Source organism: Salmo salar, chromosome ssa20, assembly GCF_905237065.1.
Source record: "Salmo salar chromosome ssa20, Ssal_v3.1, whole genome shotgun sequence".
Taxonomy (NCBI): Eukaryota; Metazoa; Chordata; class Actinopteri; order Salmoniformes; family Salmonidae; genus Salmo; species Salmo salar.
Window position 1 is genome coordinate 59,328,599 of NC_059461.1, and position 71,314 is coordinate 59,399,912.

General features: G+C 43.0%; 5 protein-coding genes and 1 long non-coding RNA gene across 9 annotated transcripts; 3 read left to right on the top strand and 3 right to left on the bottom strand.

The window, feature by feature from the left end:
• Positions 1–4,328: 4,328 nt before the first annotated feature.
• On the top strand, positions 4,329–7,014 carry LOC106580970 (serine palmitoyltransferase small subunit B). The gene is made up of 2 exons (XM_014162573.2): positions 4,329–4,440; positions 5,697–7,014. The coding sequence occupies exon 2, from the start codon at positions 5,698–5,700 to the stop codon at positions 5,944–5,946; it is 249 nt and encodes an 82-aa protein (XP_014018048.1). The 5' UTR covers positions 4,329–4,440; position 5,697; the 3' UTR covers positions 5,947–7,014.
• A 6,876-nt stretch (positions 7,015–13,890) lies between these two features.
• LOC106580960 (otolin-1-A-like) lies at positions 13,891–18,107 on the top strand. The gene is made up of 3 exons (XM_045703385.1): positions 13,891–13,940; positions 15,962–16,326; positions 16,970–18,107. The coding sequence occupies exons 1-3, from the start codon at positions 13,891–13,893 to the stop codon at positions 17,863–17,865; spliced, it is 1,311 nt and encodes a 436-aa protein (XP_045559341.1). The 3' UTR covers positions 17,866–18,107.
• Positions 18,108–18,336: 229 nt separating this feature from the next.
• LOC106580961 (high affinity immunoglobulin gamma Fc receptor I) lies at positions 18,337–21,370 on the bottom strand. Of its 2 annotated transcripts, XM_014162559.2 has the most exons (6): positions 21,199–21,370; positions 21,023–21,058; positions 20,125–20,415; positions 19,605–19,871; positions 19,152–19,427; positions 18,337–18,816 (listed from the first exon to the last, which is right to left on the bottom strand). In XM_014162559.2, exons 1-6 carry the CDS (start codon positions 21,221–21,223, stop codon positions 18,722–18,724), a joined length of 990 nt encoding a protein of 329 aa, XP_014018034.2. In that variant the 5' UTR covers positions 21,224–21,370; the 3' UTR covers positions 18,337–18,721. The 2 variants fall into 2 exon arrangements, with proteins under 2 accessions (XP_014018034.2, XP_014018033.2); XM_014162558.2 differs by having other exon boundaries at positions 18,337–19,427.
• An 844-nt stretch (positions 21,371–22,214) lies between these two features.
• Positions 22,215–30,332, bottom strand: LOC106580958 (rab5 GDP/GTP exchange factor). 3 transcript variants are annotated; one of them, XM_014162555.2, is made up of 9 exons: positions 30,191–30,332; positions 28,893–29,095; positions 28,355–28,527; positions 25,506–25,675; positions 25,145–25,226; positions 24,823–24,955; positions 24,630–24,721; positions 24,235–24,491; positions 22,215–24,087 (listed from the first exon to the last, which is right to left on the bottom strand). In XM_014162555.2, the coding sequence occupies exons 2-9, from the start codon at positions 29,069–29,071 to the stop codon at positions 23,701–23,703; spliced, it is 1,473 nt and encodes a 490-aa protein (XP_014018030.1). In that variant the 5' UTR covers positions 29,072–29,095; positions 30,191–30,332; the 3' UTR covers positions 22,215–23,700. The 3 variants fall into 3 exon arrangements, with proteins under 3 accessions (XP_014018030.1, XP_014018031.1, XP_014018029.1); XM_014162556.2 differs by lacking the exon at positions 30,191–30,332 and adding an exon at positions 29,877–30,184 and having other exon boundaries at positions 28,893–29,092; XM_014162554.2 differs by lacking the exon at positions 30,191–30,332 and adding an exon at positions 29,877–30,184.
• On the top strand, positions 29,954–36,057 carry LOC106580959 (uncharacterized). Its single transcript, XR_001323005.2, has 3 exons — positions 29,954–30,161; positions 35,428–35,585; positions 35,836–36,057. It is a non-coding gene; the product is annotated as an uncharacterized lncRNA (long non-coding RNA).
• A 3,351-nt stretch (positions 36,058–39,408) lies between these two features.
• On the bottom strand, positions 39,409–56,149 carry LOC106580915 (olfactory receptor 11A1-like). The gene is made up of 2 exons (XM_045703386.1): positions 55,226–56,149; positions 39,409–39,972 (listed from the first exon to the last, which is right to left on the bottom strand). The coding sequence occupies exons 1-2, from the start codon at positions 56,147–56,149 to the stop codon at positions 39,409–39,411; spliced, it is 1,488 nt and encodes a 495-aa protein (XP_045559342.1).
• Positions 56,150–71,314: the final 15,165 nt, after the last annotated feature.

Below are 71,314 nucleotides of genomic sequence, written 5' to 3' on the forward strand. Positions count from 1 at the left end.
CAGCCTGTAGTGTGGTTTTCCACTTTAATTTTGAGTGTGACTCCAAATCCAGATAAATTGGATTTCCATTTATTATTTTTGTGTGATTTTGTTGTCAGCACATTCAACTATGTAAAGAAAAAAGTATTTAATAAGATTATTTCTTTCATTCAGATCAAGGATGTGTTGTTTAAGTGTTCCCTTTATTTTTTTGAGCAGTATATATATATGACCCCAAACTTTTGAACGGTAGTTTGGGGTCACCAGTCTCAACGTCAACAGTGAAGAGGCGACTCCGGGATGCTGGCTTTCTAGGCAGAGTTGCAAAGAAAAAGCCATATCTCAGACTGGCCAATAAAAAGAGAAGATTAAGATGGGCAAAAGAACACAGACACCGGACAGACGAAGTCGCCTCTTCATTGTTGACGTTGAGACTGGTGTTTTTCCGGGTACTATTTAATGAAGCTGCCAGTTGAGGACTTGTGAGGCGTCTGTTTCTCAAATTAGACAGACTAATGTACTTGTCCTCTTGCTCAGTTGTGCACCGGGGCCTCCCACTCCTCTTTCTATTCTGGTTAGAGCCAGTTTGCGCTGTTCTGTGAAGGGAGTAGTATACACCGTTGTATGAGATCTTCAGTTTCTTTTCAGTGTCTCACATGGATTAGCCTCAGAACAAGAATAGACTGACGAGCTTCAGAAGAAAGTTCTTTGTTTCTGACCATTTTGAGCCTGTAATCAAACCCACTAATGCTGACGTTCCAGATACTCAACTAGTCAAGTTTTATTGTTTCTTTAATTAACACAATATTTTTCAGCTGTGCTAACATAATTGCAAAATGGTTTTCTAATGATAATTAGCCTTTAAAAATGATAAACTTGGATTAGCTAAAACAACGTGCCATTGGAACAGAGGAGTGATGGTTGCTGATAATGGGCCGCTGTACGCCTTTGTAGATATTCCATAATTAATCTGCCGTTTCCAGCTACAAGAGTCACAACATTATCAATGTCTACACTGTATTTCTGATCAATTTGATATTTTAATGGATAAAAGATGTGCTTTTCTTTAAAAAACAAAGACATTTCTAAGTGACCCCAAACTTTTGAATGGTAGTGTATATTAGGAGAGAGAGAGAGGTGTGTTATGTGCCACTTCGCAGTCTAGTTTGAAGAGGGAGGAGGTAGGATCTTGTTTTTTGGCAACTTAAACAGGTTTTTAGGGGTAACCAGATCCTTGAGAAAGTAACTTTAGGTCTCTCTGAGGCAGAAGAGGACAATAAGGTAGAGCAGGGGGTTCTCTACCATCCCTCCCACTCTTTCCCCCTGACCCTTTTTTCTCACCCACCTCCTCTCCACTCACCTACAGTATACGCTCTCTCCATCAAAGCCTGTTCTTATCACCCACTCCTCATTTTATCACCTCCTTTTTCTGACTCCGTATGTCCACTTTTCACTCTTCTTCCAATAATACTATTGAAAAAGCAGTGGGCTACCTGACTGTTCAACTGTTTAGAGTCCCGAACAGTGACATGCTCCCTCGTGCGGTGAGTCTGGCTTCCAGACTTTCACCCGGTGCAGTCTGTATGCTTGGAGACTGACGGTTCAGTTGGCTGGACAGAGCGGCTTAGCTCTCTCTTTACACAACAATAATGTATGCAGCTGAGAAGTTGTAAAAACTAATTTTATTCCCGAAGACATAGACTATGAAAAGAGAGGATTCCGATGTGCTTAAAATATATCCTCTTTATTTGAATAATGAAGGCTATCGGCTAAATAGGCTATCCAATCACTCAACATTTTGGAGCAATCTCAGTTATTTTGCCAGTTCTGTAGCAATGCTGTGACTTCTTGCATCCCCTGTCTGCTGCAGAGTGCACATTGCCCTGTTTTGGGTGAATTATGTTTTGGGATAATTCAGTGCACAGTCCACTTGCAGGCAGTGGAGATTATGAATTTGATCTCCTGTGTGGCAAGCAGAACTGTCATGTTCAAAGCGAACATGGGGATGCCTGTAGAGAATTATAGAGGACTCGGTCCCATTATAGTGTGTGTGTGCGTACAGGCAGCGCTATTGAAGCCATTTCCATTTTGAAGTAGTCCATTTTCTTCTAATTCTAAGAGTTGGTAAACAAACTTAAAGGGTGCGTACTGCCACCTGGAGTGTGTTGTTTGAACAGGTATAAAGCCACGGTTGTTGATTTACTGCCACCTGCAGTTACAGTGAGGGGGAAAAAGTATTTGATCCCCTGCTGATTTTGTACGTTTGCCCACTGACAAAGAAATTACCAGTCTATAATTTTAATTGTAGGTTTATTTGAACAGTGAGAGACAGAATAACAACAAAAAAATCCAGACAAACGCATGTCAAAAATGTTATAAAATGATTTGCATTTTAATGAGGGAAATAAGTATTTGACCCCTCTGCAAAACATGACTTAGTACTTGGTGGCAAAACCCTAGTTGGCAATCACAGAAGTCAAACGTTTCTTGTAGTTGGCCACCAGGTTTGCACACATCTCAGGAGGGATTTTGTCCCACTCCTCTTTGCAGATCTTCTCCAAGTCATTAAGGTTTCGAGGCTGACGTTTGGCAACTCGAACCTTCAGCTCCCTCCACAGATTTTCTATGGGATTAAGGTCTGGAGACTGGCTAGGCCACTCCAGGACCTTAATGTGCTTCTTCTTGAACTACTCCTTTGTTGCCTTGGCCATGTGTTTTGGGTCATTGTCATGCTGGAATACCCATCCACGACCCATTTTCAATGCCCTGGCTGAGGGAAGGAGGTTCTCACCCAAGATTTGACGGTACATGGCCCCGTCCATCGTTCCTTTGATGAGGTGAAGTTGTCCTGTTCCCTTAGCAGAAAAACACCCCCAAAGCATAATGTTTCCACCTCCATGTTTGACGGTGGGGATGGTGTTCTTGGGGTCATAGGCAGCATTCCTCCTCCTCCAAACACGGCGAGATGAGTTGATGCCAAAGAGCTCCATTTTGGTCTCATCTGACCACAACACTTTCACCCAGTTGTCCTCTGAATCATTCAGATGTTCATTGGCAAACTTCAGACGGGCATGTATATGTGCTTTCTTGAGCAAGGGGACCTTGCGGGCGCTGCAGGATTTCAGTCCTTCACGGCGTAGTGTGTTACCAATTGTTTTCTTGGTGACTATGGTCCCAGCTGCCTTGAGATCATTGACAAGATCCTCCCGTGTAGTTCTGGGCTGATTCCTCACCGTTCTCATGATCATTGCAACTCCACGAGGTGAGATCTTGCATGGAGCCCCAGGCCGAGGGAGATTGACTGTTTTTTTTTTGTTACTTCCATTTGCGAATAATCGCACCAACTGTTGTCACCTTCTCACCAAGCTGCGTGGCGATGGTCTTGTAGCCCATTCCAGCCTTGTGTAGGTCTACAGTCTTGTCCCTGACATCCTTGGAGAGCTCTTTGGTCTTGGCCATGGTGGAGAGTTTGGAATCTGATTGATTGATTGCTTCTGTGGACAGGTGTCTTTTATACAGGTAACAAACTGAGATTAGGAGCACTCCCTTTAAGAGTGTGCTCCTAATCTCAGCTCATTATCTGTATAAAAGACACCTGGGAGCCAGAAATCTTTCTAATTGAGAGGGGGTCAAATACTTATTTCCCTCATTAAAATGCAAATCAATTTATGACATTTTTGACATGTGTTTTTCTGTATTTTTTTGTTGTTATTCTGTCTGTCACTGTTCAAATAAACCTACCATTAAAAATATAGACTGATCATTTCTTTGTCAGTGGGCAAATGTACAAAATCAGCAGGGGATCAAATACTTTTTTCCCCTCACTGTATGGAATGTTTGCTCACAAGCATAATTCATTATGCGATCCTTCCTTAACCCATAGGAAGTCCCACTCAGTTGACTACTTCAAAATGTCGAAAATCCTGGAAGGTGCTGCCCATGCTAAAACAGGCTTTTGGCCACTAGAGTCCTCTATCTTTCCCTATGAGAATGCCATACAAAGGTTGCGTGGACAAGTGCGTCATGCGTCTCCTATCCAATAATGCAGGACAGAGTTTTGATGACTATTCCACTGACTAAACGACTATGGATTAGCCCTATTTGTGAAGAATCCTGCTTTATGTAGATGTTTATTTAAAGATACACGTGCACCCAACACTCTGTCCACCCAACACTCTGTCCACCCAACACTCTGTCCACCCAACACTCTGTCCACCCAACGCACTGTCCACCCAACGCACTGTCCGTAAAAACCCAACTCCAGGTAAAGAAAGAGCAGTGGGTGTGGTGTAAAGACTATTACCTGCTACATGTAGGCTATATTGGTGAACAGGTAGTGCAGCTTTTTACACAAAGCAGCGTAGCTGTAGTGGGACACAGGCCATTCTCTCTGGCGTCCTGCAATAAACTTTAGCCAGTAGAACCGAGGGAGCGCGGTCAGCAGCACGTTGTCAGACAGAGGTGAGCTCACTTTTATATGATCCTTATTGTTGTTTTTTGTTGGCCTACAGTACAGATTGTTACATATTATTATTGTGTCGTATAGGCATGTAGGCTAGCATGTAGACTACATTCATGTGAGAAGGCCTATTCATTTGTTACATAATGTCTCTCTAGGGCATTAGATAGCCACAATTATTTATCAGAGAGGTGTAACAGGAAAGGACCTGGAAAACCAGCACACATGCTTGGATTATATTTTTGGTTTATTTATTGACATGCCACAGTGTATGTTTTTATCTATTTGGTCCATAACCGTTTATTAATGAGTAGACTATTACTCTGGTGAAGAAGTGTGCACTGGTGTCAGGTGAGTTTCTGACTCTGAGACAGAGGCTTTCCTATTGTGCCCCTAGCTACTTAATGTCAACGACCATGTGTGGAAGTAGAGTAAATGTCTGTTCCTTTCCACCATCTGTATGGTGGTGGACCCTTTTGACATCATTGACACTAAAAAGGAAGGTGCCAAGTGTGCTGTTTCAGTGGGACACTGTGTGTGTGTGTACTGTGCATGCGTGCAGATTTAATTTACCTTGTCTGGGGCTCTCAGGAGCTCATTTCTACAGGTCCTCTCCACCAAAGAGACCCCTGTGGCCCCCAGGGGCCATGGGCTATGATTGACCCTGGACCTTCTCATTAATAAACACAGACCCACAATTAATGTTTTTTCTAATACCATTTTGCATTGTTTCCTCCCTCAAGGATATGGTAGGTATGTAAGACATGGGTAATTACATAGTAGCAGGCGCACTGAAAGCTGAAGAAGACTAGGGTTTAAATGAGACTACTACAAAAACTTGAGGTTATATCACTGAACTAAGTTTTTCCCCCAACACACATGCATACACACACACACACGGTAAGCTCATTTTTCACCTACGAAGTGTTTTCCCTCTTGCAATTGGTCATGCCTCCTGGGAAAAGGAAGTGCAGGTGAGTCGACTAACTGTATATCTTTCCACATGATTGATGTTGTGTTGTCTGTCTTTTGTGTTTGTGTGTTTGTTTGTTTGTGTTCATGTCCATTATGTGTCCCCTGCTGCCATTATCACTGCCACCCTCCTCCTTTCTCTCTTCCTCCCTTTATTTATCTTTCTTTTTCTCTCTCTCCTATCTTCCTATCACTCCTCTCCTCCTTCCCTCTCTCTTTTATCTCGCTCTCTCTGTTCCTTTCTCTGCCCCTCCCTCTCCCATCCTCACCCTGACCACTGGAGCAGTATGAGGATGGACTTTAAATACCTGAAGGAGTACCTGGGCTGGCTGTACTACCAGTACCTGCTCATCACAGGTATATATGTGCTTGAGCCCTGGGAGAAGTCCATCTTCAACTCTGTCCTCTTCTCATCCATGGCCATGGTCATCTACGCCTCCTACGCCTTCGTGCCTGTCCATGTGCGTCTGGCACTCAAGTTCTTCTCCGGGATCTGCGGGGAACAGCCAGAGCGCACCATGGCACTCATAAACTAAGCAGTGGATGGATGGGATGGATGGCAGGAAGGAGATTGGGAATGAGAGGGGAGGACCACCTATCTAAGATCTTGACATTTGACCTTGACTCGATGGCCGTCTGACCCCTCAGTGCTCTCTCACCACCCTCTCACCATATAGTCACCCACTACTCCCACAATGCACAATACTCGGCTACCTACTCAGCAAAGGAAGGCTGAGTTTAGGATGTTTCTGTGAAATATTCTGGGAGAATACCTCCCTTTACCCCCCCTTACCCCTGGTATTATACTATACATCAATGTACACTACTTTCACACCTTTGCTGTGAAATGCCTTGTTTTTTCCAGAAATATGAAATGTGGTTTGTTCTTTTTTATTCTTCTCACTCATTCTTCTCACTCCGACTGTTGACGGCTGTCTGATATAGGGTGAGACATTACTGATCACAATACACTTACATGCACTTAAACCCACTGGACAATGCTAATGATGACCATTGACTGCACTCCAATTACTGAGTCATAAAGCAAATCTTTCCCTAGACTAGTCTCCTGCTATACAATGTAATCAGAGACATTGAGACCAGGCAAAGATTACAAGGTTGTGAAATTTTCTTCCTCCCAACCCTAAATATGTCTGATTTCTCAATGCATACATTGATCAAACTGAACAATCATATCCTTGTGTGCACAGCCCTATCCCCCATCCGCAGTGTTTTTACTGTTGCTATGCTTGGCAAGAGGAAATATTAGCTCTCTGGTTCAGGCTTTGCTTTGTCATTGACTTAAGGACTTTCTGATTTAGTCTGTATATGATTTGTAACTATATTTATATTGATATTTATATGCACTGGTAAAGCTTGGCTGGTTACAATGTCAATTACGAAAACAGTTTGTTTTCTCTTGTGGCTATGTACAGTGCATTCAGGAAGTATTCAGACCCCTAGACTTTTTCCACATTTTGTTACTTTACAGTCTTATTAAAAATACCCCATAATGACAAAGCAAAAACAGGTTAAGAAAAATCGTAGCAAATTTATTAAAAATAAAAAACAGAAATACCTGATTTACATAGGTATTCAGGCCCTTTGCTATGAGACTTGAAATTGAGCTCAGGTGCATCCTGTTTCCATTGATCATCCTTGAGATGTTTCTATAACTTGATTGGAGTCCACCTGTGGTAAATTCAATTGATTGGACATGATTTGGAAAGGCACACATCTGTGTATATAAGCTCTCGCTGTTGACAGTGCATGTCAGAGAAAAAACTAAGCCTTGAGGTTGAAGGAATTGTCCTTAGAGCTCCGAGACAGGATTGTGTCGAGGTACAGATCTGGGGAAGGGTACCAAAACATTTCTGAAGCATTGAAGATCCCCAAGAACATAGTGGCCTCCATCATTCTTAAATGGAAGAAGTTTGGAATCATCAAGACTCTTCCTAGAGCTGGCCGCCCAGCCAAATTGAGCAATCGGGGGAGAAGGGCCTTGGTCAGGGAGGTGACCAAGAATCTGATGGTCACTCTGAATGGAAGAAGTTTGGAACCAATCAGGCCTTTATGGTAAAGTGGCCAGACGGAAGCCACTCCTCAGTAAAAGGCACATGACAGCCCGCTTGGAATTTGCCAAGATTCTCTGGTCTGATGAAACCAATATTGAGCTCTTTGGCCTAAATGCCAAGCGGAGGAAACCTGGCACCATCCCTACGGTGAAACATGGTGGTGGCAGCATCATGCTGTGTGGATGTTTTTCAGCTGCAGAGACTGGGAGACTAGTTAGGATCAAGGGAAAGATGAACGGAGCAAAGTACAAAGAGATCCTTTATGAAAACCTGCTCCAGAGCACTCAGGAACTCAGACTGGGGCGAAGGTTCATTTTCCAACAGGACAACGACCCTAAGCACACAGCCAAGACAACAGAGGAGTGGCTTCAGGAAAAGTGTCTATGTCCTTGAGTGGCCCAGCTAGAGCCCAGACTTGAACCAGATCTAACATCTCTGGAGAGACCTGAAAACAGCTGTGTAGCGACACGCCCTATCCAACCTGACAGAGCTTGAGAGGATCTGCAAAAAATGGGAGAAACTCCCCATATACAGGTGTGCCAAGCTTGTATCGTCATACCCACGACTCGAGGCTGTGAAAAATGCCAAAGGTGCGTCAACAAAGTACTGAGTAAAAGGTCTGAATACTTATGTAAATGTGATATTTCCGTTTTTTATTTTTAAGAAATTTGCTAAAAAATCTAAAAAACAGTTTTCGCTTTGTCATTATGGAGTATTGTGTGTACATTTATGAGGAGGGGAAAAAACAATTGAATCCATTTAACAATAAGGCTGTAACGTAACAAAATGTGGAAAAAGTCAAGGGGTCTGAATACTTATCTAATGCACTGTACATTACTGAATATGTTTTCCTTCAAATGAAAGTGCTTTTATATCCTTTCAGTAAGCCTAATCATTAGTGGTCAAGACATTTCTGCTGGCTTGATCAGAGTTGCGTTAGGACAATGGATCACTGTGTGGCCTTAAACATTTACTGATATCTATAGTATATTTGTCTCTCATCACTGGAGTCTTCAGAAATAAAGCAATTTTACAAATGTGAAAGAATTCTGTTGGTATTTACATTTAACTGTATTTGCATTCAAGACCTAAACTAGAGGAACAGAGTAGTGTTGATTTCAGTGCAGCTGTTTTGAGTCAAGTGTATTGATTTGATCTTGCACACTATGTTTTGTGTGACTATATTTGTGTACAGTGTATTATATACTGCTCAAAAAAATAAAGGGAACACTTAAACAACACATCCTAGAACTGAATGAAAGAAATAATCTTATTAAATACTTTTTTCTTTACATAGTTGAATGTGTTGACAACAAAATCACACAAAAAGAATCAATGGAAATCCAATTTATCAACCCATGGAGGTCTGGATTTGGAGTCACACTCAAAATTAAAGTGGAAAACCACATTACAGGCTGATCCAACTTATGTGGGGTTCTAGTTTCTGTATTTATATCTTGGGGGGGATGATCTCCAATTAGAGGCAGCTGGTCATCGTTGTCTCTAATTGGGGATCATATTTAAGTTGTTGTTTTTCCCACTAGGTTTTGGTGGGAGATTATTTTGAGTAAGTGTATGTTGCACCTCTTCGTCACATTTTGTTTATTCGTTTATTTGTATGTCTTGCATAGTTTCACAGTTTAAATAAAATGTGGAATGATACACACGCTGCGCTTTGGTCCCAGTCTTCATACGACAAATGTGACAATTGGAGGATATTATAGGAGTTCATGTATTTATATAACATTTTCTGTAAGAATATACAGCACCATGTGTACATTCAGAGGGTGTCTGGTTTCTGTATTACAGTTCCACCAAGTATTCATCCCACTTACAAACTTGTGTGAGCTGTTTTCACTGCAAGTAAGCATATATCTAAGGTCATTTAGATTTTGTACACATTTATACCTAGTTATAACCAGTTATAAATATAGGCAAATACATAAGGTGCTTCATCTCAGCAGGTGATCTGTCTATCAGGACAAGATCACTACAACAGGTCCACCTTCACCCTCTAAGGAACCTGGATTCAAATAAAGACTCATTTAGATTTGCCCTAGAATAACTACTTTTTGGAGAATACACACCAGTACTTGCCTGAATACTCAGACTGAAATTAATTCCACTGCTCTATCGATCGCTACATGCACTGTCTAAATGTGCCATCCTAGAAGTCGTTTGTGTGACTTCAAAATTAGGGGAGTTGTACAAAACAAATCATCAGCGATTTGATCGTCGATAACAAATCTAACCAGTCAGAGTATCAAAGTTGATAACGTCAGCATGTAGGCTGGTTCTGGCCCAACCCATTGGTTTCTGGGACCAATCCAAACAGTCAGAATGTGTTCCCATTCTAGAAATTGTAGGGGGGAGTGCACAGGAACCCTCTCCTCTCCGCCCCTCCCTTCCCTTCCAGATTGGGTTATGCTTCATTAGTGACAGGAGATGAAATCAGAACTCCTTTATCTAATGATCAAATGTAAATAAAGAGAGCTATATGTCTTGACGCTGACTCTGTAAACACATCCACAATGGGCCCAATGCTAAGTAACACTGTTTACGTTTGAACCTCTCACCTTTCTTGGCTTGCTTTGTTGTTGCTTCTTACAGGACAATTCTTAGCATCTTACACACACACACACACACACACACACACACACACACACACACACACACACACACACACACACACACACACACACACACACACACACACACACACACACACACACACACACACACGCTTGTTTACTATCCATGTGGGGACCAAAGAATTGATTCCCATTAAAAATCTTATTTCCCGTAACCCTAAACCTAACCTTAACCCCCAACCCTAACCTTAAACCTAGCCCCTAAGCCTAAAATATACTTTTTCCTTGTGGGGACCGGCAAAATGTCCCCACTTGTCTGAATTGTCCTTGTTTTGCTATAGTAAAAGCACAAAAACACACACACACCGTGTGTGATCCGTCAGTATGATATTGATCAGGTTTTGAAGGCCTACATTAAGTAAAACACAACAACACAGTTGTTAGGGCACCTCTAGAGTCTGTATTTCAGTGTTTCCCAAACACGTGCACCCCTTGGGGTCCTGAGTTTGGGAAACCCCGCTGTAACTCCACCTATCCATTCACTCACTCATACAGTTTTCGTCAAGTGCAGGGTTGTGGCATTACTAATTTTGTCCCCATGGTAATGAGCAAAGCTTTTGTTTAGTGAGAACTGTGATTGACAAGCAGCAGAGGGAGACAATTTCATTCACTCACAGAGAGAAAGAAAGACACATCTAAACATGATACAGATTTACTATCAAAGCCATGTAAATGTTTAATGAGAGTTCGTTCATGGATAATTATTTTACTAGTGAATCTATCTGTTCTCTTGGTTCAGTTTCATCAGATTGGGTTTGTTCTGGTCCTCTCAGATAGACATACACAATCACAGACAGCAATTTTTAATAATTTTTTATTTTATATTACCTTTATTTAACTAGGCAAGTCAGTTAAGAACAAATTCTTATTTTCAATGACGGCCTAGGAACAGTGGGTTAACTGCCTTGTTCAGGGGCAGAACGACAGCCTAACACTAAACACGTGCCATTTGTACTGTTTGTTTTGAGGGTAGTGTGTTTGCTTTACCGGGTTGGGTGGAGAAATCATTGAAGTCAGTCATTAGACTGGTGTGCGTGCCGGTGTGTTTGTGGGAGAGAGGAAGAAAGGGTCCTTTTTGGTTGAACAGGTGTACATCTCCCTTCTACAATGCAAAGATGGAGGTGATCAAGGTGAGCACCTGTTTCTGTGGACAGTTGGACGCCCCTCACTGCTGTCCCCTCATCTCCAGAGACGAGGTGAGCTGGGTAATAGACTGGCCATGGAGTTATAGAATTCCATCACGCCCTGAGCAAACTCAACCTCACATGATCTCTACTGGATTCAAACTAAAGAGAAAATAAGGAGGCGTGGGAGAGTATGACCGATAGTCACCCCCAGAAGGGTTGGTTAGTAAGTTCATAGCCTATAGCCTTACATGACTACACCACACACAGATTAGGCATGTCACCATGTATATGGTTATGCATGTGGAGAGATGGTTAGGGTTAAAACTGCCTCCCCAGTTCCACGTCTTGTCTTTCTGTCATGTACCATCACATAATGAGATTGTCCTCTACCTATAGATAAGACAGCAGAGAAATGAATATGAATCATGGTGTTTCACACTGCAGACCTATCTATGTTATGATGAGTAAACATACAGGAGTAGCTCAGGACAGATAAGCTTTGGGTTCTGTTGTGTGTATCCAAGGCACAGGACTGGTGGGGAGGCCTCAGTGACTTATTTTATCAAACAACACTGCCACCTAGTGGCTATGGGATGTTAGGAACAGGGGGAGGGCAGGAGAGAGCAGGATTTGAACACACAGGAGCCCAGGGGAGTGGGGTCAGGCCAGGTTTCTAGGTCAGGGTTACCATCAGTAAGTGTGTGGCTTGACATCCCTGTGCTCCATTATGGATGATGGTAGAACTGATCGCTCAACCATAACCTATGGTCCCCCCCGTCAACCTATTCTCAAAGACATACTGCTAATGTGACATAAACATGCATCCTTTTACCATATATCACTGTTGTTTAGAAAAATCTCTGTCACTCTCTCTCTTTCCCACTCTTTTCAGCCCTCCTCTCATCTGCTCCATTTCTCATTCTCTCCTTTTCTCAATCAACAGTGACTACTGACCTTCAGACTGTCCGGACAAGGCCAACACCTGATGCTGCTAAATATGTATTTTTGCTGTCATACTGTAGATATTGAGGCAAGTCTGACTATAGCCTAATGTTTAGCAAATAGTTAAAACATGCTTGTAAGTAATTATTGCATCTCTATGTTAAAGTGGAATAGGTGTTAAAAATGTTTTGGGTGAACTAGACATTTATACTAACCATGTGCCTGTTTTGATGATAAAGAAATCAAACTTTTTTCAAAAACGTTTTTATTTTTTCCTTCATGTAATTAATGGATATTTGATAAGTTGTATAATGCTTATCTGAATTAACACTTCTGTATGCTATGTGCCTTGCATTCAAACCTGGCCCTAGATTGTTTTTACTTTTATAAAATATGAAGTTTTGGCATATTCTCTAGAAAATGTGTGTTGCTAAACATTGTTTTTCTGCTATTCTTTATTAGTTAGATGTAGGCCTAAAACAATGGATAGAACACCAAACCCTGTGTGTTGGAAAGAGAGAGAGTGAAAGTGAGGTGGTTTTTAAAAGATTTTCTAATGGTTCTCGATGACTTAAAGCCTGTCCTTTCTCCACGGGGTCATAGAGAAGTCCATTTGGAGCTCTACACCTGATCATAGTCTGGGTTACTCTACCTCTGTGGGACGGGGTCCGAGCCGGGGCTAGGGGACAGGTAGAGAACGTAGGTGGGGGGAAACAAGTGGGTGGTACCAGAGCACTTTTACCTTGCACTCACCTGACCATGACCCTTTTTCTCTCTCTTTCTCTTTCTCCCCTGTAACCCACTCCCAGACCCTGTTTTCCCCCACTACCCCCACCTCTTTTGGCCCTGGGCTCCTTACTCCCCACAATCCCCTACTCAGGGAGCACTCTCCTGGGGTCTCTCTCCACACATACACCCCTCTGTGTCTCTTGAGAGTCCGCGTGGGTCTCTGATACTCTTGCAATGCTTCAGCTTCCATCTTACAAGACAATTAGGCTCTGTGCTTGAGTGAAAAAAGCAAATACTTTTTTATGCTGCCTTCTTCAGTAACGCTCAATGGCAAACCAATAACCAAGATATTTTAAGAAAATAGGGTGTACCTGTTCTAGATTGAACTTTCTATTTCAATATTGAACAACTCAAGAAAAGTGTGTCAGATAATATGAAGGTATTGCTGGTCTCACTACATAAGAGGCATATATTTATTTGCCAAAACTTCAAGCACCAAAGTCATTAGTTGCTAATTCCAAGGTCTCCAGATTTTACTTGATAAGGCAGGCTGGGCTGTTGAACAAGAATCTGTCTATGGCCAGGTTCGTGTACCAGGGGATAATCTGAGAGGGAAATGAACTGGTGTTTTGGTAGAGGGCATTTTGTTCTCTGCATCAATCAGAAACTAAGACTGACATTTTGATAATGGTTTACTTCAACTGTCATCCTACTGACTAGGGCTAAAAGGAAATGTTCACCCAGGAGGCAAACAACTGTCTGATCTTTCACACATGCACACACACTCACACACCTTCCCGCCTGAACCCCTACATCCTCTATACTGACACTTAGAGATCATCTTTCCATGAAGAGGGTTAGTTAATGTACAGTACCCATGCAAGTCATCCTGCCTCTGTCCCTGCTCCACTGCTCCACTGCTCCTGCTTAACTCTTGACTGTATATGTTTTTCTCCATGGTGCTGTACTGTGGGAGCGCCTGGGGTCACGGCAGTGCCAGTGTTAGGTGAGTGGGCAGGTGAGCGGTGCTTGTGTTCCTGTGGTGGCGAGGCTGGTAAACTGACCAGTTCTGTTGTGTGGACTAAATGGAGGATGCTAATAAGAGTATGCTAATAAGAGTATGCCAATAAAAGTATGCTAATAAGAGTATGCTAATAAGAGTATGCTAATAAGAGTATGCTAATAAGAGTATGCAAAGAGGAGAGGAGAAAGATGGAGTAAGAAAAAATAAGAAACAGGTGATAATTGAACATATGCAAATGGAAGGTTAAGGCACAGTCTTATATATTCAAAGTATACATAAAGCTCTCCCTCACTACCCCTGGAACCCCCTCTCTCTCTCTATTCCTCTCCTTCCATCTCACCCTCAACAACTCCCCTCTCTATTTCCCTCTTTCATTTCCCCTCTTCCTGCAATTGTTTTTGGTGGTCATAGATCCCTCAGGGAGGTTGAGGTCTTTAACTACTGAACCCTGTCCTCTGGTGGTAGTAGTTTCATTTGTATCAGTCACGAGCTGTCCTGTTACCACTGTGAGAGTGAGTTTGCTATAATTGATGGATATAACCATTCTTCTAACAAGAGATAGTTGGTTCCAGTGACTGTGCAGCATGGCTGTGTGTTCACCTGTAGAGAGGGTTAGAGAGATAAGCTGTTTCCTTTGACGACAGCTCAGGTTTAGTAACTGTTGAGTGAGACAGTGAGATTAGTAGCGCTCTTTAGGCTAAAGCTTTTCGTGGACAATCACCAAGTAGATAGTAATGATACAGATCTTTGTTCTGCGGTAGTTATAGAGGATTTGGGCTAAGCAGAGTGGGGCACCCTAAACAGTATACCTGTAGCTACTGATTTGCAACTGTAACCTTATTACTTCTATACTCTTTTACACAAGCTCACAATGACTTGACCAATATGGCCAGGAGAAATGTACCTTCGTGTATTGGAGTTGCGCTGCACTCCCTCCACCTGTAGTAAGACGTGTATGAACCCCACTATGGGGCCACTGGAAGCCTCCCAGCTTGGCTCTAGTCCCCCAGTAAGAAGGGGACTAGAGGGGGTGACTGCGGGGCAGCAGGGTGGCTGCTGGAGGAATTTCTCCTATATCAGGTGACCCGTTGCCTCTCTCCTCTCGCCCGGCCCACACCGGGGTAGTGCTTCTCACGGACACTGTATCCAGTGTCACAAAAGCACATTTTACACAACAGGGATACAGAGAGTGCGCCGAGGTGCAGTGCAGTGGTTCTGCTTGGTCCAGCTCCAGGCTCTGCTAGATTAGCTTGTCGTTGGGTTTCAAACCTCCCCCTGGGCTCACAGCTCTACTCCTCATTGGTGGGGATGTCCATCATCAAAGCCTTATAGATATATCAAAGAGTTCCAGTGTTGCTGCTGCAGTCTCCATGGTACTGTTAGACAGGGAATCAATGATTAGACAGGCCCGTCATAATTAGGTAAGTGTCAAATTTGAATTTATTGCTTTATACTGAGCTCTGTTCAATAAGCGGTTTCTGTTTTGTTTGGCCTTTTTGTTTGACAACCCATTGTGAGGTGATGAGTTGAGTGCCTGTAAGTCTCATCTTTGTGATGAGGTCATGTCTGGCAGTGCTGTGACAGTGGAATATTGAGTGGTTCATATACAATAGAATGGTCTGCAACAGAGAGAGAAACAGAGAGATAAATGGATGGAAAAGAGAAGGTGTCAAACCCAGTCTTGATAGATGATAAGATGCTTTATATGTTTGTTTTTTAGGATTGTTGTTGTTATGAGGTCTCATAAATGTTCTCCTGAGTCGAAAGTACGTTGCTTTGAGCTACTGTAAATATTAATGCGGGATATACACCTAATATAATCAGTTCTGAAATAATGCATTTTTTTTAACCAAAAACCATGCAGTGACAGGGCAAGCTCACTATCTCCTGTGCCATAAAGCTCCAGACCTCTTGGCAGAGGCTGTAGTAAGTAATATGCTTACATACAGGGATGCTACATCAGTGTATGAGAAGTGACAGTTTCTCCATTTCTCCCTCCTTAGATTCTTATCAAACATCAGGATGCTCTCCTATCACTCTGCCCTCTTGGCAGTGGCAGTGATATCATTCACAGTGACCAGTGTATCAACGAAGACCACTCAGCGACCAAAGTACCAATATACCAAGAAGCCCATGCATTACCGCAAGCTGCCCCAGATTACCATGCAGCCCCTAACCACCATCATCCCTAACACAATGAAATCAGTGGAGAAATCAGATCCCATGGATTCCTACCCCCTGGTTACCACAGAGACCACAACCTACCCCAGTGATGCCTACCAGGATTACTATACTGAAACCACAGGGCCCCCTGTTGTTGGGCATGATAATTACATCCTGGATTATAACGAGTGCTACTTCAACTTTTGTGAGTGCTGTCCACCAGAGAAGGGCCCTCGAGGGCCAAAAGGGGACAGAGGACTACCAGGTATTGAAATCACTATAACAACATAGGGACATTTAACAATACCAGTATACTGTAGTGGTGACCCATGGATTTTGATATCTTGTTGAAACGATTTTCTCCCAGGTTCACCTGGAGAAGAGGGGGAGCAAGGACCCAGAGGCTTTCCTGGACTGGCTGGTTCAAATGGAACTACAGGGCCAAAAGGAGACAGAGGTGAACACAAAAGAGAAACGATACATTATTTATTCGAGATATGTACACTTTCCTGGCTGTGTGAGCAAACAGTAGATTTATTGATTATTCAAAGTTGTCTGTTATCTATCTCTCTTTCCCAGGAGTTAAAGGTGATCAAGGATACTGTGGAATGGCAGGAACTCCGGGTATCCCAGGGAAACAAGGAGAGAGCGGTAACCAGCCAATCCTTTTAAGTCATATAGGCACATATAGGCAAAAAAATCATGAAACAAGGCTACCTGTACCTGTTCTAGCCTCCATAAAGGATTATTAAATCAAACATGTAAAATCAATTAATATCTTCCTCATAAATTCTGTCTGGGCCTAGTTGCTGAGACGGCCCACTTACACTGTGCTCTACGCCCTGCAGGTGGATTTGGCTTTAAAGGTGAAAAAGGTGACAGAGGGCCTCCTGGGGTCAAAGGTGTCCGGGGGGAGAAGGGTGAAAGCCAAAATGGGACTAAGGGTGAGAGAGGGGAACCTGGAATGGAAGGCCCAACCGGACCCCCAGGGCTGGCTGGGGCACAAGACTTGAAGGGGGACAAGGGGGACAAAGGGGAGTGTGGGACATTTGGGGAGAGAGGACTGAAGGGCGATAGAGGGGACCCTGGGCCTCCAGTTATTCAGGACCAGGTGGGCCTTCCTGGGGTGAATGGCATGCAGGGCTCCCCTGGTGTGGCGGGCGACCAGGGGGATCCAGGACCCCCAGGGGCTCAAGGTGAGCCAGGGGTGCGAGGGCTGCCTGGACGCCAGGGAGGGAGGGGGATGTTTGGGCCAAAGGGTGACAGAGGCTCCCCCGGAATGAGAGGGGACAGGGGCCCTCGGGGGATCAGAGGGGCGAAGGGTAACAGGGTGATTCAGAAACACTCAGCCTTCAGTGTGGGCCTCTCCCCCAGTAAGTCCTTCCCTCCATCGGGCTACCCCGTCCGCTTTGACAAGGTCTTCTACAACGGAGAGAACCACTATAACTCCTCCTCCAACAGCTTCACCTGTGCCCACGGGGGGGTCTACATGTTCTCCTACCACATCACTGTGCGGAACAAGCCCCTGCGCGCCACCCTGGTAGTCAATGGGGTGAGGAAGGTTCGGACGCGGGACTCTCTGTATGGGCAGGACATCGACCAGGCATCCAGCCTGGTGCTGCTGCAGCTGGCGGCGGGGGACCAGGTATGGCTGGAGACACTGAGGGACTGGAATGGAGTCTACGCCAGCAGTGATGACGACAGCACTTTCTCTGGCTTCCTGCTCTACGCTGACAAGCCCTGACAAACGATCTGATATCTAATACAATCAACTCTACTGTACCTCCACAATACCTAAACAATCTCTACTGGAACTCCTCCATACTCCACCTCATACTACCCATACTTTACCCCACAGACCAGCCCCTCTGGGCTGCTGCTCTACACAGACAACGCATGACAATGGAGCCCACTATGCCACCACAGTACCAGGGACTGTAAAACACCTCTATATGATCTGAATTGCAGCATTCATCCCATATCTCTTTAAACTACTCCAGTGCTATAAGCCTTACTGGCATTATTTTTCATTCTACCAGATTGACAGTCTTGAAAAGATGTCCATATGTTGTTGAGTCTATAGAGGGAGTATGAAGTTTATTATTTGAGGAATACTATTCACAAAGTTTCCCAGGTTAGGTTAAATGAATCAGTATATTGTATCACTGTATTATGAGCTTTTGTACACTTTTGAAATAAAATCAATAAGTAAATGTTTGACTTTGACTGGATTTATTTGGATTGAGTTTACAATCGACAGTGCAAATACAATTCATTGTTTCATTCACAACTTAAAAGACAAATAACATTCTATTAATGAGTCATTTATGAATTAATTTAGATAAGGAATGTTATAAAACACAAGTACATTCTGGAGGCATATGAATGGGTAAACTGGGGATGCAACTAAGTTGGTTCAAAAGGGTCTAATTCTGAAAGTGATAATGTAGTGATAGTGATAGTGATAATGTACATTGATCTGGTATTGTTCAAAAGAAGTCCCTCCACACCATTGTCCCATCATCTGAACCAACAACATCACAGGACAGCGTGTTTGGAGAATCACTGGATGCATCGGAGAAGGTAGGGGGCTTAGAAGGCTAGATAGAGGTGGTGGTCTGGGGAGGTCCTTTCATAGGATCTGGATGAGATGGAGCTCTGGGCTGGAGAGAAACAACTGGTCCCTGATGTTTCCCTGTTAACACAGAGTCAGCATCAGGGCGTCAGTTGGGAATGTCAGGGTATGGCAGTCCCCGTACCCTAGCTCAAGACCAAAAATATAAAAGTAGGCTGCAAAAAAGTCGACTAAAATTCTTCCAATCCCAATTAAAATGCAATGGCTGTTTAGAATGTTGAATGGCTGGCTTTAGGACCATGCGGAGCGTTGCTCAGAGAGAAGCTGTCCCCCCCACCCTGCCATGCCCTAGGTTTAACTGAACTGATGCCACTGGTCAGCATTATGACGCATCCTAAAGGGGGACTGCCTCACTACTATTCTTTTCTGGTTTCTCATGTGCTCTGACTGTTCACCTGCCACTCGCCCATAAGCTAAGGGCTCGCTGAGCCTCTTCAGCCCCAGAGTAGGAACGCTGGCTTTGCACCAGTACTGGCCTGAGTCCCTCAGTACTGTGACTCTGTCCTGGGAAGAGGCAGGCCCCAGACTCAGCCCGTCCTGGTAGAAGTAGTAGTGGATGTGTGGAACCGGCTCACGGGCATTCAGTTGGACCTGACACACCAGGAGCATACGGTCTTCATGGATCAGACGGTCATTGGGCACAATCTCCAACACGGGCTCTGTCAGAACCTCTGCAGGGGAGAATATAGAGCATTAATACTGAAAAAAAATCCTCACATATCTACTGGTATTCAATGACCATATGATAGTGATGATAATGGAATGATGAGGGCAAATCAACTTTGAAATATGATTCCACACCCTGCACAAACTCAAAATTACAAACCACTCCAGTCACTCAACCTCACCTATGATGGACACTGGAGCAGCCTCTGAGATCACAGAGTTGGTTTCCCTCCGTCCATCCCAGGATGCTCTGCACCAATAGGATCCATGGTGTTGCAGGGTAAGGTTGGTGACACGCAGCTCTGGGCCAGGCTGTCTCTGAAGCTCCACCCCGTCTTTGTAGAGTATGACCTCTGTCAGTCTGGGGTTGTCACGGACACGACACGTCAGGGTCATTGCCTCTCCAACCAGCATGGGCAGGGGCGGGGCCTGCAGGATGGCCCACCCACCTGGGAAAGAGCAGTAAATTATTTTAGTTAAAGGGGTGGCGTAGTCCCTGTCTGGCCTGTTGACAGTTACCCTCTATGGTCAGGTGTGCTACAGGTGTAACTTAGCCTGGTTGTCAGTCTGTTTCTGCTTATTTTTCTATTGTTACACGTTTGGCGTGACTAACAAGAAAGGAGTTGGCTAATACAGACTGCTAACAGAAGGACAACCAAACTAGATGTCATCATGGCTCAATATTGATAGGGGTTCTCTTACCGTCCACCTCTATTTCTATAGGCAGGCTGTGGAGGGTGTGTTGGGTGCTTATCCATGTGGTTCTCAGGCCCTGGCAGTAGTACTTCCCACTCTGCTGTGGCCTGGCCTTCCAGAGGACAAAGTACTCAGACTCCTGGAGCTGCTCGCCCCCCCTGAACCACCGGTACCTCCACTCGGCTGACACATTCCCAGGAACACTGCACTTCAGATGCACGCTCTCCCCTGAGAAGATCCAGGGTACCCCCTTGACTAGCTCAGCCACGGCCATCTGCGGAGCACTGGTGGGGAGGACTGTGAAGAAATGTTGACAGGTAAGTCTTTCTACCATTTTGAGTAGACTACTACGGCTGCGTTTACACAGGCAGCCCAATTCTAATATATTTTTCCAATAATTGGTCTTTTGACCAATCACATAAGATCTTTTGACCAATCACATAAGATCTTTTCACATCAGATCTGTTTCAGAGCTGATCTGATTGCTCAAAAGACCAATTAGTGAAACAAATATCAGAATTGGGCTGCCTGTGTAAACTAGTCAGACTTGAGGACAAAATAAGCATTACTTCTGAGCATAAACAGCAACTTGGTCTTATTAACACGATCACCTAACATTACAAAAGGCAACTAATGTTCAGCAGTGTATAATTATTACGTACTCATGAAAATAGACAATTTACATACTGTATTTCATATGATGACATTACACAACACTGGTTTGAAGAGAAGGATTTGAAATCTCAGAGGCCTATAATGGCTGACTACACAGTTAGCTCAAATCTTTTGCCACGAATTGATATTGCTGACCAATCAGATCAGATCTTTGCCAATAATTGGTAAAAAGATCAGAATTGGTCTGCCTGTGTAAACGTAGCCAGAGAGAAATGTATTTACTAAATACCTTGTAGTTCAGCCAATTGAGGTAGTGTTGAAACAACTGAAACAATAAATAACCATTAATCATTAAAATAACCAACAATAAAATTGGTGATCATTCTGCCAATCAATCAGTCAGTGATCATCAATACACATAAATAATGATCTGTAATCTCTTTAAGTGGACTGAAAGGAACTCACCAAGGAGGCTCAGTAAGAGCTTCATGTTGAGTGTTCTGTTTGTGCTTCTGATGGGGATAACTAAAGTACAATCTTTATATATTGTCAGGGGAAATGAGACTAGTTTTCTCAGTTTCGATTGCAAAAAATACGATGTGAAAGAAACATTGTCTTCCCTTCATTGCATAAGGCTCTTCTTGACATCTTCAATAACTTTAGGGAAGTTCTTTTTTAGGAATGAGGGAATTACCAAAGCCCTGGGAGGCAACCTCATGTGTGCTGTTTTTTTTTTAACATCTAGCTACAGTAAGCACTTGTGAAATGTTCAAATAATGCTACAGCTTCAAAATACAAGATAACAAAGTATAAAAAATGGGCTCTGGCAGAAGGTGACCCTTGCATCAAAACAAGTTTGATTTCATAATGCATGATCAATAAGTTTGCCAGCCCAGCAAGTATATAATTGTGAAGCTGTGTCACAGTATGCAGATCAATATAAAGTATACACTGTGTACAAAACATTAGGAACACCTTCCTAATATTGAGTTGCATCCCTTTTGTCCTCAGAACAGCCTAAATTTGTCAGGGCATGGATTCTACAAGGTGTTGAAAGCGTTCCACAGGGATTCTGGCCTATGTTGACTTCCCACAGTTGCGTCAAGTTGGCTGGATGTCCTATGGATGTTGGACCATTCTTGATACATACGGGAAACTGGTCAGCGTGAAAAACCCAGTTCAAAGGCACTTAAATATTTAGTTTTGCCCATTCATGGCACGCATACACAATCCATGTCTCAAAGCTTAAAAATCCTTCTTTAACCTGCCTCCTCCCCTTCATCTACACTGATTGAAGTGGATTTAACATCAATAAGGGATCATAGCCTTCACCTGGTCATTCTATGTCATGGAAAGAGCAGGTGTTCTTAATGTTTTGTACACTCAGTGTACATTGCAAACACACCTTTGCTTGCTCTACTTTTTTTCTACTTACCCTAGATAGTCATGTTAGTGGTGACAAAGCCCTCTAGACACAGAACGGCTTTTGAGTTATTTTATTCATCAACACAACAAACCCATGGACACTAAAACAACACTGTCTCAATAAGTTACATTTAAATACAAGACAATGTTGAGCTACTCGATACAAAAACAAAAATATGGTTGTACAGATATATTTTTTTACATTGCTTTTTCAAAAATAGCTGATCATTGATTGTGTGCTATCCAATGCCTAGTTATTTCAGTTAGTGTTTAAATTGGATTGAATGGGATTTTAGTAACCAGGGTTTGGCGAGCATTTGTATCTGATAGATAGAAATGTGATAAAATTAAACATGATTAAAAAAAAAAAAATCAAATATGTATAGGTAGTATGTAAATGTACTTTCTGTTGCATCGAAGACACTACTCATCGAACGCAATGTCTACTGTTCCTTCATATATCCATCTAACCCTGAATGAATGGTTACAACATGGAGCTGAGATCAACATTGTTATGGCTATTCTGTTTGGCAACATTTACCCACAAAACATTTGTACAAATAAAATTCACCACTAAATTAAAGCGCTTACTAAAAGTACTTTACTTAGATAAAACCATACTAAATATGGCTACTGAGAAACTGAAGACTTTCTACTGACGAAGCAGCTGTTCAGCAGTCAAACAAGAGTGTAGGGACTTTTAGTATCTTCTAAACTCTGAACTGCAAATCATTTATTTCTTATAGGAAAAATGTACAATTTCAACTATGGTATCAATCTAGCCATTTTAATAGGCTAAACATCCTTATCCCCTCTCAGAAGACTGTAGCCTGAATGCCTCAAACAAACCTAGAAAATGTTGAAACAAATAATACAATTACTCATGTAACTGTTCTCTATACAAGACTATTGTATAGGATTTAGAATGACCGCTAATGTAAACTTTACAAGAATTTTGTCTTTATTGCATCCAATAATGAATATCCACACAATAAAAAAATAAAAATCACTTCTCTAAACTGAGCGCATGACTGAACAGGTTTGGCATTTACATACATATATACACACACACACACACATACACACATATACATACACACACACTTATTTATAGACATCTTCAGGGGAAATTTGGTTGTGGTTACATACACATGATCCTAACAGATGCCTCTCACCAGGGCTTCTGTACTCAGACTTGGATTCAGTCAGGAGTAATACAGAGGACAAGATCAATGGTCTGTGTCCCAACAGTCTTAAAAGCTTCCTTTCCTTCATGACCATCGATGAAGGCAATATGCCTGCAACCTATCTGGTACTCTTACTAATCAGTGTTGAAGACCGACCAAGAAAGTGGTCTATTTACTTGGGTACAGGCGACTGCAAGCATCTATTTTAAGTGTGCATACAATGGGGAGGGTTGGAGTTACACTTCTTGGATCCATTACAGGGAACCTATATGTGCATAAGAACAGGAGCCACTTTCCAGGGTGGAGAGAGAGAGAGTAACAAGTCCAGAGGGTCAGGGTAGTGGGGTGTTGGGGGTCAGCCGGCAAACAACTGGGGCTGGAGAGGAGGAGGCAGGTCGTTCTCCACGTTGTCAGCGTCTATGGCAGAAGAGGCGGGGGGGTGCATTTCCAGGGGGAACCTCTCCAACACATCCTGCACTTTGTGCTCCACCCCGTCCCTCCAGTCGATGAGGTCACTCTCCAGGCAGCGAGCTCCCTCCATGACGTGTTCCTGCCTCACGCCCAGCCCCGTCTGCAGGTCCAGACGCTCATTCATCTCGCTGAAAGCAGCACTGCCTGGGGGGGAGGGGGCAGCCTGGGGCCGCTGGGGGGACGCCTGGCCTGACATGTGGAGCTCAAACTCCTCAGCGCTCAGGTTCAGAGACCGGCCATCCAGCTTCTCTATGAAGGCTACCGCACAGCACTGCAGAGGGACAGAGAGAGAGGAGAGAAAGAGGGGGGTTAGGGGAAATCACAAATTATATTCTTAATATGTGTACAGTGTATGTGTATTTGACTTTGTTTGGTACAGCTTGTCTGTCTGTTTGCTTTGCGTACACAGCCCTCTCACCAGGTTGGTAAAGTAGTATCCGTCCTCTCCGCTCATGAGGCGGCTAGGGTTACAGAAGCGGGTGATGTACTGGATGTTGGACTGCAGTCGCGGAGGGTTGGCCTTCAGGACGATGTAGATGAGGGTGGGCAGGAAGTCATCAGCAGATGCTGCCTCCTTCTTGGTGGTCTTGATGGCATTGAAGATGTGCTTACTGCAGCGTGTGATGCAGATCAGCTTGTCCCTGGGCACACGCTTCGAGTCCATCTCTATCACGTCTACAGGAAGTCAGGGTGGAACAGAGTGGTAGTTAATGTGCTATGATGACATTATACATCACATGCATGTTCAGTCAGTGTTTGGGTCTCTTTGTAAAAAAAAAACGAAAAACAAATGAATACAAGCTAAAGTCTGACCTGTGATGGCTTTGACCACATTATCAGAAACCTCAGGAATCTCCTCATCCACAGGGACACACAGCATCTCAATGGTGACCCAATGCAAGGCCCTGCAACCCACACACACACACTTTAGTGAACAGATGCACAAGGAGGCATACAGCAGCTTCAATGCTCATACTTAGTATCATATCAGTTTCATTGTCTTTACCTGATTCTTTTCTGAACAGCCAGGTCTTTCTTCTCATCGTCTGTGGTCTCAGGACAAAAGACCTCATCGTAGAGACGTGTCATCATGTATCTCTCTACCTCGTCCATCACACTCTCCACACGCTCCGACGACCCTGGGGTCAACACAGACACAGACGGGAAAACAGCAAATGTGAGTCATTCAAGGCCTACCTATAGATAGCTCTCAGAAAGGATCAGAGTGTGTTCATTCTCACCTGCAACTTTATCATCAAGCCTCTGTTTCAAGATATCCTTAATGATCTGGTATTAGAGTATTAGAGGTGAGGAAAGGAGAGGTGTACCTTTGAAGTGTGTTTGCAGGCGGTCTGACAGGTTCTGGTAGAAGTCCTGAACACACTCAGACAGCTCATCAGCACCCAGGTCCTGTGGAACAAGCACACTATTAGCTTGAAGGGATTGTTGTATATTGTCCTTCATTTAAAGTTTAAGGGCGAGTTCACGCTGATGTTACTCCAGAGTATTGAGTGACTAACCAAATGTTTGTTTTTTGCATTTGTTTTAGTCATCCTTCTGTTCTACGATGAGGAAGTGAAATGGTCCAAACCCAAACCGGAGGGGTGAATGAATAGAAGTAACCCCCATGGGACTCATCAGGCTCTCCACATTCAGAAGCCCCTGGTGCTATTGTAGTGTACTACTCACCCTCTTGCAGGCCATGCTCTCTGTGAAGGCCCGGCACTGTTTGAAGATCTCCCTACCAGGTTTCAGTGTCTTGAGGAAGTCGATAAACTCTCGTGTGGTGCAGTCCGTCTCTAAGGGCTTGCGGCTCACTGAGGGGCTGGGGGTCGACTGGGCCTCGCCAGGGACAGAGTCTAGGAGGGTGGAGGACACAGATAATGGAGGGAATGATATGCCTGTGTGTATGTACAATATTCCATAGGTGGTGGATATAAAAGACTGGCTTTCAGCCAGCCTTCGGATGGGAAGCAGAGAAAATAAGGGTGGGTCTTTATTCATCTCATACTTTCCCAGCACAGCTTGCGGAGTTGTGATTTCACAAAACATCCTTCTGCAATCTGATTTTAGGTAGTCCCTTTTTGCTACGCTTCAAATGCATGGTTCCACATGAAAGCAATTGCCATACCAAGCACTGATGCAGCCAGTCAAGATGCTCTCGATGCTGTAGCTATAGAACTTTGAGGATCCGAGGGCCCATGACAAATCTTTTCAGTCCCCTAAGGGGCACCCGTGTTGCAGGTCAGTGTGGCGGATGTGTTGTTGCCTACCCTCAACAACTGGGGGCGGCCCGTCAGGATGTCCAGGATCCAGTTGCAGAGGGAGGTGTTCAGTCCCAGGGACCTTAGCTTAGTAATGAGCTTCAAGGGCACTACGGTGTTGAATGCTGAGCTCTAGTCAATGAACAGCATTCTCACGTACAGTTAGGGAAAAAAGTATTTGATCCCCTGCTGATTTTGTACGTTTGCCCACTGATAAAGAAATGATCAGTCTAATTTTAATGGTAGGTTTATTTTAACAGTGAGAGACAGAATAACAAACAAAAAAAATCCAGAAAAACGCATGTAAAAAATGTTATAAATTGATTGCCATTTTAATGAGGGAAATAAGTATTTGACCCCTCTGCAAAACATGACTTAGTACTTTGTGGCAAAACCCTTGTTAGCAATCACAGAGGTCAGAAATCTCTTGTAGTTGGCCACCAGGTTTGCCCACATCTCAGGAGGGATTTTGTCCCACTCCTCTTTGCAGATCTTCTCTGAGTCATTAAGGTTTCGAGGCTGACGTTTGGCAACTCGAACCTTCAGCTCCCTCCACAGATTTTCTATGGGATTAAGGGCTGGAGACTGGCTAGGCCACTCCAGGACCTTAATGTGCTTCTTCTTGAGCCACTCCTTTGTTGCCTTGGCCGTATGTTTTTGGTCATTGTCATGCGGAATACCCATCCACGACCCATTTTCAATGCCCTGGCTGAGGGAAGGAGGTTCTCACCCAAGATTTGACGGTACATGGCCCCGTCCATCGTCCCTTTGATGCGGTGAAGTTGTCCTGTCCCCTTAGCAGAAAAACACCCCCAAAGCATAATGTTTCCACCTCCATGTTTGACGGTGGGGATGGTGTTCTTGGGGTCATAGGCAGCATTCCTACTCCTCCAAACATGGCGAGTTGAGTTGATGCCAAAGAGCTCCATTTTGGTCTCATCTAACCACAACACTTTCACCCAGTTGTCCTCTGAATCATTCAGATGTTCATTGGCAAACTTCAGACGGGCATGTATATGTGCTTTCTTGAGCAGGGGGACCTTGCGGGCGCTGCAGGATTTCAGTCCTTCACGGCGTAGTGTGTTACCAATTGTTTTCTTGGTGACTATGGTCCCAGCTGCCTTGAGATCATTGACAAGATCCTCCCGTGTAGTTCTGGGCTGATTCCTCACCGTTCTCATGATCATTGCAACTCCACGAGGTGAGATCTTGCATGGAGCCCCAGGCCGAGGGAGATTGACAGTTCTTTTGTGTTACTTCCATTTGCGAATAATCGCACCAACTGTTGTCACCTTCTCACCAAGCTGTGTGGCGATGGTCTTGTAGCCCATTCCAGCCTTGTGTAGCTCTACAGTCTTGTCCCTGACATCCTTGGAGAGCTCTTTGGTCTTGGCCATTGTGGAGAGTTTGGAATCTGATTGACTGATTGCTTCTGTGGACAGTTGTCTTTTATTCAGGTAACAAGCTGAGATTAGGAGCACTCCCTTTAAGAGTGTGCTCCTAATCTCAGCTCGTTACCTGTATAAAAGACACCTGGGAGCCAGAAATCTTTCTGATTGAGGGGGGGTCAAATACTTATTTCCCTCATTAAAATGCAAATCAATTCATAACATTTTTGACATGTGTTTTTCTGGATTATTTTGTTGTTATTCTGTCTCTCACTGTTAAAATAAACCTACCATTAAAATTATAGACTGATCATTTCTTTGTCAGTGGGCAAACGTACAAAATCAGCAGGGGATCAAATACTTTTTTCCCTCACTGTAAGTGTTTCTTTTGTCCAAGTGGGAAAGGGCAGTGTGGAGTGCAATAGAGATTGTGTCATCTGTGGATCTGTTGGGGCGGGAAACAAATTGGAGTGTGTCCAGGGTGTCTGGAATGATGGTGTTGATGTGAGCCATAACCAGCCCTTCAAAGCATTTCATGGCTACAGATGTGAGTGCTATAGTCATTTAGAAAGGTAACCTTGGCGTTCGTGGGCACAGGGACTATGGTGGTCTGCATGAAATATATATGTATTACAGACTGGGTCAGGGAGAGGTTGAACATCTAGGGAACTGTAGCTGGATGCCCCATGTGACCTTCTCCACAGTGACTGGGGGTTGGGGGGGAGTGGTAATGGAGCAGAGTTCTGAAAGAGGGGGGAAAGAGGAACTGTGCTCCAACATTATGCAGAGAAGGGATGCAGTGGTGGTTTGGATCTGCTCATCCCTCCAGTAATGGTAGAGAAAACACTATAAACTGTAAACCCTATCTCATAGAGATGGATCCTACCTTTCTTGGGTGGTGTCTTTGCTGAGGGAGTGAAAAACTTAGTCACTGTGTTGACTTTCCGTGACTTCTCCTTGGTTTTCCTCTCTTCAAATTTGCTTAAGGGTGCGATGGCAGCAGGCTGGGCTGCCCCCTGGTGGTTGTTAGCGTATGCTGCCGTCTCCTCCATCTGTAACCTGGGACACAGAACGGACATTGTTGTTACCACCACATGATCAATACTGAAGACAGACAGACAGTGGTCCCTAAATAAAACAAGACAGATAAGGTAAGAATGTCAGAGATTCAAAAGGCAAGAACAATTTAAACTAATGACAGACAGCAACATGACACTGTTCCATTTGCCTCTGTGAAATTGGCTGTTGAAATGTTTGTTAATCAATGATAAATAGTTACTTGTGTGTTTTGTTTTCGACTCTACCCCTCAATTTTAGCGGGGCATTTAGTGTTTGCCGCCGGGCTCCTAGATTTCAAATCAAGTGCTAACTCCGCCAACCCGGGGACTATGCATAACAAGCTTGATCAAACAGACAACACACACCTCTCTGCCAGAGCATGGTCCTCCTGGATCTGTTTGTGTCTGGTTTGTTGGTACTCCTCCCGCCAGCACTTGGAGCAGAGGCCCTGCCAGGCCACATTGCCATAGAAACCACATCCCTTCGTACACAGCAGCTCTGACTGGTCCACATGGATCCCACGACGTTCAGGCCCCTGGCTCATCACTCACGGCTAGCGAGGATACTGCTGTGAATGACAGGAAAAATACAAGACTGTGAATGATGGCATGGTAGAAAGATCCGCAGTCAGAAGTAGCCTAAAGCGAACTTGATGGCTATTATTTATCAGGACTTTGACACAGTTGAATGCCTACACACTATGGTCCACATTCAGGTTGAGGTATTTGATAAAAAATATTTTTAATAGAGGTAGCTAGCATAATGACATATTTCAATCCAAACACTGAAGGAAATCTCAGTGAAATCAAAATACGAGTTCATACTGCGGCAGTGTTTACAACTTTACCACCCAAGTTACCCAAAGTGGAAATCTGACACATCAATCTGCCCATTTCTGGTGATTATGACTACTGACTCATATTGGTAATGCATGATAAGAAAAACAACACAGGATGAATTTAATGGATGACCACAAACAATGGTAAAAATGTTTATGGCCTTCTAGCTGTAACAAGTCCCAATAGAGAAGCTACACTTGAATTTGTTTGAAGCCACATCACAACGTTAGCTAGCTAGCATCCTGATTTATTAACACGCTAGCTAGCTAATGCCAAATATTTTGTATAACTAACCTACTACTGTGTACTGTATAGCTGCAAGCAATGCACTGAGCTCAGTTCAGCTCTAACTAACTAACTAACTAACTAACATTAACTCACTCTAACTTAACGAACAACGCGACGCAATGACATTAGCTACCGGTAGCTAGGCTTCTTCTGGTAGCTAAATGTTTAAACTTAGCTAAAAAATAAATGAATACATAATTTAGTATTCTACAATGTACCCACCTGACCACTGGGTCCTGACCTGAGATACATTTAACTAAGTAGGGTTTGGCTCACACTACTAGAAGCTAACGTTTGCACTTGCAGTTGAAGCGCTAGCTAGCGTGACAGATTCCTCGCGGACCCAACAAAATTGACAAGCAATTCAACAATGTCGTTAGCTGGCTAACAACATTCTGCGACTCCTTAGCTTTTAAGAAAGATTATTGAGTGTGGATAGTTCGTTTTTTATGCAGCCATTGACAATATCTGCTACCCACTCCTGAACCGAGGTAAAATCAGATTCAGGTAAGATATTCGCCTGTAGTTTTCCTTACTTCCACAAACAGCAGTTAGGGACCGTCGACATAGTGACAAATAAAAAATTTCAAATTTCAATAGCTCTTTAACCAACCGAGGTAAAGACAGTTTCAGGTTGGATATTCGACGGATATACACCTGTAGTTTTCCTTACGTCCACCAACAGCAGTTAGGGACCGTCAACATAGTGACAAATCAACATTTTCAAATGTCAATAGCTCTTTAACCATTACTCCTAAAACTTTCAAAACTGGTTGTAGCTAACCCGATGGCATAGACACACATTGCACACACTTTTTTTTTGTCGGTTTACATCTCACACTATTTTCAGTTATTTATTTAGATTTTTGAATTTCAATAGCTTTTTGGTTATATGACCTACTGACTTTAAAGAAGGTTCAGAATGTCCACTCAGTGGGCCTACACATTGCACACCCTTTAGTTTGTCCATTTTCATGAATTTTGTCAACTTTAGAATTTCAATAGCTCCTTGGTCATGTGACCTACTGGACTCAAACAAGGTTCAGAATGTCCACTGACTACCCTTCTATAGTGCACACCTTTTAGTTTGTCCATTTTCATCTCACACGTTTTTCCATGACTTTTTCAAACTTTCAAATGTCAATAACTCCTTGGTCATGTGACCTACTGACTTCAAACAAGGTTCAGAATGTCCACTCAGTGAGCCTACACATTGCACAACCTTTACATTGTCCATTTTCATCGCACTCAATTTTACATACATTTTCAATAGGTCCTAAGTCATGTCACCTACTGGACTCAAACAAGGTTCAGAATGTCCACAGACTACCCTTGTATATTGCACACCCTGTAGTTTGTCAATTTTTATCTCACACGATTTTACATAAATTTTTCAAACTTTATAGTTTCAATAGTTCCTTGGTAATGTGACCTACTGACCTCAAACTACATTCAGAATGTCCACGGACTGGCGGAGACGGGCGCTGCGAGGCATCCAGTGTGGTAACCCGACCAATCCCGGCGAAGCTGGCGGAAGCCCCGGGGAGAGTTCTCTTGTCTTTGTGAAGGGCAGGGCGCCCTGGAATGGGTTTGCCCCGAGAGAGGGGCCCAAGCCCTGGAAAGCATTGCGACTTCGGCGGCGTCCGGTGAGCTCTCCCTGGCCCTTGAAAATCTGAAGGAGAGGGTGTAAATCTCACGCTGGGCCGTACCCATATCCGCAGCAGGTCTCCAAGGTGAACAGCCTCTGGCATGCTGTAACAATGTAGGTAAGGGAAGTTGGCAAAAAATATCCGTAACTTCGGGATAAGGATTGGCTCTAAGGACTGGGTCGGTTGGGCTGGGGTGTGAAGCGGGGCTCGAGGCCGGCTGAGGGAGCAGTCGCTCCGCAGCCCTCCTCTCGCCACCATTGGAAGTTCGTTGTGCGGCCCATCTCGCGGTCTCTCGTGCGTGATCTCGCACGGGTCTGCGTGCGGGGGTTCGTCGGGGTGGTGTCCGTCGGCGGGCCGGTTGGGAGTTGGGTTCGGCGATTGGTGGTGGCAACACTGGATGTGCGCCGGGCCCTTCTAGCGGATCTCCCCAGCTACGGCGCTCGCCGGCCCCACACATTGTAGGTTGGGAGGTCTCCTCTACGCTCAGTAGACTTGAGGTGGAGACTAAACCCATTGGTCCTGCAGTGATAGGGCATTGCATGGATCTGGCTCATGCCCTACGAAGTATCTCCAGCTTGTCTGGAGGGTAAATTGATTTGATTTGCTGCGGAACCATAAAACGGATGGAAGAAGCCTAGGTTCCCACTAGGCACGGATCACTGAATGTCAACTTGATGAAATTCAAAGGAGCGTACCTACCTGTCGCTGTCGCACTCAAATCACCCGTGGGGTGACTGTGACCCCCTCATGTCAAAGTGAGGAATATCAATGAAAGCGCTGCTAAAGGTGGCTTCCTATGGCTCTGTCCCGGAGGGCTGACTGGGCAAGCAAATGATTGAAAGGGGATGATTATTTTCTGTTGCTTCTTCCGAAACCCGGGCGATTGTGCCGCTAGATACTGCAATGGATAGTGAAACCACAGCCAAGGGAACGGGCTTGACGGAATCAGTGGGGAAAGAAGACCCTGTTGAGCTTGACTGTAGTCTGGCACTGTGAAGAGAAATGAGAGGTGTAGAATAAGAGGGAGGCCTTGGCCGGCAGTGAAATAACACTACTTTTGCCCCGGGTGCTCCTGCTGGCGGTACACCTGTCAAACGGTAATGCAGGTGTCCCAAGGCGAGCTTAGGGAGGACAGAAATTTCCCGTGGAGCAGAAGGGCAAAAGCTTGTTTGATCTTGATTTTCAGTATGAATACAGACCGTGAAAGCAGGGCCTCACGATCCTTATTAATTTTTGGCTTTTATGCAGGTGTCAGAAAAGTTACCACAGGTATAACTGGCTTGTAGTGGCCAGGCGTTCATAGTGATGTCGCTTTTTGATCCTTCGATGTTGGCTCTTCCTATCATTGTGAAGCAGAATTCACCAAGCGTTGGATTGTTCACCCACTAATAGGGAACTGGGTTTAGACCGTCGTGAGATCGGTTAGTGTTACCCTACTGATGATGTGTTGTTGGTTGCAATAGTAATCCTGCTCAGTACGAGAGGAACTGCAGGTTCAGATATTTTATGTATTTGATTGGCTGAGGAGCCAATGATACAAAGCTACCATCTGTGGGATTATGACTGAACCCCTCTACGTCAGAATCCCCCCTAAACGTAACGATACCGTAGCACCGCGGATCTTCTGTTGGCTCGGGATAGCCTGCCTCGTTTGGCAGGTGAGTAGAGCCGTTTGTGACAGGGTTTGGGTGCGGCCAGATGAGTTGCCTCCCCTCTTCTGATGCACAGCCACATGTTTACGGGGAAGCTGGTGCTAAATCACTCGTAGACGACCTGATTCTGGGTCAGGGTTTTGTACGTAGCAGAGCAGCTCACTCGCTGCGATCTATTGAAAGTCAACCCTCGATCCAAGCCTTTGTCGGGGACGGAAGGCGTCTTCCTCCACCATCATCCTTTTTTACTTACGGGTTACCAGGTGCACGCAGAAGGGCCAGGGGCCAGACACAGAGTGTGAGAGAGCCCAGGCAGGTGGGTAGAAGGCATACGACATTGACATTGGGCTCTGGATAGGTGGGGGGCTAGGTGGTGATCGCCCATTCGTCCGGGCCCGTCCTCTGGTGGGACTGTGATTCAGGTTGGGACTCACTGTGGAAGTCAAAAGGTCACCAGATGCACGAGGAGGCCTCCCTCAAGGCGGGGGGCACTCAGAGTACGAGCAGGGACGGCCGGACTCAGGGGCTGGGAGCAGCACTCAGGCTGTGGAGGTTGGGTTAGGGACTAATATTAAACCTATTATGGATTTATATTATGGCCGATCAGTGGCTTCAAAGCCTCTCAATGTCCAATACATAGCATCAGCAATCCAGGGTTTATATGGGTGATTATGCAACTGCAAACTTCAGAAATTAAAACTTATTCAAACACCATTTTACCAGTATTGTACTTGTCTTTGATTTGTCTAGAAACTATATTTGATAATGGCTGCGATTGTACTATTTGGGAATTTATATATTTTTGTAAATTTTCCGAGACAGCCATACACAAATGTCATTTCCATCACGTCATTAAACATCAATTTTAGTTGAAAATGAAATATCATACAATTGATTTATTACGCATTTCTTATACATTTGTACATGAACCTATATTGAATATTATTTAAAGTGATTTTTAAGGTTTTACTAATATTAATAATTCAACACGATGCCTGAATGTATAAACTTGCCTTGGTGACAGCTGAAAACATTTATCATCAAAAATAATATATTTCCATCCAACCTTTTTGTGAGATTATGATAACAACCATATGATTTCCATATCTAAAACAAATGTATGTAAATTATACATACTAATTTACCTCAAAATATGGGTTGTGATGGAAATGACAATGTGTGGTGGAAATGACAAGTGTGGTGGAAATGACAAGGTGTGACATCTATGTAAAAAACACATATGAAAACAATATTTTATTGCAAACATTTTGAACAACAACCATTGTTAAACATTTCAGACCTATACTGGGTTGTAGGCCCATCACTCACAACGTGTACAGCAGGAGCCGATGGGCAGAGCTCAAGAAAGTAGGCCAGTGTTTTTAAGAGATGGGCCCAGATAACAGAGGGATAGTGCCGCATAGTGAGCTCAGTGAGCTCAGTGAGCAAAGTGAAACTGTATCATTTGTGGTATATCCAACACAGGTGTGGAGGGTCACCTGCTTGTGAGAATCACCAAAGTGAACTGCCTGGATTTCACTGGTGTATTTACACAGGTAGTTAGTTCTCTGCAAAGTCAATATGCACAATGATCTCCTCTTTCCCCAGATTCTCTTAATTCTCTCAGTTGAGTATTGGTGTCGAATGTTGTACACGTGTTTCCCCAACTTTTCTTTCAATCCTTTTGAGAAGTCCTCCAATAGAATTTGCAGTGTGCCACATACCTTTTCTTTTACTGTTAAATGTACAGTGAACTTCTCCATGTTTCCCTCTTTTTTTCTTCTCTCTCTCTTCAGCTTTGTTTTTCCACTCAAACCACCATGTCTGCTCACCAGCATCAAAGTCAGATGTTTTAAGCTATTTTGGTGGGAATACATTTTCTGAACATCACGCGCCAATGTAAAATGCTGTTTTTGGATATAAATATGAACTTTATCTAGCAAAACATACATGTATTGTGTAACATAATGTCCTAGGAGTGTCATCTGATGAAGATCGTCAAAGGTTAGTGCTTCATTTAGCTGTGTTTTTGGTTTTATTGACACATGTCCTTGCTTGGAAAATGGCTGTGTGATTATTTTTGTCTATGTACTCTCCTAACATAATCTAATGTTTTGCTTTTGCTGTAAAGCCTTTTTGAAATCGGACAATGTGGTTACATCAAGGAGAAGTGTATCTTTAAAATGGTGTAAAATAGTTGTATGTTTGAGAAAGCTGAATTATGACATTTTGTTGTTTTTGAATTTGCCGCCCTGATATTTCACTGGCTGTGTCCCGCAGGTGGGACGCTAGCGTCCCACGAAGCCCATAGAAGTTAACAAACCCAAAGTCATCCTCATTCAGGCCTGCAGGGGAGGTGATCCTTTCATTGAAAAAAAGTATTGTTTTTCCAAAATGTATGTAAACCTTTTGTACTGACTTTAACTTGAGTAGAATGCCTCCATTTTAAAGAGGATTTGCCTGTTGTTTCAGGCAATGACGGGTTTGTTTGGGTCAGTGACGCGGTGCCTGGTCCCAGCCATGACCTGGAGTTAGAGAGTGACTCAATCAGGAGGGAGCACAAACGAAAAGGACTTCTCATCTCCCTCATATGAACACATTCTCAGGCATTATATTGGTTGAAAATCACTGTGAGTAAACCCTCATTACATTCCCTGCCCTTTCAGATACGTCCTACAGAGATCCAAAGATCGGCACCTTTTTTGTCCAACACATCATGGAGACATTCAACACCTATGCCTGTGATGATCATATAGAATAATTATTCAGGAAGGCAAATATCTGGAAACAGAACAGTTCCTCATTGCGCTGTATGGAATAATTGATCACCTTTGATTTACTTTGAGCCACAATAACATGTTTGTATTTTCTTCCATACAGGTCATGGTTCGCTTTGAAGATTTTCACATGGGAAAAGGCAGACAGATGGCCAACCAAAGACCGAGTCACTCTAACAAAGCAATTCTACCTCTTCTCAGGCCTCTGAGTAGTTGTGATGGTTGATGAATTGTACTGTATTCACAATGGAGGAATAAGGGAGGTACATTGTTTCAGTTTTTTTGTATAAAACCATACATCACAATAAAGTGTTTGGCATCACCATTATGTTTTAATTTATACTTATAATTAACCATTTAACACATTACTTTATCATCAACAAATGATGTATTATTAGCAAATTCAAATATGATCGTTTAGAGCTAGGTAGTCTTTTGTTCCAGCCCTGCTCTAACACACCTGATTCAGCTAATCAAAGTCAAGATGAGCAGCTAATTAGTAGAATCAGGTGTGTTAGAGCAGGGCTGAAACAAAAGTCTATAGGGTAGGCTACCCAGTAGCTTTCCAGGAGGAAGATTGGCCATTCCTGTTTTAACATTTGGAAGATAAGCAAAATAAGTCTGGGTGACAAAAGCCCTGTGTGCCGAAATAAAAGATCTCACAGAACTCAAAAACATTTAGATGGGATATGCCTTTGGCTACAAATGAAAAGTAGGTTAATTTTGCCTATCCACTATTGTTAGGCAGTGAGCAAGCTTGCCTATGGATTGGTGCTACTATTATTTCGGGAAGGAGATGTACATTTTTTAATACCATAGATGATATTTAAACCTATGACTTATCTCCATCATAAAATGTTTTTTCAATGACTAGCAGGTCTATTCAAGCTGAGTTGTCTATGCCTGTGTGCTACTTGGTATGAATGAAACTACAGTAGGCTGGTATGGTTACCAGTGGCCAATTTGGCATAACTGCTCGGCACCCAGGCTCTGGAATGAAGGTTATAGCTTTGTTTTTTGAAATTATACTGAACAAAAATACAAACGCAATTAATAAAGTGTTGGTCCCATTTTTCATGAGCTGAAATAAAAGATCCCAGAAATTCTCCATACGCCCAAAAAGCATATTTCTCTCAAATTTTGTGCACGAATTTGTTTACATCCCTGTTAATGAGCATTTCTCCTTTGCCAAGATAATCCATCCACTTGACAGGTATGGCGTATCAAGAAGCTGAGGAGGAGTATTTCTGTCTGTAATAAAGCCCTTTTGTGGGGAAAAACTAATTCTGATTGGCTGGGCCTGGCTTCCCAGGAGTGGTGTGTATTCATGGATGCTAAGGGAAGCCGGGATTCCCCAAAACAATTGACCAAGAAAAAGAGAAATGATTTATCTTTCTCTGTGTTTCAGAATTTTCCTTCAATTCATAAGAGGCTGAATGTGTCTCACCGGAGAAAGCATCTGAGCGAGCGAAACAGCGCCCCTCTGTCTCTCTATGTGTAGTGTAATAACGGAGCTGTGAGTCGGGAAAACCAGGAACGAGACAAATCCATGTGGCTAAACGCCGGTACACAAGGATTATTCCAACTGGTGAGAAAACATGAGTGACATAAAGGGGAGGAAATGATGAAGGTAAAGTTCAGGTGTGAATCATAATGACTAACAGGTGCGCGTAATGATGATTCCCAGGACCGGTGGTTAGTATTCTGGCGACGTCGTACACCGGAGGGGAGGAGCAGGAGAAGATGTGACAGTACCTCCCCTCTGATGCACGGCTCCAGCCGCAGGATGACACCGTCCAGAGGCACGACCCCAAGAATGAGGAGCGGGTTGGTCCGGGTGGCGAAGGTGGAAATCACGGATGATGTTGGGGTCCAGAATGCCCTCCACCGTAACCCAACACCGCTCCTCTGGGCCATACTCCTCCAAGTCCACCAGATACTGGAGCCGACCCCCATGACATCGGGAGTTCAGTAGGGATCTGACAGCGTATGCCGGACCCCCTCAATGTCCAGGGGTGGGGTGGAGCTGGGTCGTGGGGGACAGTATCAGCGAGGGGACCAGGAACCACCGGGAGACATGAAAAAAGAGAAGGGAGACATGAAAAAAGGGTGAGATACGATAGTGACTGGGTAGTTGTAACCTGTATGTCACTTCATTGACACTCCGGAGAACCTTGAATGGCCCCACAAACTGGGGGCTCAGTTTCTTGCAAGGCAGGGGGAGTGGGAGGTTCCTGGTAGAGAGCCAGACGTGGTACCCAGGATGGAACACAGGAGTCTCACTGCAATGGCGGCCTGCCTGTTCCTTCTGATGATGGACGGCATGCTGGAGTCTCACGTGCGCATTGCTCCACACCTCCTTCATGCGCCGGAACCACTCATCTACCACAGGAGCCACAGTCTGGCCCAGGGTCCATGGGGCCAGGGCCGGCTGGAAACCCAAAACACACTGGAAGGGGGTCAACCCAGTGGAGGAGTGACGTAGGGAGTTCTGGGCGTACTCTACCCAGGGAAGGAATCGTGCCCACTCACCCTGCCAGTCCTGATAGTGACTCCTCAGGAACCTCCCCAGCTCCTGGTTCATCCTCTCCACCTGCCCGTTTGACTAAGGCCGATACCCGGAAGTGAGGCTGACCGTAGTAACCCTGAGCTTCTCCAAGAAGGCCCTGAACACGTGATGTGAATTGAGGGCCACGGTCGGAGACGATGTCCTCTGGAAGGCCATAATCCCGGAAGACCTGCTGAAAGAGTGCCTCAGTGACCTGGAGAGCAGTGGGGAGACCAGGAAGAGGGATTAATCGAAGAAGATTGGTTACAAAGTCAATGGATAGATGTGACCAAGGTCACTGAGGCACGGGAAGCGGCAGGAGCTTCTCTGCTGGAGCATTCCGGGGGAACTTGGTTTGAGCACATACGGAACAGGAGTTGACATACCGAGTGCATCCTGCACCAAGGTGGGCCACCAGTACTTCTCAGTGATGGAGTGGATGGTGCGAGAAATACCTGGATGTCCAGCGACGACAGCTGTGTGTGCCCAGGTCAGCAGCCAATCCCTAATCCCTGTTGGAACGTAGATGCACTGGGGAGGACATTTCCGGGGTGCGGGCTACTTCACTAGAGCCTGGCGGATGTCCACATCTACGTCCCAAACCACTAGACCCACGACTCGGGAGGATGGGATTATGGGTGCCCTCTGGACAGGAACCTTTCCTGAATCGTAGATATGGGACAGAGCATCGGCCTTGATGTTCTTAGAACTTGGGCGATAGGTCAGAGTGAAGTCGAACCTAGTGAAGAAAAGTGCCCACCTGACTTGGCGCGGAGTCAGTCTCCTCGCTGTCGGTATGCACTCTAGGTTCCGATGGTCAGTGAGGATGACGAATGGTTCCTTAGCGCCCTCCAGCCAGTGTCTCCACTCTAATGCCAACTTCATCGCCAGGAGCTCCCGATCACCGATATCCTAATTCCTCTCTGCGGAGGACAGTTTCTTGGAGACAAAAGCACATGGATACAGTTTCAATAGGTTAAACTGTCTATGTGACAAAACTGCTCCCACGCCCACCTCAGATGCATCTACCTCAACCACAAAAGGTAACGTGGGATCTGGGTGTTTTAGCAAGGAGGCGGAGGTGAAACACCCCTTGAGGAGACGAAAGGCCTCGTCGGCTGCTGGAGACTACACCAGCCTATGAGGCCGACCCTTGAGGAGGAAGGTGAGAGGGGCGGCGACGGCGCTGAAGTTCCTGATGAAGTGGAGGTAGAAGTTAGCAAACCCCAAAAACCATTGTAACCCCTTCATGGTGGTTGGGACTGGCCATGACCTTACCACATCTACCTTCTTGTCCTCCAGTTTTACTCCCTGCGGGATGATTTGGTAACCCAAGAAGGATACATCCCTCTGGTGGAATTGGCACTTCTCTGCCTTGACGAACAGGTGATTGACCAAGAGGCGTTCCAGGACTGCTCGAACGTGGGTGATGTGATTTTTCAGGTTGGTCAAGAAGATCAGAATGTCATCGATGTATACAATCACCTGCTGTCTGATCATGTCCCTGAACACCTTGTTGACGAATGCCTGGAACACTGACGGAGCATTGGCTAAGCCAAAGGGCATAACCAAATACTTGTAGTGACCAGACATTGTGCTGAACGCAGTCTTCCACTCATCCCCCTCCCGGATGCGGATGAGATTGTAGGCACTCCGCAGGTCCAGTTTGGTGAAGAACTGGGCCCCGTGGAGCTGCTCGATGGCACCAACGGGAGAGGTTACCAATACTTCTTGGTGATGTCATTGAGTCCTCAGTAATCGATACGGGGCGTAATCATCCCTCCTTCTTGGCAACGAAGAAGAAACCAGCCAACGCAGGGGATGTGGATGTGCGGATGAAACCCTGTTGGAGTGCCTCTTGAATGTAGTCCTCCAAAAAATTGGGACTTCTGGTTTTACTTAATTATCCGTACTGGTCAATGATTATAACGGGGATTCTGATCCACTAGCGGAACTCCTAGCCAACATCCAATGGAACAGCAGGGCGCGAAATACAAAACATCAAAAATCTAATAATTCAACTTTCTCAAACATATGACTATTTTACACCATTTTAAAGATACACTTCTCCTTAACCTGTTGGGGGTAGGGGGCAGTATTTGCACGGCCGGATAAAAAACGTACCCGATTTAATCTGGTTATTACTACTGCCTAGAATATGCATATAATTATTGGCTTTGGATATAAAACACCCTAAAGTTTCTAAAACTGTTTGAATGGTGTCTGTGAGTATAACAGAACTCATATGGCAGGCAAAAACCTGAGAAGATTCCTTACAGGAAGTGACCTGTCTGACAAGTTCTTGTTCTTCTTGGCTCTCTTTAATGAAAACTGAGGATCTTTGCTGTAACGTGACACTTCCTACGGCTCCCATAGGCTCTCAGAAGGCGGGAAAAAGCTGAATGATGTAATTCCAGCCACTGGCTGAAAAACATTAGCGCTTTTGGTAAGTGCTCTATCAGAGGACAATGGGACGGAGGCGCGTGCACGAGTCGACCCCATGTTTTTATTTTCTCTCTCTTTGAACCTAAACACGCTTTCCCGGTCAGAATATTATCGCTTTTTTACGAGAAAAATCGCATAAAAATTTATTTTAAACAGCGTTTGACATGCTTCGAAGTACGGTAATGGAATATTTTGAATTTTTTTGTCACGAAACGCGCCGGGCGCGTCACCCTTCTTTACCCTTCGGATAGTGTCTTGAACGCACAACAAAACGCCGCTATTTGGATATAACTATGGATTATTTGGAACCAAACCAACATTTGTTATTGAAGTAGAAGTCCTGGGAGTGCATTCTGACGAAGAACAGCAAAGGTAATCCAATTTTTCTTATAGTAAATCTGAGTTTGGTGAGTACCAAACTTGGTGGGTGTCAAAATAGCTAGCCATGATGGCCGGGCTATCTACTCCAAATATTGCAAAATGTGCTTTTGCCGAAAAGCTATTTTAAAATCGGACATAGCGATTGCATAAAGGAGTTCTGTATCTATAATTCTTAAAATAATTGTTATGTTTTTTGTGAACGTTTATCGTGAGTAATTTAGTAAATTCACCGGAAGTTTGCGGTGGGTATGCTAGTTCTGAACGTCACATGCTAATGTAAAAAGCTGGTTTTTGATATAAATATGAACTTGATTGAACAAAACATGCATGTATTGTATAACATAATGTCCTAGGGTTGTCATCTGATGAAGATCATCAAAGGTTAGTGCTGCATTTAGCTGTGGTTTGGGTTTATGTGACATTATATGCTAGCTTGAAAAATGGGTGTCTGATTATTTCTGTCTGGGTACTCTGCTGACATAATCTAATGTTTTGCTTTCGTTGTAAAGCCTTTTTGAAATCGGACAGTGTGGTTAGATTAACGAGAGTCTTGTCTTTAAAATGGTGTAAAATAGTCATATGTTTGAGAAATTGAAGTAATAGCATTTCTAAGGTATTTGAATAACGCGCAACGGGATTCAACTGGCTGTTGAGTAGGTGGGACGATTTCGTCCCGCCGACCCTAGAGAGGTTAATGTAACCACATTGTCCGATTTCAAAAAGGCTTTACAGCGAAAGCAAAACATTAGATTATGTTAGGACAGTACATAGACAAAAATAACCACACAGCCATTTTCCAAGCATGGAGATGTGTCACAAAAACCGGAAATACAGCTAAAATTAAGCACTAACCTTTGACGATCTTCATCAGATGACACTCCTAGGACATCATGTTACACAATACATGTATGTTTTGTTCGATCAAGTTCATATTTATATCCAAAAACAGGATTATACATTTGCGCGTGATGTTCAGAAAATGTTTTCCCTCCAAAACTTCCTGTGAATGTGCACATTAATTTACCGAAATACTCATCATAAACGTTGACAAAATATATAACAATTGTTTAAAGAATTATAGATATACTACTTCTTAATGCAACAGCTGTGTCAGATTTCAAAATAGCTTTACGGAGAAAGCACATTGTTCAATATTCTGAGTACGGCGCTCAGCCATCAATGCAAGCTATACAGCTACCCGCCAAGTCATGGCATCAACAAAACTCTGAATTAGTGTTATAAATCTTTGCTGATCTTTGGCGGAATGCACTCGCAGGATTCCCACTTCCACAAGAAATGTTCATTTCTTCGATAAAGTCCATAATTTATGTCTAAATACCTCCGTTTTGTTGGCGCGTCCAGAACACTATTCCAAAGGCACGAGGCGGGGGTGCAAATCAATAGACGAAAAGCTCAAAAGTTCCATTACCGTTTGTAGAAACATGTCAAAAGATGTTTACAATCAAACCTTAGCGTGTTTTTAACATAAATAATCAATAATATTCCAACCGGACAATAGCGTATTCATTACAGAAGAAAAAAAAAAAAATGCTAGCCATGCGTGAACGCGCATGAACTAACTACATGACCTCAGCTAGTCCCCTGCTTGAACCGGTTGTTAATCGGTCAAAATTCACCATAGAAGACTCAAACAACTTTGTAAAGACTGTTGACATCTAGTGGAAGCCTTAGGAAGTGCAAATTGACCCCACAGACACTGTAGTTTCAAAAGAAAATGGTCTGAAAGACTACAAGTCTCAGATTTCCCACTTCCTGGTTGGATTTTTCTCAGGTTTTTGCCTGCCATATGAGTTCTGCTATACTCACAGACATCATTCAAACAGTTTTAGAAACTTTAGAGTGTTTTCTATCCAAATCTACTGATAATATGCATATCCTAGTTTTTGGGCCCGAATAGTAGGCAGTTTAATTTGGGTACGTTTTTCATCCGGCCGTGAAAATTCTGCCCCCTATACATTAACAGGTTTAATTCATACATTGTTTTGCTCCTGGCCTTAGAGGATGTAAGTTAAACATGTACAGTTGAAGTCGGAAGTTTACACCTTAGCCAAATACATTTAAACTCAGTTTTTCACAATTCCTGACATTTAATCCTAGTAAAAATTCCCTGTCTTAGGTCAGTTAGGATCACCACTTTATTTTAAGAATGTGAAATGTCAGAATAATAGTAGAGAGAATGATTTATTTCAGCTTTTATTTCTTTCATCACATTCCCAGTGGGTCAGAAGTTTACATACACTCAATTAGTATTCGGTAGCATTGCCTTTAAATTGTTTAACTTGGATCAAACGTTTCGGGTAGCCTTCCACAAGCTTCCCACAATAAGTTGGGTGAATTTTGTCCCATTCCTCCTGACAGAGCTGGTGTAACTGAGTCAGGTTTGTAGGCCTCCTTGCTCACATACGCTTTTTCAGTTCTGCCCACAAATGTTCTATATGATTGGGGTCAGGGCTTTGTGATGGCCACTCCAATACCTTGACTTTGTTGTCCTTAAGCCATTTTGCCACAACTTTGGAAGTATGCTTGGAGTCATTGTCCATTTGGAAGACCCATTTCCGACCAAGCTTTAACTTCCTGACTGATGTTTTGAGATGTTGCTTCAATATGTGACAACCCTCCCACTCTGTCTGCCGAATTCTTTATCGTTGCTTTTGTTTTCCTTAATAAGATGTCGGTGGGCGGAGCTGGGAGGGTCGCCAGCGAAATGGGACACACCTGGGCTCGGGTGTGTCCGAAGATAAATACACCTCTTTCCCATTCATTGAGGAGATTCTCTCCATGCAGACACTGTTAGATTTTGGTTGTGGCATTTTTGTGGCCGTTTTGTTTGTTTGCTTTGGCACCTTTCAACACCCCTCATGATCATATTTATGCACGCAACCACTCACTTACACTACTGATTACTGACTACACACACCATTGTTAATTGTATTTAGGTTATTTCAGTTAATAAATATATTTTTGTTATTCCTTAACTCCACGTTGTCTCCCTTTTTGTTACGGATTTCGAGCCGGTTCGTGACAAATATATCCACATCATTTTCCTACCTCATGATGCCATCTATTTTGTGAAGTGCACCAGTCCCTCTTGCAGCAATGCACCTCCACAACATGATGCTTCCAACCCCGTGCTTCACGGATGGGATGTTGTTCTTCAGCTTGCAAGCCTCTCGCTATTTCCTCCAAACATAACGATGGTCATTATGGCCAAACAGTTCTATTTTTGTTTCATCAGACCAGAGGACATTTCTCCAGAAAGTACGATCTTTGTCCCCATGTGCAGTTGCAAACCGTACTCTGGGTTTTTTTATGGCGGTTTTGGAGCAGTGGCTTCTTCCTTGCTGAGCAGCCTTTCAGGTTGTGTGAATATAGGACTCGTTTTACTGTGGATATAGATACTTTTGTACCTGTTTCCTCCAGCATCTTCACAAGGTCCTTTGCTGTTGTTCTGGGATTGATTTGCACTTTTTGCACCAAAGTATGTTCATCTCTAGGAGACAGAACGCGTCTCCTTCCTGAGTGGTGTGATGGCTGCCTGGTCCCATGGTGTTTATACTTGCGTACTATTGTTTTGTACAGATGAACATGGTACCTTCAGGCATTTGGAAATTTCTCCCAAGGATGAACCAGACTTGTGGAGGTCTACAATTATTTTTCTGAGGTCTTGGCTGATTTCTTTTGATTTTCCCATGATGTCAAACAAAGAGGCACTGAGTTTGAAGGTAGACCTTGAAATACATCCACAGGTACACCTCCAATTGACTCAAATGATGTCAATTAGCCAATCAGAAGCTTCTAAAGCCATGACATCATTTTCTGGAATTTTCCAAGCTGTTTAAAGGCACAGTCAACTTAGTGTATGTAAACTTCTGACCCACTGGAATTGTGATACAGTGAATTATAAGTGAAATAATCTGTCTGTAAACAATTGTTGGAAAAATGACTTGTGTCATGCAAATAGTAGATGTCTTAACCGACTTGCCAAAACTATAGTTTGTTAACAAGAAATTTGTGGAGTGGTTGATAAACGAGTTTTAATGACTCCAACCTAAGTGTATGTAAACTTTTGACTTCAACTGTATGTCTGTGTTTGGGCTACAGAGAAATGATGCCAAAATCATAAATATTTGTACAGTCAGTTATAGCAACTATAAGTAACAAAACACACCATTTAATATTACAAAAATCAGATTATGTTTTAGGGTAATGTACCTTTAACTATCCCAACGCCATACATAAAAGGATCGAACAGTGTTGAACATATTAGAACATTTTAATTGTGTAAAATATAGGTGGACGATGTGCAGTATCATATTTGCCTTCTAGAATCAAAAATAAACAGCCAAAGGAGAGGTTCAGCAAAGAGGCTATATGTGATGTACAAGTGTTAAACGCTTTCTTTTTAGTCTCATTTCAAGACTTTAAACATATTTGTAGAATTCTTACATATGAGTATATGGTAGAAAATATAGTACAAGAAAAAGAAAGCACAGTGACATCAAGACCCCATATGTTATTCAGCATAGCATTTGAACAGGCAAGTTTGACCCTTTAGTAGGTCTCACAATACACTCTGTCTAGAATGTTACGACAAAATGGCAGTCGCAAACTCAGGGAGATGGCTATGGCTGTGGCCGTCACGAAATTTAGTCAGCCATGATTGTCAAGCAAATAAACACATTTAGCATCTCCTGGCTTCCACACATAGCCTACAAGCCACTGTTGCAGACCTTTTTAAACATCTATATTTTAAAAAGTCTAATAAATCCATGTAAAATAGCCAACACCTTCACAATAAATCCATTATTTATTTTAGACAGGTTTAAAGAAGCATGATATGAAGAAAATGTAGTCTATTTCAGAAGAACAGAATAACATACTCTGAGTTGTCCTTATGCTAGGTCCTGATCAAGCTATGCCATATGTCTGTGGGCTACATTAGTTAAGCAGATTTGTTTAGAATTCCGTGGCATTATATTATTTTATAGTATGAAGAATACAATTGGAAAAATCTGAATAAAATTGAAAGGATATTTTATCCAAACGATTTGAGGGAGTGCGCATATGTGGCTTTTCTGTGCATGAGCTCTGCTTTGCTTTTTGTGCAGGCTGCAGACACTTCATCAGTCTCGCATTCACAATTTGACAAACACTTGATAATGCCTTGAATTTCACAGCGGCATCCCCTTTGTGTGGCGGTAATGCACCCTAAAAAAATCCATGCCTTTTGTGTGCTTGGCCTGGAGTGCTATGTGATCGGAGTCTTTCTCACAGGCTACAAGTGAAGACAGACACATCTGGGATGCAACTGCGTACATCCTTATCCAATTCCGAGGTGCATATTGAAGATATTGGAAGAACTGTCCATATTTACTTTTTGTCAGCCAACAAGATGAGCAGGCCTAACGAACAGCAAAAGCAGTAACCTATGTCAATCTACTATCCCCCATAGTACAAAAGTTGGCAGTAGGCTATAAACACGAATGTTCCATTAGCGGGAAAACACCATTATCAAAAGTGACCGCAAATGCGATTATGCATGTAATGCTTTTATTATAAAGGTGCATTTTTATGGTGAAAATGATCTTCCCCAAACTTGAAACTCACACGCTGCTTATGTATGCCACTTAGGCTCTACACCCCTTGTAACGAGGATTAATATGCTTAATTTTAAGAAGTTATTTGGCCACTTTAGTTGTGATACAAACCTTATCAAAACATATAGGCCTATGGGCTAGGCTACATGAGGTGTGCAACTATGGTTAGAAAAAGTCGCAACAAAAAAAGGAATTTGTTTCTTGCCTTATGCTAGGCATCATTCACAATGGATAATATATAATTCACAAGTGATTGGCTAATATTGCCACCCATCAGACTATTCTTGATTTAATCTTGTCTTTAAATATACTAAATAATATATATGTGTGAAATTTGTTTTGATTTAGAATGGACCATTATCATGCACCTGTCTCGAAACAGTGGCAGCGGGAAAAAATACATGTCATCTGTGCACTTAAATAGAAATTGGAGGACGCTTTTCCCTTGTTTCATTTCACTACTGTTGTAAAGATAAGCAATGTGCTTAATATTAGAAAATAATATAAATAAATATATTAGGCCTAGCCTATAAAAAGGTGATGGGATCCTCCTCTTTTTAGTAGAGGCCATCACTCTGTTTTCTCCCGCAATTACATAGCCTATAGAAATGTTGCGCAACATGAGCTCATGGGTTCTCATTAAGTTTTTGATTAGATTTTTGATTAGATTTGCATTGATGTCAGAGTGATTAGAGGGACAATAGAGTGCTAAGTACCAGGCAGATAGCAAGTTTGGTAGGCTACTAATGACCATCAACAGCATGAGAGCTTGGAGAAGCCTAATTACCGTGACTGAACGGTCACGTGGAATTTGACTGCCTTCATGACTCGTGACCTCCGGTGTGGTGGTAATAAGGTCACTGCAACAGCCCTAACGATGGCGTTGATGAAAAAGAATACAACCAGGACAACAGAATTAAGCCACAAATGATTTTAGGTGTCATAATATTGTTATACCGTAGAGGATAACAAATATAAATGTACCTGTCACAGGACAAAACTGCTAAATGACTCAATTCTGTTATAGCGTATGTGTACAACACATAAATCTGGAGATAACAATAAAGAAGGGAAATATCATGTGTGTCAGAGAGTAAGTAAAACATGAGAGCAGGAAACAAACCAGTGCTCCCATGAAACTGATTAACAAATAAAGCACATACGGTTGGCCCTTAAATGTACACGGAGAGCTAACGTTAATAATATGCATGTAAATCTCTCATGGCTCAAAGTGGAAGAGAGATTGACTTCATCACTACTTGTTCTTGTAAGAAGTGTTGACATGCTGAATGCACCAAGGTGTTTGTATAAACTACTAGCAGACAGCTTGGACACCCATGCATACCCCACAACACATGCCACCAAAGGTCTCTTCACAATCCCCAAGTCAAGAACAGACTATGGGAGACGTACAGTACTACATAGTGCCAATGGGTACGTGAAACTCTATTCCACATCAGGTAACTGATGCAAGCAGTAGAATCAGATTTTTAAAACAGATACAAATACATGTTATGGAACAGCGGGGACTGTGAAGAGACACAGGCACAGACACACACACACACATGATAAGACACCCACTCTACACACACGTACACATGGATGTGGTATTGTAAATATGTGATAGTGGAGTAGTGGCCTGAGGGAACACACTAAATATATTGGGTAAAGTGTTATAGAATTTAATGTCATTTAACATTTTAAATTGTATATAACTCACTTAATGTTGCAGGATCCCGGGAAGAGTAGCTGCTGCCTTGGTCCAGGGAGTTGGTAAAGATGTGCTGTCCATTTTTAAAGAAGAGTAGCCAATCCTCTATAGTAATGTAGCTTACATATACTGTAAATTAAAACGATATCACAAAGGCCAACCTAAATTGATAATTCCTTAACTTGTTCTTGATTCAGTGATAGATTTGCCCACATCTATACTCACTAATATAGATGCCTTTACATTTCTCCTTATACATAATTCATAGCCTAAATCAAACAATATTATATTTGCATCCTGCAGTCATATGATTTATTACATTCAAATGCTAAATAATTGATTACATGTAAAGTATGTTAAATCCAAAATTAAGACCGACCATTTCTAATACACGATGACCTGCTTAAACTAAGCTCCTCACTTGATTATTATACTTGTGAGATTGAATTAAAAAAAACGCCTACCATGGTGTGATATGCGAATGGTAACCTATACCTGTCAAGGAAACCATATAGAGAAAAACAGATACCATTTTTGTAACAGGCCCTCCAGGGGGTTCAAATGCCTTTCTTATGTTCTATAGAAATACAGTAATTAATTGAGAATAGTCGATTAAACAGGGCATGTCTAGACAATGTTAAATGGCTAGCTAGTTGGCAGCTAGGAACATACTGTAAGGGAGTGCGTAACTGGCGGCAGGGAAGTCAGACGCAGGAGAGCAACACTGGGTAATCAACGGAGCAGTTTTATTCATAAAACCACCAGTAACCAGAACCACAAACAAATGGGTACAAAACCCGTCGCGCACCAGAGAAAACGTGCACATTCACTTACAATAAATAATTCCGCACAAAGACATGGGGGGAACAGAGGGTTAAATACACAACATGTAATGAGGGAAATTGAAACCAGGTGTGTGAGAAGACAAGACAAAACAAATGGAAAATGAAAAGTGGATCTATGATGGCTAGAAAACCGGCGACGCCGACCACCGAGCGCCACCCGAACAAGGAAAGGAACCGACTTCGGCGGAAGTCGTGACACATACAGAGACGCATCATAATAGCATGGAAGTAACGCCGCACTGGAGCTGAATTGTAAATGGAATACATTGAACACATGGAACAGGGTGGATTTTGTTTTACATTAAAACACAATTGAAATGTATTTTCGGAAGGACTGTAATACATTAAATATACACTGAGCACAAAACATTAAGAACAACTTACTGATATTTAGTTGCACCACCTTTTGCACACAGAACAGCTTAAATTTGTCAGGGCATGGACTCTACAAGTTGTAAAAAGCATTCCACATGGATGCTAGCCCATGTTGACTCCAACGCTTCCCACAATTGTGCCAAGTTGGATGGACGTTCTTTGGGTGGTGGACCATTCTTGACTGTTATGGGCAGAGCAGACCATTCAATATGCCCTTAAATACTTTGATATGCAACCTGGAATTAAAATTTAAGAGGACCAGTGCAATATAGCAAAAAAATCGGTGCCATTTGTGAGTGATGTTGTTAGGCTACTTTGCATGTGGTTTCCTCATCAGAGCGCACTGGTGAACAACAAAGTAATTTCACTTCACCGAGACAACCACAAGTTCTTCAAGATGACGACTAGGCCTATATCCACACGTTTGAATGATCTGAATGATGATGATGATGATGGTGGTGGTGGTGGTGAAGGGGGTGATTTAATTTACAATATACAACAGGGGTTGGCAACTAGGTTTGGCCTCCAGCCAATTTGATCCTCAGCTTGTAGTTAGTCGGCAGGCAGAACATAGTTAGCCTATTAGCAAAGAGCCTACTAGCTGCCCAATTCATAGCCCTACACAGTGTGTGCTACACTGCACATTTAACACATGTGGTTAGTGGGCTAATCAATTCAATGATAGTAACATAATCATTTCGATCTGATTACAGAAGTAAAATCCTTATGTTAATAGGCCTACCAAATCGATTAAAAGATAGCCTATTCATCGTAGCATATTTCTCCAATGCCAAACCAGTGTGTCTTGTTTGCAACAAAATTGTCGCTGTTTGCAAAGAATTCAATCTGAAATGTCATTATGAATCCATGCATGGTACTTTCAGAGGATAATTTTCGACACCAGACATGAGGCCCGAGTCCAACACAGAAAGGAATTAGGCCTATTTAAGGAGTGCATGGTGACAGTATTGAAGGAAATAGCTATAGGCCTACTGACAAGTATATGGATAAAATCATTGCGTCTGTCAAACCAGTAAGCCTACTGTACCTCTTATTTCTTAAAAAATTTGCCTACTCAATTTTCAGCACCGGGCGCTGTCCATATTGACTTGTGGTGTAGCGAACACATACCAGCATATTGTTTTAAGAATCAATGGGTATATATTATTATTCATTTATTATTATAAATTTTTCTCCCCAATTTCATGATATCCAATTGGTAGTTACAGTCTTGTCCTATTGCTGCAACTCCCGTACGGACTCAGGAGAGGCGAAGGTCAAGTGCCATGCGTCCTCCAAAACACGACTCCGCCAAGCCACACTGCTTCTTGACACACTGCTCGCTTAACCCGGAAGCCAGCCTCACCAATGTGTCGGAGGAAACACTGTACAGCTAGCGACCGAAGTCAGCGTGCATGAGCCCGGCCCGCCACAAGGAGTCGCTAGAACGCAATGGGACAAGAACATATCAGCCGGCCAAATCCTCCCCTAACCCGGACGACGCTGGGCCAATTGAGACCTCATGGGTTTCCCAGTTGCGGCTGGCTGCGACACAGCCCGGGATTGAACCCGGATCTGTAGTGACGCCTCTAACACTGAGATGTAGTGCCTTAGACCACTTCGCCAGTCGGGAGGCCCTGGGTATATATTATTAATTTGTAAGTCCAAATATGTATATAGCAACAGGCTGTGTTAGTGGCCTATGATCCTGTTATAACAATGTATGTGTGTGGACTCTGGCCTGGCACTCTACACTGTAGAATAAGTATGTGACATCAATGAGCTGGATAGGCAACAATAGCAGATCTCTTATTTATGTGCACCATGTACAATAAAAACATGGTTCAGTGAAACCAATCGAAAGCCTCTGACAAAGGGACAGTTTTCTGACCACAGATTAAGTATAGTCCTGACAGGTATCTGGGTATTGTTGCTACCTTGTTAGCTTCAGTCTGAATGAGGGTGCAACACAACAGTCTAAGGAGAGGTCATCGTTGGAAGCCTGGCTGCAGATATGTTTGTACTATCATTCCAACTCCTTGTCATGTATGAAATGACAAGGAGTGTAATGTTAGCACAAACAATCTTGTACCCAGGCTGCGTAGTTAGTCCTCTGTAGTTTTTCCTGGACATGTGATCTAACCAGGGAAAACAGAGAATAACTCAGGAGCCTTAGTCCCAGCTGTAGTGTAAAACCTAGGCCCAGAACTTTTCCTGCTCAGGTAAAAGTGAAGACCCTTAGTGTCACTCTGGGCTTCCTTAGGCCTACAGTACAAGAGAGAATATAGTAGACGGTTGCTGTCAAAAAGTGATGGATGGGTTTTCTGTGTCCTTTGGTTTTTGGTTGTTCTCTCGTTGACCACTTAATGACATCCACTGTGGATGTTCTCACAATATTTAGTGTGTCCGCTTGTAACCTGACACCACCCCATGTAACGAAGCCCCACATACACCCACCCAAGGGGGAAGACAGAGAGAGAGAGAGATTTATTTAATTGAAGGTCAATTAAATGCTCTTTCAAACCTTTTATTTTCTACAAAACCTTTAGTACAGACATTTAAACAATTATTAAAGTTTACTATGCAAGTTTGCTAAAGTTTACTAATATTAAACTGTGATACTAATGTTTATTACTAAACCTCTATATAGACCATACATGTTATTATTACACAATACTACACATTACTACCCAATACATGTTTATATTTATTTTTTGGAAAGTGTTTTATCTTCCTTCCTTGTAAAATAGTTTCAGGAGCATGGCCCTCGTCTGCTTGTAGGGGTAACCTCCCACAAGTTTTTTGTGGTTTATCTCTCGAGGTTTCTTCTCGCTCATAGTGTTCACAGGACAAGGCTAACACCATGCCCAAACCGGACGCGCGTGTGCATCCGCGTGCGCCATTGTGCGCAAATTGATTTTGTCCATCCCCACACCAAACGCGATCACGACAAGCAGGTTGAAATATCAAAACAAACTCTGAACCAATTATAATAATTTGGGGACAGGTCGAAAAGCATTAAACATTTATGGCAATTTGGCTAGCTTGCAGTTGCTAGCTAATTTGTCCTATTTAGACAGCTATCTTGCTGTTGCTAGCTAATTTGTCCTGGGATATACATATTGAGTTGTTATTTTATCTGAAATTCTCAAAGTCCTCTAATCCAACAATTAATCTACACATAAAACAGTCAACTGAATTGTTTCTAGTCATCTCTCCTCCTTCCAGGCTTTTTCTTCTTTGGACTTTATATGGCAATTTGCAACTAACTTTCATAAAGTGTATTACCACAACCAACCTCCGTTCATCTTTCCATCACCCATGTGGGTATAACCAATGAGGAGATGGTGTAACGACGGTCGTCAGGAATGGACCAAGGCGCAGTGGGTTGAGTGCTCATAATTAACTTTAATGAAAACACTTCTACAAACAAAAACAAAACGATGGACGACGAATACAGACTTGATGGCACAAGACAGCAATTCAAGTGACAACCTCCCACAAATTACAAACACACCCTAATATATAGGACTCTCAATCAAAGGCAACTAGACAACACCTGCCTTCAATTGAGAGTCCACACCCCAATTACCTAAACATAGAAACAGACCAACTAGAAAGAACATAGACTAACAGAGCAGTGACCAAAAACCCCGGAATACATAAATCAACTACCCTCTACATAAAACACACACCCCGATCCACATAAACCAAATACCCTCTGCCACGTCCTGACCAGCCTACACTAACAAAATAACCCTCATACTGGTCAGAACGTGACAGATGGCACATGGGCATATGCTTCTAAAAGCCAATGAGGAGATGGGAGAGCCAGGACTTTCAGCGCGTTCTGCACCACAAATAGAAGCAACTTCTATTTTAGTGCCTGGCAATGCAGACGCTCGTTGGCGCACGCAAGCAGTGTGGGTGCAATGATTGAATAACTTGTACGTGTACATTTATTTTGCAACGCTCACGCACATGATGCAAGCGGTGGGTCAGCATGTAAGATTTACTTATAATCAGGTAGACCTAACCAGAAATGACTTTTTCCTGTTCATTCTACAATGGGTCACAAGCTCACTACACAGCAGTTCCACAAGTTCACTATGAAACTTCCCAACTGTTTGAACTGTTCAAAAGTTAAAACTCAGGCCTCCCCGGAAAATACTTTTTACATATTTTACTTCAAACACATTTCTTTAAGTTCAACAAGGTCACTACACATCAATCACCAGGCCATTACTTTAGACTTCAACATGTGTTTTACTTCAAAGAAACAGGTGCACTATCAAGTTACATAATGGCACACTAAATATCGTGACAACGGAGACGATGTCATTAAGAGATCAACGAGAGGACAACCAAAGGACACAGAAAAACACAATCACTTTTTACAGCAACCGTCTACTATATTCTCTCTAGTACACTTTCAGGTCCTACCCTCCCAGAGGGGATGACAGAAGGTGTGTCCCCCAAATTGCACCCTATTCCCTTTATATGGGGTATTATATTCTTACAATATGAGCTCCGGAGCGTGCTGGTCTTCTGATCTACCTGATAATGAATTGCACTCACCTGGTGTTGCAGGTCTAAATCTGTCCCTGATTAGAGGGGAACAATGAAAAAAAGCAGTGGAAGTGGCTTCAAGGTCCAGAGTTGAATAGGGTACCATTTGGGATGCAGTCAAGACCAGCCGTGCCTCTACAGGAGCCCCTCAGCTCTCTACAGGTTAATAGCTGCATTAATTGGTAGCTGCATTAATTGGTTCCCAGGGTACGAGGCAGTACAGTGGACTAACAACCTGGTACCTAATGAATCAATTAAAACGTTTTTTACGGTCTTATTATTGGCTTCTGCTTTCCCCATGGTAAAGTGTGGATGGAGTACATTAACCAATGTGTTTTATACATACATCCTCATGAGCCTTATTGGATTATTACATTCTGTAGGTCAAACATATCTCACAGTGACCCCGGAAAAACAAGATGCCTTATCTCAATAAAGGTATCTGGTCCAGACAGAATATATATTTTTTTCATGTTGAAGAATTTCCCTAGATTTCTCTCCCAAAATGTACCCACTGAGCCCATTTTCCATTAGTGATGGACCTAATGGTGGGCTATAAGGTGGGTTTACCTTTACACATTTACATCAATTTATTCACTGTTGTTGATTGATCCAGACAGTTTTGCATATCTTGATTTATTTGGCTGCGTTTACACAGGCAGTCTAATTCTGATCATTTGCCAATAATTTGTCTTTTGACCAACCAGATCAGATCATATGCCAATAACAAAGATCAGAATTGGGCTTGTTATGTAAAAGCAGCCTTACATACTTACATTTAAGTAAGGAATTCAAAGTCATGAACTTCTTCTGTTTTTTTATATGACATTATTTCATAAATTAGCAAAAGTTTTACACATCTGATTTGCCATCCTCACCCCCATTCATTATTGCGACTAGCCTATCAGTAACAAAACACAAGTCAACATCACAAAAATCTAACAATCAGGACGGAAAAGGTCACACTAATGTTTAGCTTATGTTTTAGGGTACAGACCTACAGGTAGTGTGTTTTTATAAGCCTGTCTGATTTTAGCCATCCTAACTCCATACACAATAGGATTTAAAAGTGGCTGGCACATCAGATAGTAAACTGATAAAATAGTGTGTACAATTCCAACATTTCTCATAGACTTTTCAAATCTACTCTGGAGGAGATTTAAGAAACAGCCGAAAGAGAAGTTGAGCAGCGAGGCCAGATGAGGAGTACAGGTGCTGAAAGCTTTCTGTCTGGTCTCGATGGAAGATTTCAAACAAATAGTCAGAATCTTAATATACGACAACACAATAGTAATTAAAGGGACAGCGACAGACAAAACAATACTGTAGAGTCCATAGATGTTATTAACTGTCGTGTCTGAACTTGAACAGGCAAGTTTCACTACCAGGTAGTTGTCACAATACACTTTGTCCATAATGTTCCCACACAATTGCAAACGAATAGTTAAAGACAGTGTTATGCTGAATTTTGCAAAAGAGTACAACCATATTACACAAATTAAAATACACACCTTGCTGGGTGTCATGATGACGTTATACTGTAGTGGATAACATATAGCAAGGTACCTGTCGTAGGACATGACTGCTAAATTGCTGAATTCAATAGATCCATATGTGTACAAGACAAATATCTGTAGGTAACAGTACACAGTGGAAACTGTATGGTCATCTGAAAGCAAATTAGTCATGAGAGCAGGAAACAAACCAGTGCTACCATACATGTCATTCACAAACAAGCTGCACAGAAACAGATACATGGGTTCATGAAGGCTTCTCTCCATACATATTACCACAATAAGCACTGTGTTCGCAAAAACTATGGAGACGTATAACACAGTTATTATAATGAAATACAAGTACTTTAAGTGTCCAATGTCACTATATCCAGCTAGGATAAATGACGTGAGTTGTGTTGAGTTAATCATTTTCCCAATAGTATAGAAGTATTTGTAGATATATTTAGTTCACAAGTGAAGGAAAATAGTGTCTATCAGGTGAAATTATTAATCTCTTATTGATATAACATTTCTTCCTTCTTAGAATTGCCATCGATTATCAACTCTTTGCATTATTGCCACAGTATTACTATTCAAAGTCATCATCATGGAAAAACATTGTAACCTGTAGCTGTGATGGACATTGAGTAGAACATAAAGCAAACATCATTCATCCCTACTGTAGTTCAATAACATTCATATTTTTAATAACAAATGCAATTGACACGGTTACAGGTCACCGGTCTTTGCTTTACTGTTACACTTACAAACACTGCAGTCATAGTGTGTGAATCAAACAGGATGCTAGTCATGCAGAGCTGTGGTGTGGTAATGCTCCTCATCATAAGTCACATACATCTTTCCATTAGAGGGTTCAATCCGTATCCACCTTTCTCACTGTTTCTCCCACTTGCCTGTCTCCTCTGATTTTCTTACTGTCTGAATAAAGTCAAAACACCAATAAAAATACATAAATATAGATAAATATACATATATATTTATATTTTAAAACCAGATTTAAGTCTAGATCACCTGGTATCTTTCTCCAGACTACCGTTGTGTGGACATAGGTACTACTGTATGTTCTGTGTCAGTGGACTATTCCACACTAAAGTACTATCCCATCACTGACCTTTTATACCTTTTAAAGGAAGAAAAAACCCAGTATACAGCAGTGTGTTTACTTGAACTCCAATGACACGAATAATTAAATTGTCATGGTGTGACTCTCAGTGTCCCATGGGTGGTTAGGTTAGTGCAGTGCCGGCTCAGCCAATAAGAAAAATAAGTAGCCTGCAAGATTTTCTCTCCGCTGCCAAATCCCACTTAGGTCATCCAAAACGCTAGAGCCGGCCCTGGACCGGGGAGTGTTGCATGGTTCATCCCCATTTTCATTTGATCTGGAGCAGTTACATCGATAATAGAGAGAGAGTGTGTGTGTGTTAGTGATGTGCGGGTTGACTCATTAGCTTCAGTCCCTGCAGTTATATCTGCGAGGCAGGCGGATTTAAAATGAGGAAATAGAAAACCATAGCCTACCTTAAAACATCAAAACATTTATAATTCCTGTGCAATTTCTATCTATCTATAGGCTACATTGAGCTTTTTCTTTCATTATTTTAGGCTATATCACATTAGTGTGTAAGCCTAAGCTTTAGGGCCAAACTGTAGGAGCGCCAAATAGCCTACATGCCAATCACCAAATGCTTTTGGGAACGGGCAGAGACAATTTATGTCGATCCACAGATGCAAGAATGACAATGTCAGAGTTTAGTTCAATAAGAGAAAAAAATGCTAAATGGAGAGTTGAGAAGGGAGGGCCAGTAAAAGTAATGTTTGGAAAAGATTTGGTGAAGTGGTAAAATAGAATTATAGCAGTGTCAGCTATGTTATGTGTGATGATTGAGGCACTACACAAACTATGGCAGGTTGAGGGAAATGTAGCCTATTGTTCAGATTGGTTAAATGAAAACTGAAATCTGGACACAGACTGTAGTTGTAGAACCTCTCACAACCTTAATATTAACTCCTACAGAATTAAGCATTTCATGCAGTAAAATGATACACCAAATATAGGCAAAATTTGGGCTCAGTAACAGGAGTGGAGAAATATAATTTATTTCTTTCAGCATCTTGAGAGAATGCGAATGCCAGTTAGATACCGTCTGTATAGAGCTGCTATCTTTATCAGCATCATAAAAGACGATAGTATTTCAACTACATAAAATATGCATCCAAGCCAAACTGAAATCTTATCAGAAACTAATTGGGCCATTATCAAAGCTTTCCATTTCCTTATAACCGGTCAAACTGATGTCATTTGGAAATTTTGCACAGAAAATCTTTCCAGTTTTTTGGTTATTGCATTTCCCCCTGGTCCCTAAATGTCTTGGCTCAGCGAAAGAACCAGAGATGACAGAGGAAACTTTACAGATGTCAACTAAATTGAAGCATTCATTCTATCGATTTCTGAGATTATTCTGGAGAGCAAGAGTTTATTTTGTCTTCTAGGGAAACAGACGACAGAAGAGAAGCTGCATGTATCTAATTATAGACAAGTTGGATAACAAATAGCCTACCAAAATGTCGGAAATGAAGAAACATACCGAAAAAAACAAAAAATTGAATTCTATGTATTCTATGTTCATGACTATGTAGTACTGTGCGTTTCCCAGAGTCTGTTCTGGACTTGGGGACTGTGAAGAGACCCCTGATGGCATATCTTGTGGGGTATGCATGGGGGTCTGAGCTCTGTGCTAGTCGCTTGAATAGACAGCTCGGTGCATTCAACATGTCAATACCTCTCACAAAGACAAGTAGTGATGCAGTCAATCGCTCCTCTACTTTGAGCCAGGAGAGCTTGACATGCATGTCATTGATGTTAGCTCTCCATGTACATTTAATGGCCAGCCTTGCTGCTCTGTTCTGGGTCAACTGGAATTTTCCTATGTACCTCGTTGTGGTACTTGACCATATGACTGGGTAATAGTCTGGGTGCGACAAAGCTAGGGCCTGTAAGACTTGTTTTGTTGATAGCAATGTCAAGAATGCAAAGTAGTGCTTTATTACAGAAAGACCTCTCCCCATCTTAGCTACCATTGCATCAATATGTTTTGACCATGACAAAACATGCGATGATCATATGAGAGTTTGTCAGGAAGACAAGTATCTGGAAAGTTAACAATGCTCTTTCCTCATTGCATTCTGTTGCCTGGAAAATGTATCAGCTTTGATTTCCTTTGAGCCACAATGTGTTTGTATTTTGTTCCATACAGGTCATGGGTCGCTTTGAAGACACCTACCAAAGACAGAGCCACTCTACCAAAGCAGTTCTATCTCTTCCCAGGCCTCTGAATAGTTGTGATGGTTGATGAATTGTACTGTATTCACAATGTAGAAATAAGAGCAGAACATTGTTTTACACTTCTGCTAAGACCATCACCAGTATGTTTTGATTTTATTGTTATAATGAACCTTTAAAAGTTTTAATATATTATTTTATTATCAGCCAATTCCTATATCCTCCTGTAGGGCTACTGGGTAGCCAAGGTAGTCTTTTGTTCCAGCCCTGCATTAACACACCTGATTCAGCTAATCAAAGTTAAGATGCAACTAATTATTAGTAGCAGGTGTGTTAGAGCAGTGTCACGTCCTGGCCAGTATAAGGGTTAATTGTTATTGTAAGTTTGGTCAGGACGTGGCAGAGGGTATTTGTTTTATGTGGTCCGGGGTGGTGTTTTGGTAAAAGGGTGTTTGATTTAGTATTTCCGGGTTTTTGGTTTATGGTCTATGTTTATGTATTTCTATGTGTAGTCTAGTAAGTGTGTTTCTATGTGGAGTTAATTGGGGTGGACTTCCAATTGAAGGCAGCTGTGTGGTGTTGCCTTTGATTGGAAGTCCTATATTAGTTGGGTGTGTTTGTGGGAAATTGTTCTGCGTTGGCCTTGTGCCTTGCCAGACTGTCAGTGGATCGTTCGTTCTCTTGTTTGTTGTTTTTGTGTTCGTTTTGATTTAAATAAATGTTCAAAATGAACAAACACAGTCCTGCTGCATTTTGGTCCTCCTTCACCGACGATACCCGTGACAAGCAGGTGCAACGGGTGTCGAAATGATTGGACCAAGGTGCAGCGGGAACGTGTATACTCATCTTCTTTAATTGGTAAAAAGAAGGAAAAACAAACAAAACACGTATACAAACACAACAAACGACACTAACAGTCCTGTCATGTGCTCAGACACTAAACAAGGAGACAACTACCCACAAATCCCATGACAAAAACACCCCTCTTAAATAAGACCTTCAATTAGAAGCAATGAAGAGCAGCTGCTTCCAATTGAAGGTCAACCCCATCAACTAAACATAGAAATATACTAACATAGAACATTAACCAAAACCCCGGAACACTCTAAACCTGTTCACCGGACGTGCTACCTGTCCCAGACCTGCTGTTTTCAACTCTCTAGAGACAGCAGGAACGGTAGAGATACTCTCAAAAATCGGCTATGAAAAAGCCAACTGACACTTACTCTTGAGTTGCTGACTTGTTGCACCCTCGACAACTACTATGATTATTATTATTTGACCATGCTGGTCATTTATGAACATTTGAACATCTTGGCCATGTGCTGTTATAATCTCCACCCGGCACAGCCAGAAGAGAACTGGCCACCCCTCATAGCCTGGTTCCTCTCTAGGTTTCTTCCTAGGCTTTGGCCTTTCTAGGAAGTTTTTCCTAGCCACCGTGCTTCTACACCTGCATTGCTTGCTGTTTGGGGTTTTAGGCTGGTTTCTGTACAGCACTTTGAGATATCAGCTGATGTAAGAAGGGCTATATAAATAAATTTGATTTGATTTGATTAAACAAACACCCCTCTACATAAACACATAGCCCAACAAACCCCGAACCACATAAAACAAACACCCCCTGCCACGTCCTGACCAAACTACAATAACAAATAACCCCTTTACTGGTCAGATCGTGACAGCAGGGCTGAAACAAAAGTGTATAGGGTAGGCTACCCAGTAGCTCACCCGGAGGAGGATTGGAAACTCCTGTTTTAACATTTAGAAGATAAGCAGTCTGGTTGAAACCACTATCTGCGGGTCAGAAAAAAACAGATGCATCCGGTTTTCAGAGGAAATGGAAAGAGAGCCTGTGATCCAGCCATCTTAACTCCTTCACATTTACTGGATTGGTTGAACAGTGCAGAAGAGAACCTCCACCAGCAGCTTTTTTCTCTCATCAGGACCAGAAAGAAAGAAACGCCACTCAGCTGTTTTTTTATGCCTGCTACATTAGGTTAGGGTGACACAAATGAGAGAACACCTCACTCTGACCATTTTATTCGCAGTAGCCAAGCTGGTTAGACTAGTTTTCAAGTTATCTAGACAGGTTAGTGACTATAACCGTGTTACTTTTTTGCAGGTACTAACACTTCCCACTTGCAAAGGCACACACAAGAAACACCCACATCAAAGCACGACTCCAATACACCAAGCTCTTTGGCTGTTAATTAACCTGCTATTTGACCTTCACAATCAACATTGTGGTTGAAAGTATTTTCTCAAAGCCACACTGCCCCCACAAGACAAAGTTACACTTTAAACTTGGTGAACTTGGTAACTATGCATGGCAGGTGAGCATTATACATATAGAATTAAGTCTTTGTTCGAGGATCTTGCCGTTCAAGGCTAGATCCCCCAGGGGTGGCTGAATATAGGTGAATTACTACAAAATGTGTAACTTTAACCAGAAACTCAATGCAGAGAATTGGCAAACTTTTTCTTCTACTTTTATGTGATACTCTTGTTGCAAAACAAACATTGTTGCAAAACAGATGTAGCTACCCATGGCACTGAAATAGAATAGTTAAAACTAGTTTGAGATGTCAAATGTTGCATATGGAGCCAGATAGCTGCCAAAACATTGAACGTACATGTCGTTAGGATTGTAAGAAAATCCATACGTGTCACGGTTGTCGTCGGTAATGGAGGACCAAAACGCAGCAGGTATGTGTAAGCTCATCTTGACGTTTATTAACTTCCAAAATGAACACCAAAATAACAAAACAAGAGAACGAACGATTAACAGACAGTCTGGCAAGGCACAAGGCTAAACACAGAACAATCTCCCACATTAAACAGACAAACACACCCAACTAATATAGGACTTCCAATCAAAGGCAACACCACACAGCTGCCTTCAATTGGAAGTCCACCCCAATTAACCAAACATAGACATACAACTAACTAGATCAACATAGAAATACGTAAACAAGGAACAGTGCCCAAAAACCCCGGAATAATAAATCAAACGCCCTCCTAACTAACACACCACCCAGAACCACATAAAACAAATACCCTCTGCCACGTCCTGACCAAACTAAAATGACAATTAACCCTTATACTGGCCAGGACGTGACAGTACCCCCCCCTTAAAGCTGCTAACCCCGGAAGCACCTTAAGAAAAACAACCCCGAACAACAACAAAAACAAAAATTCCCCCCTACTAAAGGGAGGGAAGGGAGGGTGGCTGCCGTCAACGACGGCACTGTGCTACACCCCCCCCTCCCCAACCCACCTATATCTGGAGGTGGCTCCGGTTCTGGCCGTTCCAGGCAGTCGGGCCACTCTGGCATCGCCGGGGGGCAGTCGGGCCACTCTGGCAGCTCGGGGCAGTCTGGCAGCTCGGGGCAGTCTGGGCAGTCTGGCAGCTCGGGGCAGTCTGGGCAGTCTGGGCAGTCTGGCAGCTCGGGGCAGTCTGGCAGCTCGGGGCAGTCTGGCCACTCTGGCAGCTCGGGGCAGTCTGGCCACTCTGGCAGCTCGGGGCAGTCTGGCCACTCTGGCAGCTTGGGGCAGTCTGGCCACTCTGGCAGCTCGTGGCAGTCTGGCCACTCTGGCAGCTCGGGGCAGTCTGGCCACTCTGGCAGCTCGGGGCAGTCTGGCCACTCTGGCATCTCCGGGCAGTCTGGCCACTCTGGCATCTCCGGGCAGTCTGGCCACTCTGGCATCTCCGGGCAGTCTGGCCACTCTGGCATCTCCGGGCAGTCTGGCCACTGTCATGACGTTGGCCTGTGGGTAAGGTTTATGACCCCCCCCCCCCATAAATACCTTTCTCCCTTCCCCTCTCTGACCCTACTGAAGGACTTGAATAGCCTGTGTTAAATATAGAGAGTCTGGGAACATCAAACAAATGGGGAAAAGGAACCATATTTTGGTAATAAAACCAGTTGGAAATATGCTTGGGAACGTAATGAGTATGTATGTCAGTTCGGTTGTCATCTGAGACATTATGACTGATGACAGGACGACATAAACTGTACCTGAGAAAGTATACACCCTCTAGTTATCAGAGTAACATGGAATTGTTATGCAATTGAAATGTTTGATATTGAAATTGTTTGTTAGGAGATTAAATGTAATTTTAGCTTCCAAATGAGAGAATTGGGTTTTCATAAGGAAAGTGCCCTGCTTGATCAGTGGCCCACCCCTGTGAAGAGACAGGGGTTATAAACGATGAAACACATCCTTCCCCCTCTCCACTATATAAGCCTTTGACGAAAAGATAACCACGTTGTTCCAGTACGTGAGGTCTGCAGCCTCTACGTTAGAAGGACACAGTCAAGTACAGAACTAAGCCAACCTCGGCGTGAGCTTTGGTGGCGAATGGTATGAACTTTGAGCTTATTTACTACAGAAGTGATACTTCCTAGCCGTTGAGTTAGCAGCGGCCGCTGTAGACGTGGGCTAGGAAAGGACGGACGACGGATCCAGTCTAACAAACGGACGAAGATACCACCACGTATCCAATTTACCACCAGAGACATTCTTCCGAGGACAGGAAGATCTGTTGGCCAACCCGGCCAGCATCTACGACCAATATACCGAAGCGCAGCTCAGAGTAAATATTTATTGCATTTTCCTTTTCCAAATGGGCGGTAATTTAGTAATGCATAAGATAATGTATTTACGATAGCATAGCTGCTGTTTCTTTATTCCTAAGTCTTCCCGCTCTTTCACTCAAGCCCAACCCCCCTTCCTTTGTGTAACCAGACATCATACAGGTTCCGTCCACCAGGACGTTTTCTGTATGACATCATTTGTATTCTGTGTATATGTAATTCTGTGTGATTAGTTTAGGTATTTAGTAAATAAATAATGAAACCCAATTTTACAGTGCCTTCTCCACTTGTTAGCCCAGAGTATACTCTGCTTCCTAAGAATTTAACATTGTTCAATGATCCGAAAAGGGTCTGAACAGACATATTTGGCGCCCCCTGTGAGGATTCTTAAACTAAGACGCACGTTGGGTCAATTTGATATCATATATTGGAGCCCCCGTGCGAGGAATCTAAAATAGGATGAAGCTTTCATTTTGATTCAGCCTATATAAAATTGAAAAGCAGATTACATAATATACCAAGTTTATTATATACATTATGGGAATTGTAGACCGGAATTATTGTGCTCTGGAGAATCGCCTCCGTGTTGTGCTCTGATGTAGTCAGTGGGGAGCTTAAACTATACAGTTCTGTATGAGGGCTGATAAAGCTATCTGAGAAATAGAGCGTTTGGCCAAACGCTGGGCTATTTCTGCCTCGCACGTTTCAGACGCGTGTTGGCTAGGTCATTATTAATTTCTCGAGCGAGGACAACGAGCCAGCCGATTGAAATTTAGGATAGATTAGCTTGACCAGCGATAAGTATCTCTCTGTCTCTCTCGCGTTTCGATGCGAGTAGACCACGGTGCATTTCGTTGTTTGCCGCGAGTTCCGGTTAAAACATCGTCAAATATCGCCGAAAAGGGTTTGAACATAATACGTTATAAGTAAAACCTTTCCCTTGCCAAGGGAATCCTGTTGAGCATTTTTCAGGCATAAAGTAGCATTAGCTTGCTCGAGATGCTAAGCTAACAAAAGGGAAAACAGCCATTTTGTTTTGTGCCACATTGTAAATCCTCCGCCTTGCTGAACGGAAGTCCCGCCCTGGGTACCTCCGCTTGATTTCAGCGTGTGCCAGCAGGGACCTTTGAAGAGTCACCAGTACTTTCCTTCAAGAAGAATTAGTCAGGTGACACTCAAGTCGTTACTCATGATATCCAGACGGATATCGATGTCTTATTCAATTGAACTAATAAGTGAAATTGCCAGATTTACATTCTCAAGTGGATCTTTTAAATAATATCCAAATTGATGAGTTTTCTAAATGAGACATTGTCATCTTTTTCCACATCAACCTCTCAGGTTAATTAAAGTTTAAATCCCAAATAGCCTATACAGGTTTGATTTATCATTAAAATTGATCAATCAGTAAAATTTGGTTTTTGCAAAACCCATTCAGTAATCCAGTACTGACAGAAGTCCCGCCCCCGCGGGAATCCCATGTGGCTTCGGCCCAAGGAAGAAGTGTACCATAGTGGGGAGTGTTCCCAACATTTGATCGACTGTTTACACTTATGAAATCCAATCAATGGAGATTGTATGGATTATCGTCTCATTCAATTTAATAAGTTAAATTGTTGAACATACCTTAATGTTCTTCCAATCAAATGAGACACTTTTAAAACTTCTCATATTAACCTGGATGAAGCAACCTCTCAGGTTAATTCAAGTTTAATACCCAGATAGCCTACCCAGGTAGGATTAATCATTGGCATTGATTAATTAATTCAATTTGCTTTTGCTAATTCATTCACGTCCAACTTCCACATTACTGGTACAGTACTGATGGTTCGTCAACATCAATAAATAGATTAAACTTGTCTTTGCAGCTTCCAATGAATTCCAAACCCAAACATTGAAAAAAAATAGGAACATTTTTCCTCTAAATTTTTCTAATAATGTGCAAGCTACAAAAGGAGGTGGTCACCACTCCTCCGCTAATTAGTGAACCTCAACCCATAAAAGGATCGATCTCTGACCTCAGCAGGGATACCAACCCTAATTATGACATTAGCGAAAACACAGCCGAAATTGCGAACGCTCTCCAAAATCAACCATCAAACACAGGCTTTGTGACGGTTCTCTCCACTTTAGCACTTATGTATCGCCATCAAAGGTTGGCATCGATCCAATACCACAGTGCACAGCTGAAGCACGTGCAAGACATGGCTAACATGAGGGCAAAGGTGGAGAGAACTGAGCAACTATTGACAAAAGCAGGAAATGAAAACATTCTGCTAGTCGAGGAACTGCGTTTGAAATCGGAACAATTAAAAGTAATTGCTAATACTTATGACGATGAACGAGCACAAACTCTCCAACAAAATAGTAATCTGCAGGAACAACTCGTTTTAGCCAAAACTAAATACGATGTAGTCCACTCCAAACTAGATAAATCTGTCGAGTTATCTATAAACAGGAGCGCACAATTTGATAACATGCAGGCAGTTTTGTTGAACGTTACTCAAGGTAACAATGTTCTACTCCAAATTCTGCAGACCAAAGACGATCAGTTGATGAACACAATGACAAAGTTGGATGACAAATCAGCAGAACTTATTGAAGTCGCTGACCAAATGAATGATGAGAGAACTCAGGTGATGAGGATGGAAATATTGATTTCTAAGCAAGCAGAGGAAATCTCATCACTGAATCTCTTGCTCCGTACTCGAGACCTCTATCTGCAAACCATGACAGATAAGTTTGAGACCGAAAGGAGCAGAGGTGACACTCACGTGTCCAAAATCGGTACACTAAGCGCTCAAGTGGACTCTGCAATGCAGCAGAAGACCACCCTTAGGTACCATCTGGAGGAAGTCCAGAATGGTCACGCTCTACAGCATGACTACCCATCCAAGCAACCGGAGTCCGGTACTCAAAGGAGTGAAGACGATAGGTTTCAGACATTGCCTCCATCATGTGTCCCTCAGTCTTCTCCTCTTGGCCATTCGGCACTGAGTAATATGGAGCCTCTTGGCCAACAAAGCCAAAGCTTGGCTTCTCCTCTTGGCCTGTCGGCCCCAATTTCTCCACAGGATGAAGCCAACCCTCTCCGCCCGCTTGGCGCGGAATACCTTGACAAACTCGTCAAGAATTTCCCCACCTTTGACCCCGTTCCAGGTCAGCCAAACGATACTGAGACGTTCCTAGCTGACGCGTTGGGTGGCTACCCGAATGCTACGGGTTCTGACAGGGTTTACCTGTTGAAGCGAATGTCGAATAGACACGTGACAAGGTTCATTCGTCTACAACAGCAACACGTGCTAAATGACTACGCTAAACTTGCTACAGCTTTGAAATTAGAATTCAGTGGTTCTGCGACTCGCAAACACGATAGCTCACTGGCTAACACGGTCAAACAAGCTCGGAACGAACACCCACAAGCTTTCTACCATAGGCTTCGTTCAGCTTACTTTGGCCTACTCACGGAAATAGGAATGGAAGAGCTGTTACCATTCAAACAAATGTTTCTGTCGAACATGTATCCCACCTTCATTACCTACTTGGGCCCTGCAGCCCACGTTGGCTTGCCTATCTTACAACTCAGAGAGCTTGCAAGCACAGCTTTTGAGGCATCAAAAGCTCGCAACTCTAAGAGCCCTGACCACTCGGTTTTGAAGTTTGACCAGGAGCACTCACTCCAGTTAGAGGGTGCATTATCAGGTATTGGAGCGTCGAGAGATGACGCACAACAACAGTTTCTACCACGAAACCATGATTCTAATAACCGCCGCGGTCGAAATAACTGTAAAGTACGTCGCCTTCAAAACGACTACCGCTACAATCGACCTGTTCGCTACGTTCCTGCACCTAACCCACACAAAGTGTCAGAGCACAAGGGTAACAAAGGGTTGAAGGACGATCAAAACGTAGACCAATGTTCTCCAGAAGTCCCACTACGGGAAGAACTAAAGCGAGAACAATTTGAGAAAAAGGTAAAAGATAAGTCACAAGGACTAGACGGGGAATTACCGGACACCAGGTCCGCAGAAATTAACACCCATAACAAGGACGTTAAAGTTCAAATTTCTCCCGCTCTCATTCAAGACCCTATCCAGGGCCCGCTTGATCAAGAAACAAGCCCCCGGGCTTTGTCTATAGACTCTGATACAAAAGTTGCGAAGAAAAAGGTCAAACGCTTCGTTAAAACCAAGCCCACTCAAAATCAGAAAAGTCAATCTGCTTCCACCTTGAAAAGAAAGGGCACATCACGTCGTTGCGAACGACCACTCCACTTTGTGGGGAATATGTCCACTAACCATGAATCTAAACGGCCATACCTGGAAACAGTCCTGGAGGATTGCTTAACTTGTCATGCGCTAATTGATTCGGGTGCGACAATATCACTCATCTCTCGAACATTGTTTGATGATCTCAAAAGGGCTTTAAAGCCAACTAAACGTTGGTTAAAAGTGGAGCGATGCGAAACTACACTTCGAGGGGTCACTCAGACTACCTCGCCTCTCACGTTGAGAGTCATGCTGAAACTACACTTCAAGGACGTATCACTCGTTCACCCTGTGTATGTTACCAGCCTCGAAACTGTACCCCTGCTACTTGGAGCAGACTTGATGGATCGGTTACTCCCATTGATGGATTGGAAAACCAACCAGGTATGGTCACAGGCCACAGTGCCTTCTCCACTGACCACACTGTCTTCCCCTAACGCTAGCTGCAATGCAGTCATTCACGAGGGGTATCTGTCGAAAGCACCCCTTGGGAAAAAGACGTTTAGAAATCTCTTGGTGCAGAATCCGATCCAAGGAGATATTACGATATCTCAACACATTCCATCAGCCAATCTGATTGACCATTCTTTTCATGATTTCGAGCCAGCTGTCTCTGTGAATGAGCAACTTCCCTCCTCCTTGCAGTCGTGCAATACGGTAGTTGAGATGAACTTCTCTTGCCCTTCAGACACTTCCGCAAGCACTGCGGCCGTCTCAGCAAGAAAAACATTGATGCGCAGACTACACTCTGCTTCCGATGATAAACCTTCTGCTTTGTTGGGGACTGTCACCCCTTACAATGACACTAATGGCGTCAGTCCAGCAACTGACCCGATGACTCCCACTGGTGAAACACTTTGCGATATCACAGACCGATATCCTCGTCTCAGTTTGCAGGTACTGAAGAGGTTGCCACACACGGACGCGGTGGTGACTGACATACCTCGACAGCCACTGAGTGCTTTGAAGCACAAACACCAAGAGATTTGGTTGAAAGGTTACAGCCATTCTCATAATAACGCGGCCACTGACAACTCGTACATAGGGTCCGACCTTTTCGTTTGCGCCTCGGACACCAACACCACCCGCTGGTGGGGGGGTCCCGAGACACAAAGGGGGGGAATAGTAGCCCAGACCCATGATGAGCCTCATCGAGGCCGATGGGGTGGTCGAGACTACGGACAACACCGTACGAGGCCACCAGAGCATAAATCAAATCCAGTTGTAATCTCCCCTATGAGAACAGTGAGGAGCAGACAGGCCCCTAGACGGGGATTATCTTAGAACACATCTAAGATAGTACTGAGGTGTACCACACTGGTCGTAAAGGAAGTCCAATGGACTTGTCCACCTCCAAAACAAATGGCAACAATAATCATTCCTTGCCATGTATAGGTTCAACTACAATACAACTAGTAATATGCTCCAATCATGTGTTCCGGTAGATAATATTTCAGAATAAATCGGTAGGACAACTGGACCCCTTGAATACCAGTACCAATACCACAGTCAGTCCAGCAACACTCAGTAAGAGGATTAGTAACCTCACAAGTTAAATTGCTATTGATAATAGCGACATAGGAGTCACTCAGAGTGCAACACGGGGAAGGGAATCTCCATTGCACTCTTCCAATGGTTAACACATGCCACTAATAAATAGAACCCTCCGTTCAGGAGAAAAGTTATTAGAAGTCACGAACCATGATCACACCACGTACGACTGGTCTAATACTTAGAGTACTTCCGTCGTGAGGTTAGCTCCTCCGTGGATAACATAGCTATGAAATAGACTTCATACCTACCGCCACTACAATAGTGGAAGACACCGTGACTTGTAGAAAACTACTACAGACTCCCTTGACACCAATTCTGACTGACCTCCAGGCATTGACCTGAAAATTACCTGACTACGTCACACTCATTCTGAACAAGTTGTAATCTGCCAGGATACTTGGTTTTCTTCCCTTGACATGCACGATTGTGTAAGCATAAACGCACATGCACAACGGAACATCCAATTAGGATTTATGTTAGGATCACTTAACCTGTTAGGGCTAGGGGGCAGTATTGACACGGCTGGATAAAAAACATACCCGATTTAATCTGGTTACCACTCCTACCCAGTAACTAGAATATGCATATACTTATTACATATGGATAGAAAACACCCTAAATTTTCTAAAACTGTTTGAATGGTGTCTGTGAGTATAACAGAACTCAAATGGCAGGTCAAAACCTGAGAGATTCCTTTACAGGAAGTGGCCTGTCTGACCATTTCTTGAACTTCTTTTCCATCTCTATCATTTACTAAGGATCTCTGCTCTAACGTGACACTTCCCACGTCGTCCATAGGCGCTCAGAGCCCGGGAAAAAACAGAATGTCGTCATTCCAGCCCCAGGCTGAAACACATTATCGCCTTTCTCAAGTGGCCGATCAAGGGACACTGGGCTTAGGCGCGTGACCCGACCGCCCCCGCATTTGGGATTTTTTCCTCTGTTTGCCGAAAAGGAGATTCCCTGTCAGAATATTATCGCTTTTCTACGAGAAAAATGTCGTAAAAATTGATTTTAAACAGCGGTTGACATGCTTCGAAGTACGGTAATGGAATATTTAGAATTTTATTGTCACGAATTGCGCCATGCGCGCGACACTTCTTTACTATTTCGGATAGTGTCTGGAACGCACGAACAAAACGCCGCTATTCGGATATAACGATGGATTATTTTGGACCAAACCAACATTTGTTATTGAAGTAGCAGTCCTGGGTGTGCATTCTGACGAAGACAACAAAAGGTAATCAAACTTTTATAATAGTAAATATGATTATGGTGAGTGCTAAACTTGCCGGGTGTCTAAATAAGCGAGCCCGTGATGCCTGGGCTATGTACTTAGAATATTGCAAAATGTGCTTTCACCAAAAAGCTATTTTAAAATCGGACATATTGAGTGCATAGAAGAGGTCTGTATCTATAATTCTTAAAATAATTGTTATGCTTTTTGTGAACGTTTATCGTGAGTAATTTAGTAAAATGTTAGCGAATTCCCCGGATGTTTTGCGGGGGTATGCTAGTTCTGAACGTCACATGCTAATGTAAAAAGCTGGTTTTTGATATAAATATGAACTTGATTGAACAAAACATGCATGTATTGTATAACATAATGTCCTAGGGTTGTCATCTGATGAAGATCATCAAAGGTGAGTGCTGCATTTAGCTGTCTTCTGGGTTTTGGTGACATTATATGCTGGCTTGAAAAATGGGTGTCTGATTATTTCTGGCTTGGTACTCTGCTGACATAATCTAATGTTTTGCTTTCGTTGTAAAGCCTTTTTGAAATCGGACAGTGTGGTTAGATTAACGAGAGTCTTGTCTTTAAATAGCTGTAAAATAGTCATATGTTTGAGAAATTGAAGTAATAGGATTT

Bases quoted from the DNA above. Each gene is read 5' to 3' on its own strand.
- LOC106580970 (XM_014162573.2), top strand. From the start codon at position 5,698: ATGAGGATGGACTTTAAATACCTGAAGGAGTACCTGGGCTGGCTGTAC.
- LOC106580960 (XM_045703385.1), top strand. From the start codon at position 13,891: ATGGTGCTGTACTGTGGGAGCGCCTGGGGTCACGGCAGTGCCAGTGTT. The intron at 13,941-15,961 runs GTGAGTGGGCAG...CTCCCTCCTTAG, and splicing joins CACGGCAGTGCCAGTGTTAG to ATTCTTATCAAACATCAGGA. The intron at 16,327-16,969 runs GTGAGTGCTGTC...TACGCCCTGCAG, and splicing joins CGAGTGCTACTTCAACTTTT to GTGGATTTGGCTTTAAAGGT.
- LOC106580961 (XM_014162558.2), bottom strand. From the start codon at position 21,223: ATGAAGCTCTTACTGAGCCTCCTTG. The intron at 20,416-21,022 runs GTATTTAGTAAA...ATTTCTTCACAG, and splicing joins TCAATTGGCTGAACTACAAG to TCCTCCCCACCAGTGCTCCG. The intron at 19,872-20,124 runs GTAAGAGAACCC...GCTCTTTCCCAG, and splicing joins TATAGAAATAGAGGTGGACG to GTGGGTGGGCCATCCTGCAG.
- LOC106580958 (XM_014162555.2), bottom strand. From the start codon at position 29,071: ATGAGCCAGGGGCCTGAACGTCGTGGGATCCATGTGGACCAGTCAGAG. The intron at 24,956-25,144 runs GTACACCTCTCC...TGTTGACCCCAG, and splicing joins CCTGCAAACACACTTCAAAG to GGTCGTCGGAGCGTGTGGAG. The intron at 24,088-24,234 runs GTGAGAGGGCTG...GTCCCTCTGCAG, and splicing joins GATACTACTTTACCAACCTG to TGCTGTGCGGTAGCCTTCAT.
- LOC106580915 (XM_045703386.1), bottom strand. From the start codon at position 56,149: ATGATTAACTCAACACAACTCACGTCATTTATCCTAGCTGGATATAGT. The intron at 39,973-55,225 runs GTAGGTCTGTAC...GCCATCGAGCAG, and splicing joins CTTATAAAAACACACTACCT to CTCCACGGGGCCCAGTTCTT.